We start from the raw sequence: 72,089 nt of genomic DNA, 5'->3' as shown, positions 1-72,089 counted from the left end.
TTTTTTTAGCTGTATGGTAATAATGTTAATTACATTTGAGGAGAATTCCAGTTGATGCAGTTATTACTTGCAGACATATCATATAACAGGGTCCATAACAGAAAGATTTTCAAAGTGGAGGTCCCATGGGGTGTATTCTGACCATCACTCATGCATCAGCTCACCTGGGCAGAGAAGTATCCCATTGATTCTTCTTCCTGGCCAGGAGCAATAAACAGCAAAATTCACCCAGTCTGCACTCTCCATAGATGAAGGATCTCATCTCTCATGTCTCATGCAGGAACAGCAGCCCCAGGAGATCTGGGCTTAGCCATGCCAAGTGTACACACTGGTGGGAGCTACAATGCTGTATTTTTTTTTAACTTAATATCTATGCAGTCTATATATCGATGAACTTCTTCCTGCTAACTCAGCTGTTACAGATGCTGGCATGTTCACCCCTGCCTACAGTTTCCTCATGCATAATATGACACTGCTGGTGTCATATACCCATGCAAGCCTTAGATCCACAATGTGACACTGTGAACTATAGGTCCATTTAATTCCTAGGACCTTCCAGTCTCTGTACTCGAAACTTTGTACTCCTTGACCAACATCAAGCCATTACCCTGCCCCAGCCCTGAGAGCTGGGACTCCACTCCCTCTTACCCAGGGCTTGCCTCACAACTTCCTTTATCTGCTGTCACTTCCAGACCACTCCCTTTCCTTGGCTAACAAGGTGACACTTCAGGAATTAAACATTTGGCCCACTCATTCCACCCTATACTCTTTGTTCAGGCAAGCTCGCAACTTCAAACAATGTCCAGGTCTGCAGATTGGAATTTAAGGGCCTTTATGATACCTCCACCCCCCACCACAGGAAGCTCTAAGGCCAGAATAAATTTGAAAGGTCACATACCAACATGAGGCTAATCTTCCCTTAGCCAGACCTTCCTCAAGTCCCCCCAGATCTCTGGCAAGCCCGCCAGTACGGTATGCCTACAAGAAACCCAAGAGCCAACTCCGACTCCCAAATGCTCCTCACTAGCCCCTGAAACACAGCAGCAACTCACTTCAGACCTAACTCCATGTTACTTTTGTCTGTTGGCTCTCGTCCCATCGTACTAGACCAAGCTGTCATCTACTTTTAACCTGGAATTCTGTCCAAACTTTTTAATTTATCCTTTCTCTGATATTGACCTCTGATCCCTTCTTTACAGGAAACATTTTAACTTGTAAATTTGCTTCTATCATTCTCTAGTTTAAAATCTTGTTATAGATGCATGGTGGTGGTGGTGGCAGTGGTGGTGGTGGTGGTGGTGGTGCACACCTTTAATCCTAGTACTCTGGAGGCAGAGGCAGGGAGATCTCTGAGTCTGAGGCAGCCTGCTCTTCAGAGCAAATTCCAGGACAGCCAAGGCTACAAAGAGAAACTGTGTCTTGAAGAACAAAACTAACATCTTGCTGTAGGTCTCCTGATGAGAAACAAGGCCTCCGAGGAACCTGTAAATGCCCTGCAATCTGGTCCAGGCCTACTGTGGTCTAGACAAGATCGAGAATTCCCTAGGAAACAAATCTGTGGGCCTATCTATGTGGGAGTCTCTGTAATGGATTAAATTGGTCAAAAGACTTTCCCCAAATGTGTACATCTCTATTGTGTGAGCTGGAGTCCTTGGAATGAGAGAGTAAGTTGAGTACCAACATTGTGGTTTCTGGCTTCCTGACTGCCTTTTCCATGTTATCCAAATAAGTATTCCCTGTTAACACAGGATGTCCTATCTGCTAAAAGTTGTCCAGAGAATCATGTATTTTCCTGTTAATGGCTCCAGCCCTGATCTGCCTCATTAGGAATTATCTCATTATTACTATCCTGAGAGGTATAAGAAACATTTGTATTTAACTCCTCTGCTGTTGTACAGTTTAAACAATGGCATTGGGATTTCTTCAAGCATCTCATGCTGGAAGGGGAAATAAAGGCTGAAATCCTGGAACCAGCCAGAGGGTGATCTTGTGTCCTGGAAAGAGACTTGTCAGACCATCTCCCAAGGGAGACTTCAGTAGAGACAATGCTGGGTCAGTGGAGTATGAGCCACACCTTGACCAGGACTGCTTTCCTAAACATGCCTCTTGACCTCTATTTAAACCTAAACCTCATCTCAGAACCATTAACATGGATTCAGGAGGATGACTATATCTCTTTGCTCTTTTACCCAACATGACCACATTGAATAAATCTCCTCTTCCTGCTTTTCACTATTATTCTAATTGGTCTATTGAGAATATGTGGCTAGCTGTAGGAAGTGGCACTCACCTTTAATGCCAGCACTCAGGTGGGGAGAGACAGGTGGATCTTTGTGAGTTTGAGGCTAGCCTGGTCTACAAAGTGAGTTTAGGACAGCCAGGGCTACATAAGAAACCCTGTCTTGAAAAACCAAAAAAAAGAAAAAAGAAGAAAAAAGAGAAAAAAAAGAAAGAAAAAAAGAAAGAAAAAAAGAAAGAAAGAAAGAAAGAAAGAAAGAAAGAAAGAAAGAAAGAAAGAAAGAATTCACAGCTGAGCTTGGTTTGTTCCAGCTGCCAGGGCCCAGGCTCTGATCCTAACAACTCTAGTAACGCTGTCTTCTCTTTAAACACCTTTTGCCCTGTGAATTGTCCAGGCACTTCAGTAGTCTAGGAAAAGAGGAAGATGAGGGTGCCAGAAAGAAATGTATCTAGGCCAGGACAGAGCTGGAGTCTCCTCACAGCCTTCTTTGGCCTCTGGCACCATGAAAAGCATGTCAGCATTCTTCATCATGAGGGGTACACATGACAATTTGAGCCACGGGAATATATGTCTACCTATGCTTGTGTGGCACTCAAAAGCAGAAGCCACATGCACTATTAGTGCTAAATGACCCAGTGTCCTCCCATGTGCATATAATACAGCATTCACATCCTTGTCTTGTTAGAGGAATACGAAGCACACACTAAGGGGGTTGGGGAGGTATCCTGGTCAAGAGAATCTCTTGCCTGGGTGGAGACCTAGCATTCTAGTTGGACTATCCTTTACCTGGCCAACCGACCAACCCTAAGAACAATTCACCTTAAGCCATGCTCGAGAGAGATAAATCACTTTTCCTTTAATGAGACACTGTATTTGACATTTCCAGAGTCCCACTCATAGCACAATAGCCACACCCATGCATCTTGGAAAGTCCGCCCACTTTTCTTAATTATTCAGAAAAGTGAAATTTCTCCTTTTCTTCCTTCTATGCATGCTTTCCTTAGCCCTGTGCTCTTCCCAAACATCTTGAACTTAGCTACTCTGTCCCTAAGCTCGCTTCCCTAACATGCCATGTGTCTGACCTCCACGCCAGCATACATGCTAGGGAATTTTTCCTTCTGTCCTGCTGAGATTTATGGCTTGCCTGCCCTGGGAGTTTTTCTTTTAAACTCTAATGAAATTGTCTTCAAGCTTTCACTTGAGTTCGTTCTTAAATTATACCACTAATGGGACTAAGAGACCCAAGAGGGGGGACACTGATGTCACTTGTATTAACTGACAACAATCACAAAGGAACTTTCCAAAATTCTGGTAACTGTCATCTCTCTCTCTCTCTCTCTCTCTCTCTCTCTCTCTCTCTCTCTCTCTCTCTCTCCCTCTTTTTCTCTCTCTCTCCATCCATCCATCCCTTTCTCTTTCTCTCCCTCCCTCCCTACTCTGTGTATACTGGTGTATGCAGGCAACTTCTGATGTCATTATTTAGGTAACATTCACCTTTTCTCAGAGACAGAATCTCACATTGGCCTAATTTGATTAGGTTAATATGCTTGGCCTGTAATTCCAAGGGATTCTCCTGTCTCCACCACCATGTGTTTGACTACTTGGTCCCCAGTTTATAGAAATCTTTGGGAAGGGATAGGTGGTATGGTCTCTTTGAGGCGGCATGTCTCTGGGAATAGGCGTTGAGGTTTCAAATGACTCATGCCATTCCTAGTGTCTCTATCTGACTTGTGGTCAAGATGTGAGCTGTTCATTTGCTCCACTGTCTTTGTCTCTGATCCTCTGACACCATAAGCCAAATCAAATAATGAAGACATGGGCTTGCAAGTAAATGCCACCATGACCAAACTTTTGCATGTGTTCTGGGCATTGAACTAAGGTCCGTGTGCTGGCATTGCAAAGGCTTTACTGAGCTGTCACACCAGGCCCTGGACAACCTCTTTTGAATATACAAAATATTAAAGGGTCTGAGCAACAGCAGCCCTCCCCATGAAGGGTTCCATGTGACAAAGGGTCCGAGTACACAACCATCCCTCTTTATCAGGGGTTCCATGTAAGAAAGTGTCCAGGTACACTGTGACCCTCATTTTTAAGGGTTTCATGTACCCAGTTCTATTTTATGTGTCAAAACCATTTTGGTAGCAATTCATATGTGACAAACGCATACAGGTATTTTTCCTGCCATCATTTCCCAAGGGCGCATAACAACTGTTTTCATTTTATTGTCTGTACAGGTAATCTAGAAATACTTTAGGGTAGCTTAGAGGGGGTGTGTGGGTTCTATACAAAGACTGCACATTGCCATTTTATACAAGCCTGTTAGTCCCGCATGGATTCCAAGGACAATGACACTGGCTCTAACTTTAGCAGAGCTACTGTCTAACCCACTCCTCTAAATGAAGCTCCGTCAGAGGCCAAAGACCCTATTTTTAGGGACATCAGCTTTTCCCAGTACATCAACATTTAACCAAAACAACTTATTTTTAAGAAAACAGTATCTTCTTTTTGGACCAGGGAAATGGCTCGGTGGGTTTCTGCTCTTATCACCAAGCTTGACACCTGAGTTTGGTCCCTGGTTGGAAGGAGAAAACTGACTCATGCAAATTGTCCCCTTACCTCCACATGTGTGCCATGTCACACACATGCCTGCACACATGCACAGGCATACAAAATAAATACATAAAAATGTAATAGAAATTTAAAATGTTCTGTTTATTGGTACTGATGTTGTCTCTTCCATGCACATACTTCATTCATAGTCACAGGTGAGGTGGGTTTTCTTGTTGTTGTTGTTGTTTCATTTTTTTATTGAGGTAGTCTTAGGCTTTTCATCATGGACAGAAGTCAGTGGGAAGGTTTTTCCAATTATCTCAATCCACACATAGCATTTTTATCAGAATGAGGCAAATGATAATTAAATGAGATGAACTCCCCCAAGGCTTGTGTTACAGACGTTAGTGTAGTTTAGAGACATTTGCAGTGTTCCGTAAAGTTGCTCTTATTTCAAAGCTGAGAAAACTGAGACCCACAGAGGCAAACATGCAAGTAGCTCATCACATTAACAACACATTAGTCAAGACTATGCTTTCCATGTGATTGAGGCTTGGTCCCCAAAGAACAGTGTTGAGAAGTGGTGTGGCTGGAGGAAAGGCCTGGAGTCGTGAGGGACTCACCAGCACGCACTTGTCTCAAGGGACGAGATTATTTATGCTAGTCTCAAGGGATGAGATTGCATCTCTAGTGCCTGGATCAGGTCTCTAATGGACTCCAAAAGTGAGTGTGGATTGTTTTGGAATTCAGTTTTCCAGGCTTATTGTCTTTCCCCCCTTCTCACCATGTTAAACCTTTGCTATGAGAACTTTGTCAGAAACCAATGAGGTGTTATTACATCAGTCCCCCAGAACTGTGAACTAAATAACCCTCCCCCCTTTTTTTTTAACAAATTACCCAACCTTGGCCATTTTTAAAATAGTAAGTCAAAATGGACCAAATCAGTTGACAACTTTCATATGCCAACCTTGATGAGGTAGGGGAGGCCAAGCATGAATAAACTGAATACTTATGACTGCACAGGTTTTGTTAAAGCTGTGCCTCCTTGTTTTCCTCATTCTCAAGGCAAAGATCTTTCCTTCCCAAGCAGGTGGCCTTTTAGAGTGACCTCTGCTCTCTTTGGGGGATGGAAGAGGAATGTTATTTAGTGCTTGGTGACATAAGCAAGCACCCATCAACTCTACACGCTAAGAGTCACTTACACAGTAGTATATGAACAAGCTTTTCTGGAAATAATGAAAGTTTGGTAAATCAATCATTGCCAAAGTCATACAAATAACATTCAACCTAACAGTATTACCCAATCCCCACATGACTTTGAATGCATTCTCCTTCATTTCCAGCCAGTGCTGAATTATCTATGCCTGAGAGCATGAAAATTCAGTGCATAAATCAAAAACAAGTTAGGATTTTTTTTTACCTCCATGCTGTTGCAGAAATATCAATTTGCCACATCATTTAGCAGCAAAGGAGAAAGCTCCAGATGGATCAGAGAAGTGTGAGCAATGAGGCTGATGACTTAGGAATAATACTTGGAATTTCTGACCAAATTGAATTTTTTACAGCTTCAAAAAAAGATATTAACATGTAGAACAGGTCCATGGTAAGAGTGTGTGTGCATGCGTGCCAGTGCCAGCACTGACATGCGTGTGTGTATGTGCCCACATACACACACACACACATACCACCTTTTTTTCTCCTGAACCCTTAATTCCAATTGAATTTTTTCTAATGCTTTCCCTGTAATTGATTATGTTGGGCTACACCAACACCAACACCAACAAATTTTCCTTTTATTTATTTGTACAACTTCCTAATGGCTATCCCTGCTAGGAAAACAATCCAGTTTTGGACAAAATCCAGTTTTGTATTTATCTTCCTGCCCTGGCTAATTATTTTTTTAAATTGAGGGTGTACTACCACCTGAGTCACCTGGAAAAGGGAACTTCATTTGAAGACCTGCCTCCATCAGATTGGTCTGTGGTTGTGTCTACAAGACATTTTCTTGACTGCTAGTTGACAGAGCAGGGCCCACGCCACTATGGACAGTGCTATCCCTCAGCAGGTGGTCCTGGCTCATGTAAGAAAGACAGGTGGGAAAGCCAGAGCGGAAGCTAACAGAACCCCTCCATGGTTCCTACCTCCTGGGTTCCTGCTTGCCTACTTGCCCTGACTTCCCTCCATGATGAACCTTGATCTGAAAGGAAAGTCAAGAAAACACTTTCCTCAAGTTGCATTTGGTCAAAGTGCTTTATAGCAGCAACAGAAAGGAAACTAGAACACTTGGCAAGCACAAACCAAAGGCTCTTTAACCACACGGAAGGAAGTTTCCATACACATATTAATAGAAGAGGCTATCTGCTCCATAGAAAGCCTTCGGCTACCAGAGATGGCTCTGCCATTAGGAACAAGTGTTTCCCTTCTGGCCTCTAAAGGCAACTGCACTCACCCCACACCTCTCTCACACACATGCACACCAACACACGATATTAAAAAATAAAGATAGATCTTCAAAAATGAGAAAGCCTTAGAAATCCTTAGGTTAGGACTTAGGAGAGTTGCATTCTGGGTCTGAGTCTGATGTGTGACCCCATTGTTCACTCCTGTAGCCCCACACTCTACGCCTGGTACATAGGGTATCTAACATGCCTTATCCGGGAAATGCCCTTCAACAGAGAGTCCATCTGCTCTGGCACGGACCTGCCATCGCCTGGCTACCTCCTGCCTAGTCCCTACTCTGAGTGCTTCTTGGTTGCTTATCATTTAGTTGTCATTGGTCATGCATTCGTCCACACCATCTCCCTGATGACACACAATCAACTCAACTCCAGCTCTATCTCTGGAGAGCTCACGTCCCCTGTCACTGTCTCGTGCCACTCCACGTCCTGCCCCTGTGCTCTGGTGACAGAGAGCGTCACAGTGATATCTGCAGCTTCCTTGCACTTTTTATTTTATTTATTTACAGAATCTCACTATGTAGTCCTGGCTGGGACTCCAGGATGAAAGCCCTAGCCTTGTTTCTTAATTGATGCACTGTGTTTGCCTCAACATTTATCTAAGGCTCTCTAAATGGTCAGAGCTGCTTTCTGGCTCCAGTTCTCCTCTCAGCTACTCTCAGCCATCCTAACCAAAGGCAGCAGTCCTCCATGTCCTAGGGAAGAAAACATCACACTTAGTTACAACTGGTCAGTGTTCTTAGTGCTTTCCTTTAATGTGAAAAAATATGTATTTGTCCTTTTGGGTTTTTATCATGATTCATTTCAAGTGCTAGGAATCTGTGCCTCAAAACAGATGCTGGCTAAAGAAGGAAGTTGCAAGCAACATTAGTGAGATGACTTTTCTGTAAGTGGCCAGGATTTCTAGGCAAGTAAAGGAGAGAGAAAAATCATGTATCTTTAAAACAATCACTTGGTACAGGATGATGATTCAGCTGTCTCAAGCACGAGCATGAAAATCTGAGTTCTGATCCCAGAAACCCACATAAATGCCTAATGCGCATAGTAACCCACCTGTAACCCCAGCTGCACCGGATGGAACAAGGGTGTCCCAGAGCTTGCAACCTTGTGAGTGGTGATTTCTGGGTTTGATTGAAAGGCACACACACACACACACACACACATACACACACACACACACACACACACACACACACACACACACACACACACACAGAGGAAAAGAAAAAAATCTCTCTGTGACTGAGATATTCGTCAGTAAGCTAAAAGAATTGTAACTCTGATCACCAATAAGTGTAAATAAAACACAACAATGCTTATTAAGGGCAAATTTTATTTATATAAAAAATTCCATCTTCAAAGCTTATAATTCTCAGGCTGGGCATGGTGGCATACACCTTTAATCCCAGCACTAGAGAGGCAGAGGCACACGGATAGATTGCTGTGAGTTCAAGGCTAGCCTGGTCTACAAAGTGAGTCCAGGACAGCCAACGCTATACAGAGAAACCCTATCTCAAGAAAACCAAAAAACCAAGCAAAACAAAGCTTATAATTCTCAACCAAGAAGCAGCCATGGTATGGTAGCTTGGTTAATATATTGCTTGTCTTTCAAGCATAAGGCCCTGAGGCTAAGCCTAGAATACATAAAAAATGCCAGGTGTGGTAGCTTATGGTTATAACCCCAGATGAGAGAGTTAGAGACAACAGATCTCAGGGGTTCCCTGGAAATGCACCATAGCTCATTCAGCAAGGTCCTGACCAGTGAGAGATCAAATAAATAAATCAATCAATAAAAACAAGGTGGACAGTGGCTGAGGGACTACAGCTATGGTTGACCTGTGGCCCCCACTTACATGCAAATACATGTTATGCAGAGGCAAGCACGAGAGAGAGAGAGAGAGAGAGAGAGAGAGAGAGAGAGAGAGAGAGAGAGAGAGAGAGAGAGAGAGAGAGACGGGGAAGAGAAAGAGACAGAGGCAGAGGCAGAGAGACAGACCATGCATGTGCATACACACACAAAGACACAGCTTTTTTTTTTTAATCTTCAAAGGGCAGAAGTCTTCTGTTTCCTTGAATGTAGCAAAATGCATGGCATGTCACAGGACAACCCAACCCAGTTTGCAATTTGGGAAGAGATGGTGAGAGCTGATCATCCTGGCCAGTTCCTCATTTCTGCTTGAGAGAAAAAAGAAAACAAAGGGCCCTTTCCAGAAGAGTCCTTTGCTATTAAACGTGAGATGATTGCCTCAGCCTTTTCAAAAATGTTTTATATTATTAATTTTTCACTAATGACATTTTGAAAATGCTATGCTAGATCCCAGCCAGAGCCTTTCTCTCATCAGTGATGGTGTGGGGGACTCTTAACAAGCATGACCCCAGTCTCTCATGCTGACTGGACTCATTCATTACCCAGTGCCGTGGCCAATTCCCATCTCAGATCCACAAGAGAGTTTTCTGCAGCTGTTAGCTAAATTTGCCCTTGGCTGTGAGTCCCCTCGTTTCTGGAGGTTTGCCTGCAGTGGTTTAAGCACTCACAGACGGCAAGAAGTAGGTGTGGGTTGCCGCTCACCGAAGGGGTACAGAACGGGCCCCTAGTCAGCTCCCAGAAAAGACTCCTACTGGTAAAGCTCTGCAAGGCTATTTGAACTGGAATTCCCCCAGTCTCAGATGCTAGCCTAAAAGCTAACTTGGGGCATGCTTCTTCAGAATTTGTAGGCGCCCTACTTTACATTTTATTAACATTGAGTCATTTTGGTGGCCCTATAAACCCAGGCATTCTAAAGAGTTTGTGGCAGAAAGGTCTTATTGAAATATTGTTAAAGAGCATGTTTCAGGCAGGAAGAAAAAACAAAAACAAAAACAAAAACAAAGGGAAGGGCTGGGAGACAGGCCATCACAGAGAGCACAGAAAATAGGAGAATGTATCAACTCAGGATATAAACAGTAACGATAAAGATAAATGGAGGAAATTCAGAAAAAGATCAAAATGTGGTGAAGGTTTTTACTTAGTCTCATTTCTATAATAAATACTTAGAGTTTAAAAGAAAAAAAGAGTATGTACAGCTTAGGTACCCAGAGTGAACAAGCACAGACACGCTGGCCTAGGCTCTCAGGTGTGTCCGTGGTGTAATATACAAAATAATGAAGCCAGGACTCATGCCCTGGACTCAGGCCATGGAGTAGTTTGTGTCAGAAAAGCCGCAGAATCCAGACTCCACAGGCCGTGTGTCTGGGGCCAGCTTTGTTAGGTTCCTGCAGCAAGACCAAAAGCTCTGAAGAGATAGTCTCAAGTAGAAAGTGACATGAACATCACCTCGCATGGTTCCATGTAGCTCAAGGTGCCCATGCCAGGATGAAACAGGCTGTCCTTGAGGATCATGAAAAGCACAAACGCACGTCAAGGTGATATTGTTGGTGTGTGTTGGATTTGTTAGTTAGTTTGTTTGTCTATCTCCTGCATCCTAGTCTGGACTCCAACTCTCTATGTAGCCTAAGGTGAACTTTAACTTCTGATCCCCCTGCCTCCAACTCTGGTGTGGTGGAAAAGACAAGTGCACACCACCATACCCAGTCTATGCAGTCCTGGAGACGAAACAAAAGGCCTCACACATGCGAGGTGAGCTAACTATTAGCTGAGCTATGTTCCCAGGCCCAGAACGCTGTTTTGTTGTTGGTTGGTTGGTTGGTTTTGTTTATTAAATCTTCTAAGTTGACTAAGAGTCAAACCTTATTGGGAAGGAAGTAGTTTACTTATTTAATCAATCCTGTCTGAGTACATGAGGTTAGTGAAGGGCAAATCAAAGGGGAATTTGATCCACCTTCAAAGTCAGTCTCAAAGAGAAAATGGAGTCTCAAGTCGGGCCGAGAGGCTGAGGAGAAAAGCTGACCCCCAGCAGGAGTCACCTCGCGCGTGTGCGTGTGCATGTGTGTGTGAAGGGATGAGGGAAGGTCCTTCAAGGCAAGGCCTGCAGAAGTTCCCCCCATACAACCCCCCCCATGCCATCTCAGAATTTCCTCCAGATGGCACGAGATCCAGATCACCTGAAAGCTCTGACACTAGAGCACTGGGCCCAGACTCCATCCCAGCTTCCATTTGAGCCACCTGAAAGAAGGGCCAAACTTTGCATTTTTAATCAGCCCCCAGGTGTCCCAGGTGCTTTGCTCTCAGGGATGGACCCTTTTGAACCTGTGTCCCAAGGGGAGGGGAGAAGACTGGGCAAATGGAGGTAAAGGCTGCCAGAAAGTCATAAGGAAGAGACTGAGTACACAAAATGGCACGTGGCCAGGCAAACAAGACCATAGCTGCATCCTGAGAACAAGAAGGATGAGCAACTGCGAGAGAATGCCCCTCCCTCAAAAAGAAAAGAAATCATAACGCCTACAGTGCCGTCCAGGCAAGGATGAGAATTTTAAGAAAGAAATGGCACTTTGATTTTTTTTTCCTCTCTCGCTCTAGCACCTAGTCTAAAAGATTAACTTGACTGGTGTGTGTTGTAGTTTGTACAATAGCCCCACCCGCCATGAAAACTGAATCCTAGAGCCTCAGAGCATGGCCTACTTTACTTGGAAACAGGGTCTTTATACACAGTCAAACAAAAACCGGTCATCTTAGTAGATCTTAATCCAATATTGCCCATGTCCCCAATTTTTTAAGAGGCCATATGGACCTAGAGGCAGGCGCAGATGTGGGACAGTATGAAGAAACACGGGGAGTATGGCCTGTGAGACAAGAGAGGAGAGTACCATGGCTACAAGGCCAGCCAAAGCCTTCTGGCAGCCGTGGGAAGCTGGAAGAGACGGGAGAACCTCTCCTGGGTGTTTCTCTATGGCCCTGCAGACCCTTGCATTCATGCCCCTTGTGTCCTCTACTCTATGCCAATAAACTTGTTCTAAATCCCCAGGAGAAGGTACTTATTAATGCAAACTTTCTTACTTTTTATTTGATTTTTTATTATTTTTCTTTTACACACACACACACACACACATACACACACACATATATTACACAATAAACTGCCTATGGCAAGAAGAACCACAAAACAGTCAGCAATCATATAAATGTTTCATTCATGGTGTTTTTGGCTATTTGTATTTGGCTTTAAAATCTACCACAGAAAGAAATTATAAATTTTCTCCTCTCCCTCCCTCTCTCTCTCTCTCTCTCTCTCTCTCTCTCTCTCTCTCTCTCTCTTACACACACACACACACACACACACACACACACACACACACACACACACCTACCTACCTTGGCATCTGACATATTGAACATCATATCTCTATATTGTCCTCCAACATTAAATAGCCTTTGGATTATCTTTTCAAACCACATGGTATGGAGAGAGAGATCTGTTTGGTTTTGAGAACATGGTAAAGGATTCAAATAGATTGCCTAATTCTTTGGTTAATACATATGAAACCATCTGTTACCACACACAACTACATGAATAGCTTATCCACATTGTTGTCATACCTGCCAATCAAAGGCCTAACCAGCTGCCAATCATCAGGCCATTAACCTTATTGCTTCTGTCCTCCTTGTCTGGCACAGGAGAATGGAGGAGGAATTCACCACAGGCTTTCAGAAGTAACAATGGCCAGGAAATGCCCACCACATCTACAGCAGCCATAATGTAAATTGCTTGAACTCTCTAAGAGTTAAGGGTCTTTCACTTCCTGTTAGTGTTTTGAATGTCACATTTAGAAGCCCTGATAGGTCTGGAGAGATGGCTTAGAGGTTAAGAGCACTGTCTGCTCTTCCAAAGGTCCTCAGTTCAATTCCTAGCAACCACATGGTGGCTCATAACCATCTATAATGAGATCTGGCACCATCTTCTGCTGTACTTGCAAGCAGAACACTGTATAAATAGTAAATAAATTTCTAAGAAAAACTCCAGAGGCAGAGATGGGTGTTTCACTGTAAGTTCAAAGCCAGCCTGCTCTACAAAGCAATTTTAGGACAGCCAAGGCTATACAGAGAAACTCTGTATCAAAAACAAAACAAGAAACAAACAAATAAACCCCACCAGACTACAAAAGAAAGAAAGAAGAAAAAAAGAAGCCCTGATGATTGCCTACATTTATGACAATAGAAGGGATGCTGGGAGACAGCCCACTGGTTGATAGTGCTCAGACTTCCTGTTACCTGAAAAGGCCACATGTCCACGCATTTGGGTAGATGGGTATAAGGGATAGTAGACGCCATGTATCTAACCACACTGTCATTAAACCCTCACCACAGACTTTGAATTTCAGCCCCCACTTTATCAATTTAATTTACTCTTCTCTTTCTTAATCTCTTTTTCTAGAGAGAAACAAAGGTTGAGATTACTATACACAAACATTCCTCCAAAAGTCAGGATAAGTAGCCGGCCTCCTGGCCCCAAGACAGGAAAGGAAGGATGTATTTGTACCCCTGGTGATCATCACAGCAAGGATGATGGAAAAGAGGAAAGCAGAAACAAAGCCAGAAGGGAACATGGACTGCACCACAGAATAGTTCCTAACCGCACACTGTGAGAGCCTGTGCAGAGAGAGAGGAAGGAAAGAAGAACCTGGTGACAAAGCCATCACCTCCAAGTAACTCTGGGTGGCCCTTCATTCTGGGCCAGAAAACCCACAGAGGTATTTGATCTTCCCTAAGAAAAATCTTCACTCACATAAGGAAAACAGATGAATTCTTGCTCATACTCCCTTGTTACTGACTGGCTCACATAACCCTCTAATTTTCCCGCCATAGTTTGAGGGTATTTTTAGATGGGGTCTTACATAGACCAAAAAGACTCCGGTTTTATATGTAGCCAAATAGGACCTTGATTTTCTTGTCCCCTGCTCTCATGTCAGGAGTGCTGGGATTGCAGATTATAGACCCATGGTGGGATTCTCTCTGGATGCCAGGGCGAAGTTCTAAACCAACTTGACTCGGGAATCAGGTTTAAGTGATCTTGAGATTTTGAGCCAATGGCAAAGTGACTTCCTGTGAAGCTTCAAACCAGAGGAAAAAGGAAGAAGAGTTCTTAAAGGAGCTAATGTCAACTGCCTGACCTCTTCTTGCTTGGCCAGGCATGGCAACATGTATTCAGCCTAACCTTCTCACAGCATCCTTAAGAACAGTACTGCCGGGACTATCATTCTCACTTTTTTCCAGACTGAAAAACCAAAATTCGCCCAGTTCCTGTCACTTATCATTTACAAGGCCATTACAGCAAGGATCCCCACTCAAATATGTAAAATTCTAGAAGGCAGTCAGTCTTTTCTTTTTCTGAAGAGAAGCTGGTAGAAAAAGTACTACATGTAACTAACCAAGAAGCCTGCTTGTGGTCAAAAGGAACATGTTAACCCAGCTCTGCAGACCCAGGGATTATAAAATTTAATGGGAAGCATCTGTCTGCTATGCTCCCAGAAGGAAGAAATGACCCTTTGCAAAGTCCTCCACCTGCAGGCTGTAAAGCTATTTGCCCCAGACCAAGCCTTCCTCATATATATACAAAGAGCAGGCTTTCTCTCTGTCTCGCTCAGTGGATGCGGGCTAGTGAAGGAGAGAGGATGGCTAGGCAGGCTTTGAGGAGCACTCTGTGGCTTCTGCCGAGTATCTTACTGTGTTTCCCATTCTGTCCTCCTTTGAGTGGCCAGCATGTGACAGAGATGCCAGGTGTGCTCCACTGTGGGCTACAGAACTTCCAGTTTACTGTGAACCTCAGCCTGGAGGCAGAGAGGCCTGTGCTAACAGCTTGGGGTAAGTCAGACTCGACCAGGTACCTTAACCCAGGTGCCTTCCCGTCTTGACACGTTCCTCTTTTTTAAAAGCTCCACAGCGCCTCTATACTGAATGAATGGGTCAGAACCTTGCTGCTTCCAAACCCACTTTGTCTTGCTAGTTTTCTGAATGATAGAAGTCCCTTGGGGTCAAGTGGTGGAGCTGGATGTCCACTGATGGATGATTAACCCCTGTGCTTTTCACGTTCCACCTTCCCTAGATAGCCAAGGGCTGCCTCACAGGCTAAAAAATGATTCTGCCTGTGGTACGTGGGTGATGGACAGTCCTGATGGATTCCTTGTGTTGAAAGCTGACTACAGTGGCTGCTATGTCACTCTGGAGGTAAGCAGACCCCAACTACAAGTGGGACAAGAAGAATACTTCCTACCACCAGCCAGGCTGATTGCTGTCGCTCGTCTTTCCAGGGCTCCCACTACGTTATGATGGTCGCAGTGCGGGAGGTGGATGTAGCTGGACCTGTGGCAGAGACAAGAAAGAGACTGCTTAGGTGCCCTTTGGATCTTCGAGGTAATTGTAGAAAGCATTCAGGCTGGGGGTGGACCTTCCTAGAAAGCAGCCTTGGGCCACTGCTGCCTACTCCCCTACTCCGGTAGTAGCAACAACTTCTCCCCTACAAGGAATTTTTCTAACTTGTCCCTCCATGTCAGCCCTTAAGAAAATTAACTGTAGGGGGAGATTCCAGCGGAGGCTGCTTGTATGGCTCAAGCTTGGCACCTTACTTCCCTGGCTCAGGGCTGTAAGTTCTCTCAGGCCTCTCACCAGGCAGCTTCATCTGCCATTTACAAAGTTGGAATTCAAAACTCATCTTGAACCAGGAGCCTCCTCACCCTTCAAAAGGGGCAGAGAACTCAAGCCAGCAATGGGACATAGCCAGAGGAGCCATCTCAGCTTGCAGACTCCCACCCCCAGCTGGGGACACTTGATCATCTAGCTAGGAAATCTTTGGGAATTCTTCCCTGGTGGTCTGAGAACCCTTTATCATGATTAGAACAAATTCAAACTCAAATTCTCTGTTTACCCAAAACAAAGCAGGGATGGGTGATACAGACCAAATGAGTCATGAGTTATACTCACGCCTATTGGACGTCCCATGATTTGAAAAGCTCCTGTGGTATCTCACACCCATGGCAAAACTTGAAAAAGAGCCAGATAGGTGGTCATTGGAAGGCTCTGTAGGCCCTCACTGCTCCTATGCATGCTGGGAGAATGCTCTCCTCAGAAGAGAGCTGTTTTGGGAGACTCTAACATTCCTTTGGGCTTTAACCTACAGTGCATAGAGTCAACTGGCCTATTGTGAGGCTGTCTGGGTGTTCTGGAGTTCCAAGGCTAGGCTTTTTGACGCTGACAGTTCACTGAAGGACCACCCTGAATGCCTAGCTTGAGCTCCTCTTTCCTCCTTAATATCCAGCCCCAGATGCTACAAGTACTGAAGTGTGCAGTCCTGTGCTGGTAAGGGAAAGGCTGTCCTGTGCTCCCTCGCCTATCTCTCCAGAAGACTGTGAAGAGCTGGGCTGCTGCTACAGCACTGAAGAGGAAGAGGCGGGCTCCTGTTACTATGGAAACAGAGGTGCATGCTCCCATCCCTGAAATCAGTTGAGAAAAGGGCCTTAGTGGCTTCTGGTGACACAGAGCAGGGAAAGCTTTATTCAGACGGCAAATACAATACAAATAGTTACTAGTGGATAGGCACTGCTGCCTAGAACTAGAACTTTCTACCCTTTCATTGCCTCATCTCCTAGAAAGCAAACATAAAAGAAACCTGGAGGGGCATAAGGAAATTAAGTCTTTGTTTGTTTGTTTTTGTTTTTTCAAGACATGGTTCTTCTGTATAGCCTTGGCTGTCCTGGACTTGAAGATCAGGCTGGCCTTGAACTCACAAAAATCTACCTGCCTCTGCTTCCCAAGTGCTGGGATTAAAAGCGTGGGCCACCATGCCCGGCCTAGGAAATTAAAGTTTTATGTGGCAGGTACTTAATTAACTGATAAATGTGTTTTCCCAAGAAATGGCCACTTGGGTGCCTGATAGCCTAAGATTGTATCTAGAGAGAATCATGCCCAAATGATTATTTTTCACAGGCTTCATATCCAGCTTGAAGGTTTTCCAGCACATTAAATGCCAAGAGCCCAAATCTAAGCAGTTTTAAAAAGGCAGGTGCTTCCACGCCTGCCCTACAAATGCAGCTGTGGCCAGTTAAAGCCTTGCCTTGGTGAGGGTGGCAAGGTCCTGAAGCAGGTGGTCAATGGGAGGCTGTTGCCAGATCATCATCGGGAATTCCGACCTTGCCGTGGGGGCATCTGAAGCAACTGAATCATTAGAGTAAGGACCGCCTGGCTCTGTCTAAGGAATAACCCGACTTCACCCATCTCTGGTGTCCTAGTGACCTTCCACTGCACCAGAGACGGCCGATTCTCCATTGCTGTGTCCAGGAATGTGACCTCGCCACCCCTGCGCTTGGATTCACTACGCTTGGCCTTCAGGAATGACAGTGGGTGTGATCCTGTGATGACAACACCAACCTTCGTCCTGTTCCAATTTCCATTTACTTCTTGTGGGACCACAAGGCAGGTGAGAATAACACCTTGGACTACTGGGTGGAAACAGTGCCATAGTGACTGGGAAAAAGGAATTGAGATATTATGATCATGAAGAACAGTTCAAACTACTGTTTCTAGGGGAAAAGGCCTTGCTTAGAGGGTGGATGCTTCCATGGGAATTCAGCACAACTTTGTTGCGATCCAGCTTTCCTTTACCATTGTGCAAATATAAGGAGCAGGTCCCTCATGTTTCCCAGGTCTAGCGTAATCTGGAAGGATGCTGACATGGATTGGGGCGGTCCATTTGCCTAATCTCAGTACTTGAATCCTCTCCTTAGTTCTTGGTTCTAACTCAAGCACAAGCCATGCTTTTCCAAGTTATTTACTGCCACGGCCTCAAGCCTCTTTGTAGGGATCAAAAAACTAGAATACAGAATAGGGTAAGACTAAAAACTTGGTCTGGGCAACATGAATGCAGTATTCAGCCAACAGATTGACATGACAGGCATCTCTTTACCCATTGTACAGATCACTGGAGACCAGGCCATATATGAAAATGAGCTAGTGGCCATTCGGGATGTAAGAGCCTGGAGCAGTGGCACTGTTACCCGAGACAGCATCTTCAGGTAGAGTCACTTTGACCTGTGAGGCCAAAAGGCCTTTTCCTCATAAGAACCCTGGAGTAGACTGAGTGCATAGGAGAACACTTTGCAGCAGTAGGTGAATCTACCTGCAACCTTGGTTGCCACTTGTGTAGACCACTGCCTATGTTCACCTGGGTCTCTGCTCCCAACTTGATCTCAGCCTCATAATCACTACAGGCTTCTGTTCTTCCACCTGACGGGGCTCTGTTTCTCCTCTGGGCTTCCTTTGCACTTTGTCTAGGCTGCAGCCAAAGGGATTCCTTCCAGATCTGATTTTGCCAGGTCTCACACTTGAGTTTCACTTCTGTAGGCTAAAACAAACAAAACAAATACTATCAATACCTTAAATGTTGCTTTCCTCTCTGAACATTTGATGCTCTCAACTTCTCCAGCCCTAGGCTCAACCTTGCATGGCGCCTCCCAGCTGGGCTTCTTGGCAGCCATTTTCACTTAGTATCCCCTCACTTATAAGAGATTCACCTGCTCTGCATTAGTCACCAATCTCACGTTGCACACTTGTTTCTTAATTTCTCACACCAACTCTCACTGGACCTATTTGCATAGTGACAACAGAAAATAACTCTTAAGGGCAGAAGCCACCTCTGTTTTATTTATGAACTTGGAAAACACCCGTTACCTAATCCTCAGAAGTTAAAATCTGCAGGTGCAGCCAGCACACCCAGGCTATTAATGTCGTCTTTTCCCGCAGGCTCCGAGTTAGCTGCACTTACTCTGTTCTCAGCAACACATCCCCAATTAGCATGCAAGTGCAGACTCTCCCACCGCCCCTTCATAAGACCCCGCCTGGGTCCCTCTCTCTGGAACTTCAGATTGCCAAGGGTAAGCTCTTCTTAGTTGGTGAATCTGGCCTGAAGTCTGCGTCTGTCAGTGCCCTAACTCAGTGCCATTTAGGAGATGAGGTCACTCTAGTACTATACAGCTTCCTAGTTCTGCTTATAACAGTTTTAGGTGTGTGTGTGTGTGTGTGTGTGTGTGTGTGTGTGTGTGTGTGTGTGTGAAGGTTACAGGTCAATCTCAGATCAGCTCCTTGTGTGCCATCCACCTTGTTTTCTCATTGACCTGGAGTTTCTGTCTCAGCTTCGTCAGCCTAGTGTTTTTACACAGGTTCTGAAGGTCAAGCTCTGGTTCTCTTTCTTATACAGAAAGTTACTTCTTAAGTTATTCCCTAGCCCTGCTTCAATTATGGTTTTCTTTGTGCAGATAAAAACTATGAATTTTACTACAGTGCTGCTGACTACCCACTGGTGAAATTACTCCAAGATCCTATTTATGTGGAGGTTTCCATCCTTCACAGGGCTGACCCCTCCTTAGGGCTGCTGCTGGATCAGTGTTGGGCCACACACGGCCCCAACCCTTTTCATCAACCACAATGGCCAATCCTGGTGAAAGGGTAAGTGGATCCTCCCTGTAGCTGTATGGGGGTGGGTCCCCCCAAATAATCCCATCCCAACTACTGTGTGTCCTGGTTTAGATGCCCATATGCTGGCGACGACTATCAGACTAAAAGGATTCCCGTCCAGGAAGCGTCAGGCCCCTTTCCTTCTCATCACCAACGCTTCAGCATCTCCACCTTCAGCTTTGGAAATGCTGTAAGGGAGAAGCAGGGTTTTAAGGGACAGGTATGGCATCTCCTTCTGGGCCCTTGAAAGCTTTTAAAACCCCGAGAGCTCAGGACTGTTTTGTCCTTCCACCTCCTCTCTAAGCTGGCTCTTTGACTTGTGACACTGGCTCATGGTGTTAAGGGCAGCCTGAAGGCAGTCCCAAGAACATGAGCGCCATCTGTCACCTGGACTCTGGTTCTTCAGGACCGCAGTGACATTAACTTGGCCACATCAAGATGGCCTTAACACTGTCTCAACTTCTTGGGGAGATGAAGTATGTGGTTTGGGGGATTTCTGATATGGAAGATGTTTTACAACATGACATATACTTGTCAACTTCCAGGTGTACCTGCACTGCAGTGTGTTGGTCTGCCAGCCTGCTGGGACACCATCCTGTGTGGCAATCTGCCCTGCTTCACGGAGTGAGTACCTAAGCTGTCTACATCACAGACATACGTGAATACTCAATGTTAGCCTCAGCCATTGAACTAAGGGTTCATATTATCAATAAAGCTTCCAGGGTTGACTAGATTGCCAGAATCTTGAATTTTCAAAAATATAATCTATAAATCAACTTACACAAAATTTGATTTTAAGCCAGAAGCCAACCATGGCCCAACATCTGGCTGAATTTATAGAAACATACGTCATCACATCCAGAATTATTTTTAAATGGGAGAGTCTTTATGTTTATTTTTTAAAATTTTTTATTTAAGTAATTTATTCAGATAACATATCAATTGTTATCCCCTCACTTGTATCTTCCCATTCCCACCTCCTTCTCTCTTTCACTATTATACCAACCAAGGACAATGCATGCAGTAAACCTAGAACCCCTATCCAGATCTAGGCAATGGACAGCGCATTCTCCACAGTTGTGTGGAGAGTGGGGACTGACCCTGACATAAACTCTGGTGTCCCCTATTTGACCACTTCCCTTGGTGGGGAGGCCTGGTGGCACTCAGAGGAAGGGTAAGCAGGCTACCAGGATGAAACTTGATAGGCTGTGATCATATGATGGAGGAGGAGGTCCCCTTCTGCCACAGACATAAGGGAGGGGAATAGATCCAGACTTTTAAACATGGGTTCTGGGGTCAAACTCAGGTCTTCATGCTTGCATAGCAAGCACTTTACTGACTGACCTATGTCAATTTTTTCCTTTTACATTTGGCCTGTTCTCAAAAGTAAATGTCTAGACCTACCTAAAGGCAGGTGGGTATTCAATGTGCCCTAAGGTACACATAGACACAGAGTGATCTGAAGTTGGCCAAAGCCAGACCTCCATACACACACACGTGTGTGTGTCTGTGTGCATGTGTATGTGTATGCTTCTACTTGATCCACTCCCACTTGACTAGTCTCTGAAACATAATTCATGAATCCTTAAATGTTTTATATTAAACAAAAATCAACTCCTAGTGTTTCAGTGTAGTCATGCTGTAAGACACAAGCACAAGCCAATTCTGATTAGGCCCATTGTAAAGACAGTAGGTTGACTTTTTCCAGATCATTTAACTGACGTAGATGTAGGAATGCAGCAGCTGTGTCTTTACTTCCTGTTTGAACATGTAGCCTCTGGAATATAAAGGAAACTGAATGTGTCTTCAGCGTTCTTTCTAGGAGAGGACGATGGTTGCAGAGTAGGAGGGGTGATCGCTGAATGTGTTTATCTATGTCCAAACCTCGGTGAAACTTTCCTATTTAACTTTTGTAGAGCTAAATAGAAAATTGCAGGCTTGGCTGGGTTTGTATTAACACACAAACAGTTTTTCTGTTCAAGGTTTGGGATGGAGATGTGTGCATCAAGGGACTTGGCTTTGTACCTCACCACCCTCACCTTTGGCTTGTACACACAACTGAAAATTCCCAACAAATTACAAATTCTCATCTCTCCACCAGGAAGAAGAAAATCTGAGCTTTATTTTGAGAACAACACTGCCAGCATATCCAGCAAGGGCCCCTTGATCCTCGTCCACACTACCAAGGACCCTGCAGACATGCTTTATCGATACCCAAGTGAGTGGAAGGATACGGAATTGCTGGATACTTCCTGGCTCATTAGAAAGTCGCATGCTTATAATCTCAGCACTTGAAAAGCTAAGGCAGGAGGGTGATTGCAAGGTCAAGGACAGCCTGTGTTACATAGCAAGACCTTCTTGCTTCCCTTATCCCTAAAAGCTGTTCTCTTGACCTATTCCTTACTGTCCAATGTACACCCCACTCCTGAAGAAATCAACATTCCTGCAGATTACTTGTTCTTGCCAATATCTAGAATGACTTGGAAGTTTCAGCTTACATACTAACCCACCTATCCACTCTGCAGGCACCCCCATGGATTCCTCTGCTCTCTGGGTAGCAGGACTTTCTGCAACCATGATCGTCATTGGAGTCTTGTTTGTATTCTTCTTGGCCATAAGAAAACAGAGATGAATTGCCCAGGTCAAGTGTCTCAATAAAACTAACTACATGCTGGCATAGATTGATTTTGTCATTTGAAAGATAGTCGAAGAGTTCATTTAGAATTGGTGTCTGAACATCTCACTTTTCTCACATAGGAAAGGGCAGCCCATCTCACCTGACCAAAGAGTAACACACTGCCTCTTATTCTAGCTCTCCTAGACAAACAAAACAATGGTTTGGTAGAATACAATTGGGGTGGGGGTGGGCTACATACCTAATGGCCAGGTGTTTATATGTTCGAGATACAGAACAAGGCTCCGGGCAAAGGAAGTGTCAAGCAGAGAGAACCAGTCTTTGGGTCATTACAGTCCACTGGGGACATGTTTTTTTAAAAGGGGCCAGCCAGCCAGATAATAGGGACAAGGGTTAGTTTAAAGCAATCACTGGAAGTCATGTGTGTGCATAGCTGCAGTCTCAGCACATGGGATTCCCAGGACAGACAAGCTAAAGGCCAGTTAAGGCTACACAAGAGATCCTGTCATTAAAAACAATGTCAGAAAGTAGCTCTGTGTTGGAGCACCTGCCTGGCTTGGGTAAAGCCATGGGCTTGAATCCTAATACCACCCTCACGTTTCTGTCCTTACTTCTAGAGAGTGATTTAAGAGATCTGAGCCAAGGCTCAGCTGTGCTTCTAACTACTACAGCTTCTACTCCTAGGGGAAGAGCCAGGTGTTTGTGGTATTGAGAGGTCACTTTGTCTATAATAGAACTGACCCACCTTGGCCATCATAAGCAGGCAAAACAAAGTAAGTGAAAATGTATCCATTTCAACAATACCCATAGCTGCAACTCCCACGCTTGCTCCTGAAGGTGAGCATATTTCTATAGCAAATCTTGTGAACATTCGTGGAAAGTACTATGTACTACCAGATGTTAGACTGAAGTTTTCTCCGGTTGTTTTGTTGTTGCTCAGGATGAATTCAAATTCTTAATACAGACAAGCTTCACAATACGTCTTAATCTGTCTGCCTTCTATTCTAAAATTCTGGGATTGAAGGCAAGTGCAGCCATTCTGTTTCTGATGTGCTGGGGACTGGACTCAGAAGTTGATGAATTCTGGGAAAGCACCCTACCTATTTCTCTCCAGCATAACCTGCATACATATAGGAAAATGTTAATAGCAGAGATATAACTAAGAACCTTAAGAGGAAGTTATAGAAAAAAAACACTTCATAGCAAGCATTTACTTCAGGCTAACTAGGGTCAATGAGTACAATGCGTACGTGAGATTTTATGTAAAATACTCTGCGCCCTAAATTTGTTGAATGCAATGCACAAAACTCCAGAGAAACATTACCTAAACTAAGTTTGGCACTCACTTTTGTCCCTGTACCATGTTCTAATGCCCAACAACCTTTGACTTAGAGATGACAATATGATGCATCAGTTTGTCAACTCAGTCAAGCTGTCTGTGCCATGTGACTGACTATGCAATGCCCAGGGGTAAAAAACCAGAAAGCTGCCCAGAAACAGCAACAGACTCATGGGAAGGAGATACACAGAGAGTAAAACCAAAGAAGGGGAGATTGGGAAGGGGCAGTTGAGTGGCACTGACTCTTTAAGGGAATGCCGGGGGCTCACAGCTTCCCACACAAGCAAAGCAACCTTGGTGTGGGGATGTTGTAAATAGCATTGCCCAAGTAAGCAAGAAATCCAGGCTCCCACCGGAAAGGAAGGCTGGTCCAGCTCAGCCCTCATATGGAATCATTTACTGGAGATAAGATTGCCCCTTTTAAGCATACAACTTTAAAATTGACCAGTTCAGGATCCATGTCCCCAGTTATTAGGGGTCTTCTTTGGTGTCACCCTCATAAATTCCATGGAGGTTCCATTGCAGTAGGTTTCTACTTCCCTCCCAAAACCCACCCCCTCCATCTGTTGTCTCTCCCTCCATCTCGCCCCCCAACCTGATCCCTCCTGTTCCCATCCCACCTTCCTCCAGGCTACCTGTGAATTCTATTTCCCTTCCCCAGGAAAATTCTCATGTTAAGCCCTCCTTGTTACTTAGCCTCTCTGGGTCTGTGGTATGTAGCAGGATTATCCTTTATTTTATAGCTAATATCCAATTGTAAGTGAATACATAGCACATTTGTCTTTCTGGTCTCAGTCACCTCACTCAGGATGATTTCTTTTTTTTTCTAGTTCCATTCATTTGGCAACAAATTTCATGATGTCACTTTTTAACAGCTGAGTAATACTTCACTGTATAAAAATATCACTTTTTTATCCATTCTTGATTGAGGGACATCTAGGTTGTTTCCAGTGTCTGGCTATTATGAAAAAAAAAATCTGCTCTGAACATGGTTGAGCAAGTGTTCTCGGGGTAGGATGAAGCATCCTTTGGATTATGTGCCCAGGAGTTGTATGGATGAGTCTTTTGGGAACTCAATTCCCAATTTTCTGAGGAACCTCCATAGTGATTTCCAAAGTGGCTGTATATGTTTGCCCTCCCACTAGCAATGGAGGGGAGTTCTCCTGGCTCTACATCCTTGCCAGCATGAGCTGTCACTTGTTCTCAGCCATTCTGATGGGTGTAAGATGGACTTTCAAAGTTGTTTTGATCTGCATTCCCCTCATGGCTAAGAATGAAGATTTCTTTAAGTGTTTCTCAGCCATTTGATATTCCTCTGTTGAGAATTCTGTTTAGATCTGTACCCCCACTTTAATTGGATTATTTAGTGTATTGTTGTCTAGTTTCCTGAGTTAATTATGTATTTTGGATCTTTCAGATGTGGAGTTGGTGAATATCTTTTCCTTTTTCTCTGCAGGCTGCTGTATTGTCCTATTGATGGTGTCCTTTGCCTTACAGAAGCTCATCAGTTTCTTGAGGTCCCATTTACTCATTGATTTTTAGTGCCTGCACCATTGGCGTTCTGTTTAGAAAGTTGTGTTCTATGCTACTTCATGAAGGCTATTCCCCACTTTCTTTTCTATTGGATTCAGAATTTATAGTTTTTTCTTTAATATCGCTTTATTTTTATTATGTTTCTTTTTTACGTATACATTTTTTATTGTTACACATAAAAATAAACACAACAAGAATAACCACAAGATAATCAGGAATTATATAAATGTTATATTCATAGTAATTTGGCTATTTGTATTTGGCAAACTTGAAGAAAACATCTTTCCTATCTTGGTGAGTCTAGAATGCTGAATTAAAATCAATATCTATCATTTCTCATCTCTATTAACTTAAAATATCTACCTAGACCTAAAAAATATCTTAACCTCTAAACAACTAAGCTTAATTGTAAGACTAAACTAACTGACTGGTCTTCAACCCCATCAGAGACTTGAGAAGGTATAACACTTAACTACCTGGTGAACTGGAAGTGGAGGTTAGCAGCTTCTAAAATGAAAAAATTAGAGACAGTTTGCTGCCTGAACAGTCACAGAAAACTCTCTGCAACGTTGGAGCATCATCTTCAGCCTTCTGGCCCAATATATCTGACAGGCATATTTGTGAGCCAGAAACTATTCAGAACTTGCTTATCCTGTCTTGGCAGAGTTTGAACAATGACTCTTCCTACATCCAAGCTTGCCCTTTTTTAGGCAGAATTCTGTCTGTGGCAGAAATGAGGACATTTTGCCCAGTGTCTTGTTCGCCATATTTGAAGCTGTTTCCATAAGGAGGATCACTGATGTTCATCGTCTTCTCGGAGGTAGGCTGGGTCTTGTCAGGATTTAAGCTATCTTGTTAAAGAATCTTTAAAGTAATTTAAAAAATCTTCAAATGACATATTCTGTAGATCTCTGAGGCTTTTGAAGACCTTAACTATTTTACTTTATATATATATATATAGAATCATATCTATCTGTTAAACTTAGGATATATATTCTTATGATAAAAAGAGACTAGTAATTGACATGACCATGATTTGAACAACTAACAATTAGCTTGTATTAATTATGCTAAACAGCCTGTAATAACCACTTATAAGGTATAAGGTATTGGAAGTAAACCTTGTGTTATAATTGAGTTTTATAGGTACAATATGTCATATTAGAGTAGAACTATATATAATGTGTGTGGAAAATATCTTAAATTTGAATTCTATACCAATGTATTAGTTCAACTTATTTTGCATCAATATACAAAATTCTATACTAATCAATTAGAAATAACCTTATTTGTGAATAACAAATAAGCACCATAAGGTGCTGAAAAGAAGGTGTGTTGTTTTATATTTGGGTGAAATGTTCTATAGATATCAGTTAGATCCATTTATTTCATGATGTCTATTAGTTTCCTTGTTTCTCCATTTAGTTTCTGTCTTGATGATCTGTCTGTTTGGGAAAGAGAGGTGTTGAAGTCTCCCACTATTAATGTGTGGGGTTTGATGTGTGATTTAAGCTTTAGTAACATTTCTTTTACAAATGTGGGTGCTCCTGCATTTGGGGCATATATGTTCAGAATTGAGACATCATCTTGGCATATATTTGATGAAGATGTAGTGACCTTCTCCTTCTCTTTTGATTAGTTTTGGTTGAAAATCTATTTTATCAGATAATGGAATGGCTACTCCAGCTTGCTTCTTGGGTCTGTTTGCTTGGAATACAGTTTTCCAACCCTTTAAGTTAATGTTTATCTTTATTGCTGAGGTGTGTTTCTTGTATGCAGCAGAATGATGGGTCCTGTTTTCTCATCCATTCTGTCAGCCTGTGTCTTTTTACTGGGGAGTTGAGGCCATTGATGTTAAGAGATATTAATGACTAGTGGTTGTTACTTCGTTTTAATGATGGTGGTGGTGGACTGTGTGTGTTTCTGTATTTTCAATTTGTGGCTGTGGAGTTATTTGTTTCCTGTGTTTTCCTGAGTGTAGTTAGCCATCTAGAATTGGAGTTTTCCTTCTAGTACCTTCTGTAGGGCTGGATTTGTGGTTAGGTACTGATTAAAGTTTGTTTTCTCATGGAATATCTTTTCTTCTCCATCTATGGTGATTGGAAATTTTGCTAGGTATGGTGGTCTGGGTTGGTACCTGTGGTCTCTTAATGTTTGCATGACTTCTGTCCCAGCTCCTTCTAGCATTCATAGTCACTGTTGAGAAGTCAGGTGTAATTCTGATGAGTTTGCCTTTATATGTGACTTGACCTTTTTTTCTTGTAGCTTTTAATATTCGTTCTTTGTTCTGTACATTTAATATTTTGATTATTATGTGGTGGGAGGATTTTCTTTCTGGTGGAATCTAATTGGAGTTCTGTAGGCTTCTTGTATGTTTATGGGCATTTTCTTCTTAGGTTGGGGAAGTTTTCTTCTTTGATTTTGTTGAAAATGCTTTCTGGGCCTTGGAGCTTAGAGTCTTCTCCTTCTTCTATTCCTGTTTTTATTTTTGGTCTTTATATAGTGTCCCAGATTTCTTGGGTGTTTTGTGTCAGGAACTTTTTCACTTTAACATTTTCTTTGGTTGATGTATTTATAATTTTGATTGTCTCTTCCACACTTGAGATTTTCTCTTCCATCTATTGTATTTGGTTGGCATGGCTTGTGTACTTCATACCTGTTCTCTTCCCTGCTTTCCAACTCTAAGGTTGCCTCAGCTGTGTTCTCTTTGTTGCTCCAATTCCCTCTTTAGGTCTTGAATACTCTTATTCACTTCTTTCTACCATTTGATTGAATTTTCCTGTAGTTCTTTATAGAAGTTATTCAATTCCTTCATTTGTTTGGGTGTATTTTTCTGTAATTCTTTACAGGACATATTCAATTCCTTTATCTGTTTGAATGCATTTTCCTGTGTTTCTTTGGGTGATTTATTTTCCTCTTCAAGGCTTCTATCAGTTTTATCACCTCAGATTTAAAGTCTTCTCCTTGCACTTCATGGGTGTAAATATCTCCAGGGCTTGCTGTGTTAGAACCACTGGTTTCCAGTGTTGTTATATGGCTCTGAGTTTTGTTGCTTCTTGTGCTGTCCCCTAGGCATATGGTTGTCTCTGGTGTTAGCAGGCCTAGAGGCTCTTCCAGTGAAGCTGCTGTCGGTGCCTCATGTTGGCCATGCAGGTCGGGAGCAAGTAAAGAGAGCTCCAAGCCAAAGGTTGTTTGCTAGGGCTCCCCAGAGGCCTTCTCATGATGTTGGACAGTGGATATTTGAGCCTGCACCCAGCTCACCTCATCTGGGTTCCCTAACTGTTTCCCAGTTGGGTCAGGTTGGAAAGGAGTGGGCTGAAAGATTTCCAAGCCCAAAGTTGCTCAGGTGCCCTATAGTCCTTTTAAAGATGGCAGGCCTCTCTGGCAGGCCTCTGTCTATTTGCTGTGTTCCAGATGGGCTAGGTCAGCAAGCAGCTGGGGTCTGTGAGAGATTCAAGCTTGAAGCTGCTCAGGTGCCCAACAGACCTTTTTTCAAATGGCAGCAAATGTGGGTCTTGGTCTGTGCCAGACTCAGCTCTGTTGATTTGTTCTGTATCCCAGATGGGTTGGGCTAGTAAGCAGCTGGAGGGCTGAGGGGGGACCACTACTAATGTGTTCTACAGGCCTTCTTGATATGACAGGGCTCTGCTTGTCTTCTCTGTGCCCTGGATGGGCTAGGCCAGTAAGCTGCAGTCCGACGGAGAGAGATTAGAGCTCAAAGCTGCTCATCAAACTGCAACTAATGTAGGGCTCTACTCTATGTGTCTGCTCTTTGACCTAGGTGGATCAGGCCAATAGGCTATAGGTAAGTGGAGTGATATCAGAGCCAGAAGCTGCTAGCAGGATAGCAACAAATGAGGATTGTGGCCCAAGGAGGTCTCTGCTCAGCCTGTTTTCTTTGTGTCTTAGCTGTGACAGAGCAGTATGCTTCAGGCAGGCAGGCAAATATCAACCCAGGCCTGAAGTTGCTCACAGGATAGCAGCTAATGTGGATTGTGGCCTGCACAGGTCTTTGCTCAGTGTGTTTGCTTTGTGTCTTACCTGTGCCTGAGCAGTATGCTTCAAGTGGGTGGGCAGAGACAGACCAAGTTCCGAAGTTTCTCATAGGATGGTGGCAAATGCAGTTGTGGCCAGAGCCTGGGTTCAGTACTGCTGGTATGCTCCTTGTTACAGATGGGTCTGGATGGTAAGAAGCTGGGGGAGGGGCTGTAAGAAATGGGGACTCCAAGCTGCTCAGAAGCTCCATAGACGCCCTTGAGATGGCAGGGCTATGCTTATCTGTTTTGTGACCCAGGTAGGCTAGGCCAGCAAGCAGGTGGGGGGCAGAGAGAAATCAGAGCTCAAAGGTGCTTGGGTGCTCCTCACTCTTTCTTGGGAGGCAGCTAATGTGGATTGTGTCCAGTGCCATCTCTGCCTGCCCAATCCCCATCCCAGATCCAGCAAGCAGTAGTCATGGAATATGTTGTTTTCTCCATCTATGGTGATTGAAAGTTTTGCTGGATATAGTAGTAGTCTGTGTTGGCATCTGTGGTCTCTTGGTGTCTTCATGACATCAGCCCATACCCTTCTGGCTTTTATGGTCTCTGTTGAGAAGTCAGGTATTCTTCTGATGTGTCTGCCTTTATGTTTCTTGGCCTTTTTCCCTTGTTGCTTTTAATATCATTTCTTTGTTCTGCAGATTTAGTTTTGATTATTAGGAGGTGGAAGGAATATTTTTTTCTGGTCTGGCCTACTTGGTGTTCTGTAGGCCTCTTGCATGTGCAAAGGCATTTCTTGTTGGAGAAATTTTCTTCTATGATTTTCCTGAAAACACTTTCTTGTCCTCGGAATCTGACATCTTCCTTTTCATCTATTCCTATAATGCTGAGGTTATGCCTTTTCATGGTGTACTTGATTTCTTGGATGCTTTGTGTCACAAATATTTCTCTTTTAATATTTTCTTTGAGATATGTATCAATTTCTTCTATTGTATCTTCAGTCCCTGAGATTCTCTCCTCCATTTGGTGAATTCTGCTGGCAATATTTATCTGTTCAATTCTTGATCTCTACTCTAAGTTTTCTATTTCCTGGGTTTTCCCAATATGTGTTTTATTTTAGTTGGTTCTAATGCTGTTTTCATGTCTTGACCAGCTTTGCTCAGTTCTGTCACCTGTTTGATTGTAGTTTCCTGTTTCTCCTCGATGACTCTATTAGTTTGTTTGTATTTTCCTGTAATTTTTGGGAGGATCTATTCATTTCCTCTTTATATTTCTCAAATAACTGTATAAGCATAACTTTAAGGTCATGTTCCTGAGGTTCAGCTGCATTAGTGTGTTTGTTGTTGTCTAGGATTTCTGGTGGAGCATGCTGTCCTGGTTTTTGATGTTTGTCTTCTTACCCTTTCCTTAGGCATCTGCTGAGGGGGCTGAGAATTTCTAAGCTGGCAATCACAGAGGTGAGTCCCTTTGGAAGGCAGCTTCTTCATTTACTGGCTTGGCAGACATTGTCCTCCTGGCACTAGATTCCTCTGAGCTCTGCCACCTAGGATCTAGCATTCAGCAGGGTTCCTCTGAGTACTTGGTCTCCTCAGGGGACTCAGCTGCAGAGTAGAGCAGTGGCTTGGAGGCCTGAATGCTGTATTGTTTCACTGTGATGTCCCTTTGCTGCACAAGGGGACCATACTCACTCCAGTACACAGAAGAGTGCAGAGTGCTTGGAGCTTGTGATTCTCAACCCTGGGGAATGTCCAGCCATGATGGGGGTTGGGGCTTCTTTTTTATCCTCCCCAATTGTTCAATCTGGGATGTCCCCTACACTGTGTTTTGGATTAGTAGCCCATTTGCTCACCTGATTTTGCTGTGCCACCACTTCTCTGTTCCCCAGGGCTCTGCACTCACTCCAGTATTTGGAGAAGCACAGGGTGTTCAAAGTTCATGCCTTCCAAACTAGGAGTTGTCTGGCTGCCATGAAGGGGGATCCTGGTGCTCCTGGGTTGTTCCCGTCAGTCCATTTCCCAGGCTTTGCTCCTCTGCACTCTAGACATGGTAAACACTGGGTGATGCGTTCTTGTCCCCCACCCTACCTAACTGTTAAGTTCACAAAGCGAGAATCTTGACCCAAAGAAGGCCTGTAGTCAGTAGAATTCATTAGACACCTCTATTCTGTTTCTGGAGATTTGTGTAGCTATATTACACATAATCCTTTATGAAAGGCTACCTTTATAATTTTCAAGTTCCCTTACATGGTAAAAGACCTCAGTTCTTTATTCCTTTTTATAGCTTGTTATCCCATGGTTGATGAGGTGGATTCCTTTAACCTACTGGCCAGCTAGCCTATCCCACAGGACAAGTGTTAGTCAGTGAGAGACTCTGCCTTAAAGAACAAAGTGGATAGCTCCTAAGGAGCAGCACACAAGGTTGAACTTTGATATCTACACATTTGCACACAATACATCAACACCTGCCCCACAAACACTTAATGGAGGAAGGATTTATTTTGACTCAGTTTCAGGGAAGACAGTCCATCATTGCAGAGATGGCAAGGTACAACTGCTTGGTACACTGTAGGGGGAGCCTTTCGATGCCAGCTCCTACATCTTGGTGTATCAGGAAGCAGAGAGACATCTGGTCAGAACCAGAAGTAGATTTTTCCTTCAATGCCCCCTTCCTGGCCCTGGTACTCCTTTCAGTGACATAGATCACAGACCTAGACCATAGAAAATAGTTCTACAACTGCCTACATCAGCACTACCAGCTGGGACCAAGTGTTTAAACACATAAGTATATGAGAGGGACCCCACCCATACCATAAGAAATACAAACTGCATGAGCAAATTAAAACAACCAAACATGAAAGCACATGTAATAACTCTCCCTCCCTACTTCCAGCACCTTCTCAAACAGTGCCCAAACAGGAACAGGCCTCATATGTGTGGGCTCCTTAGTTTCCATAAAAGTCACAATTCTTCCCATAAAAGGAATCTTCCCGATGTTCAGCTGTATGGTTGCCTCGTCCTACATGCTTTTGGAATGTTTCTCACTAACAGAATCATGGAGGCCCACCAGAGCAAGGTCACACTGGCTAAAGATACTGAGTAAAGCATTTCAGAGCCCTGAACACTTTCTCCTTTTGTGTCTTCTCACAGAACCTAGGAAAGTGCTCTCTTTTGTTAATTTTTATTAATTTATTCTTGTTACATCTCAATGATTATCCCATCCCTTGTATCCTCCCATTCTTCCCTCCATCCCATTTTCCCCTTATTCCCCTCCCCTATGACTGTTCCTGAGGGGGATTTCCTCCCCCTGTATATGCTCATAGGGTATCAAGTCTCTTCTTGGTAACCTGCTGTCCTTCCTCTGAGTGCCACCAGGTCTCCCACTCCAAGGGACATGGTCAAATGTGAGGCACCAGAGTTCATGTGAAAGTCATACCCCACTCTCTACTCAACTGTGGGGAATGTTCTGTCCATTGGCTAGATCTGCGTAGGGGTTTAAAGTTTACTGCCTGCATTGTCCTTAGCTGGTGCCTTAGTTTGAGTAGGACCACTGGGCCCAAATCTGCCTATCATAATGTTCTACTTGTAGGTTTCCAGGACTCTCTGGATCCTTCTGCTTTCCTATTCTCCCATGCTTCTCTCATCTTGAGTCCCAATAGGATGTCCTCCCCTCTGTCCCAGTTTCCTGGTAAGTGAAGGCTTTCATGGGACATGCCCCTTGGGCTGGTATGCAGATATAAGTGAATATATACCATTTGAGTCTTTCTGCTTCTGGGTTAACTCACTCATTATGATCATTTCTAGCTCAATCCATTTGTCCACAAATTTCAGGAATTCCTTGTTTCTAATAGCTGAGTAGTATTCCATAGTGTATATGTACCACAGTTTCGTTATCCATTCATCTACTGAGGGACACTTAGGCTGTTTCCATGTTCTGGCTACTATGAATAAGGCTGCTATGAACATGGTTGAACAAATTTTCTTGTTGTGTGCTGTAGCATCTTCTGGGTATATTCTAAGGAGTGGAATAGCTGGGTCTTGAGGAAGCCCTATTCCCATTTTTCTGAGATAGCACCAGATAGATTTCCAAAGTGGCTGTACTAGTTTGCATTCCCACCAGCAATGAAGGAGTGTCCCTCTCTCTCTCCACATCCTCACCAGCATGTGGCATCGCTTGAATTTTTGATCTTAGCCATTCTGATGGGTGTAAGATGGAATCTCAGAGTTCTTTTGATTTGCATTTCCCTGATGACTAAGGAGGTTGAGCATTTCTTTAAGTGTTTCTCAGCCATTTGATATTCCTCTGTTGAGAATTCTCTGTTTAGTTCCAAGCCCCATTTCTCAATTGGGTTATTTGGTTTGGTGGTGTTTAATTTCTTGAGTTATTTATATATTTTGGATATTAGACCTTTGTCAGATGTAGGGTTGGTGAGGATCTTTTCCCAGTCTGTAGGCTGTCGCTTGGTACCCTTGACAGTGTCTCCTGCCTCACAGAAGCTTCTCAGCCTCATGAGGTCCCATTTATTAATTGTTGACATTAAGGTCTGGGCTGTTGGTATTCTGTTCAGGAAGTTGTCTCCTGTGTCAATATGTTCCAGGCTCTTCCCCACTTTTTCTTCTAACTGACTTAGTGTCTCTGGTTTTATGTTGAGGTCTTTGATCCACTTGGATTTGAGTTTTGTGGACAGTGACAAATATGGGTCCAGTTGCATTTTTTTTTAACACATAGACGTCCAGTTAGACCAGCACCATTTGTTGAAGATGCTATCCTTTTTCCATCGAATGGATTTGGCTTCTTTGTCGAAAATCAAGTGACCATATGTGTGTGGATTCATATCTGAGTCTTCGATTCGATTCCACTGATCAACCAGCCTGTTGCTGTGCCAGTACCATGCTGTTTTAATTACTATTGCTTTATAGTACAGTTTGAGATCAGGTATGGAGATTCCTCCAGAGGATCTTTTATTGTACAGGATTGTTTTAGCTATTCTGGGTTTTTTGTTTTTCCATATGAAGTTCAGAATTGAACTTTCAATGTCTTTAAAAAATTGTGTAGGTATTTTGATAGGGATTGCATTGAATATATAGATTGCTTTTGGTAGGATGGCCATTTTTACTATGTTAATTCTCCCGATCCATGAGCAAGGAAGATCCTTCCATCTTCTCATGTCATCTTCACTCCCTTTCTTCAGAGTTTTGAAATTTTTTCAAACAAGTCCTTCACTTGCTTAGTTAGAGTAACTCCTAAATATTTTATATTGCTTGTGGCTAATGTGAAGGGTGTGGTTTTCCTAACTTCTTCCTCTGCAAGCTTGTCATTTGTGTATAGGAAGACTACAGACTTTTGTGAGTTAATTTTGTATCCAGCCAATTTGCTGAAGGTGTTTCTCAGCTGTAGTAGTTCGCTGGTGGAATTTTGAGGGTCACTTATGTAGACTATCATATCATCTGCAAATAGGGATAATTTGACTTCCTCCTTTCCCATTGGATACCCTTGATCTCCTTTTGTTGTCTTATTGCTCTGGCTAGAACTTCAAGTACTATATTGAAGAGATATGGAGAGAGTGGGCAGCCTTGCCTTGTTCCCAATTTTGGAGGAATTTCTTTGAGTATCTCAGCATTTACTTTGATTTGGCTGTTGGCTTGCTGTATATAGCCTTTATTATGTTGAGGAAAGTGCCTTGTATCCCCGATCTCTCTAAAACTTTAAACATGAATGGGTATTGGATTTTATCAGATGCTTTCTCTGCATCTAAGGAGATGATCATGTGGGTTTTTATTTTCAGTTTGTTTATATGGTGGATTACATTGATGGATTTCAGTATATTAAACTATCCCTGCATGCCTGGAATGAAGCCTACCTGGTCGTGATGAATGATATCTTTGATGTGTTCTTGTATTCGTTTTGCAAGTATTTTATTTAGTATTTTTGCATCGATGTTCATCAGAGAAATTGGTCTGAAATTCTCTTTCTTTGTTGAGTCTTTGTGACTATGGCCTCATAGAATGAATTTGCTAATGTTCCATCCATTTCTATCTTTTGGAGTAGCTTGAAGAGTATCGGTATTAGCTCGCCCTTGAAGGTCTGGTAGAATTCTGCACTGAAACCATCTGGCCTTGGGCTTTTTTTGGTTGGGAGACTATCAATGATTGCTTCAATTTCTGTAGGGGAAATGGGACTATTTAGCTTGTTTATCTGCTCTTCACTCAACTTTGGCAAGTGAAATTGATCATGAAAATCTTCCCTTTCCCTTAGATTTTCAAATTTTGTGGCATATATGCCTTCAAAGTATGATTTTATGATTCTTTGTATTTTTTCAGTGTCTGTTGTTATGTCTCCCTTTCCATTTCTGATTTTGTTAATTTCAATACTGTCTCTCTGCCTTTTAGTTAGTTTGGCTAATGGTCTGTCTATCTTGTTGATTTTCTCAAAGAATCAGCTCTTGGTTTTGTTGATTCTTTGGACTGTTTTTTTAGTTTCTATTTTATTAATTTCACCCCTGAGTTTGATTATTTCCAGACGTCTACTCCTTTTGGGTCTTTCTGTTTCTTTTTTTTTCTAGGGCTTCCAGTTGTGTCGTTAAGGTGTTTATGTGCGATGCTTCCAATTTCTTTTTAAAGGCACTTAGTGCTATGAATTTTCCTCTTAGCACTGCTTTCAATGTATCCCACAAATTTGGTTATGTTGTTCCTTCATTTTCATTGAATTTCAGAAACTCCTTGATTTCTTTCTTTATTTCTTCCCTGACCCAGGTGTTATTTAGCAGAGAGTTGTTCAGTTTCCACATACGTGTAGTCTTTTTGTTATTTCTGTTGCTGTTGAATTCCAGCCTAAGCCCATGGTGATCTGATAGGATACAAGGTATTATTTCAATCCTCTTGTATCTGTTGAGGCTTTCTTTGTGAACTACGATGTGATCAATTTTGGAGAAGGTTCCATGGGGTGCAGAGAAGAAGGTAGATTCTTTCTTGTTTGGGTGCAAGGTTCTATAGATATCTATTAGATCCATTTGACCCATGGCATTGGTTAATGATGTTATTTCTCGGCTTAGTTTCTGTTTCAATGACTTGTCTTTCAGTGATAGTGGGGTGTTGAAGTCTCCCACTATTATTGTGTGGGGATCGATGTGTGGTTTAAGCCTTTTAAACAGATCTTTTACAAATGTGGGTGCCCTTGTATTGGGAGCATAGATGTTCAGAATTGTGATGTCATCTTGGTTGACTTTACCTTTGAGTATGAAGTGTCTTTCCTCATCCCTTTTGATTAATTTTGTTTGAAAGTCTATTTTGTTCGACATTAAAATGGCTATGCCTGCTTGCTTCTTGTGACCATTTTCTTGGAATATTTTTTCCAACCTTTTATCCTGAGGTAATGCCTATCATTATGGTTGAGATATGTTTCTTGAATGCAGAAGAATGTTGGATCTTGTTTATGCACCCATTCAGTTAGTCTGTGTCTTTTTATTGGAGAATTGAGACCATTGATGTTGAGAGATATTAATGACCAATGACTGTTAAGAGTCTTAATTTTGATGTTGGTTCCAGTCAAGCATTTGTGTAGTTGGGTTTTTGTCATGGTATAGTTATCTATTTCCTGAGTAGTTTGGCTGTAGCTTGACCCTTTGGGATGTAGTTTTCCTTCTAGTACCTTCCATAAAGCTGGATTTGTGGATAGGTACAGTTTGAATTTGGTTTTGTCATGGAATATTTTGTTTTCTCCATCAATGGTTATTGATAGTTTTGCTGGGTAAAGTAGTCTGGCCTGGCATCTGTGGTCTCTTCGGGTTTGCAGGATCTCTGTCCAGCCCTTCTGGCTTTCATGGTCTCTGCTGAGAAGTTGGGTGTAATTCTGATAGGTTTGCCATTAAATGTTATTTGGTCCTTTTCCCTTGCAGCTTTTAATATTTTTTCTTTGTTCTGTATGTTTTGTGTTTTGATTATTATGTGCCGGGCAGTTTTTCTTTTCTGGTCAATTCTATTTGGTGTTCTGTAGGCCTCTTGTATGTTTATAGGCATCTCTTTCTTTAGATTGGGGAAATTTTCTTCTATGATTTTATTGAGAATAGTATCTGGGCCTTGGAGTCTGATATCTTCTTGTTCTTCAATGCCTATTATCCTCAGATTTCTTCTTTTCATGGTGTTTTTAATTTCTTGGATGTTTTGTGTCAGGAGTTTTCCAGATTTGGCATTTTCTTTAATTCATTACCAAGGATTTGAGGTCATTTTCTTGTGTTTCCGTTGTATTTGAGTTCTCTGGGTTTTTTTCTCTGGGATAGCTGGAAACTGGAGATGCCATGTTGTTTTGGGTTTTTTTGCGTATGCTTTTACGCTGTCCATTAGACATCTTGCCATCTCTGTTTTTGTTGGGTAACTTCCAGAGTTGGGTGGAGGGAGTTTGATGATAGATTCACTTGTTTTCTCATGATTTCCGTAGGCTGGAAGCTCTGATACTTCACTGGTGTGGATGGCAGGAGGTTAGCACTGTCGTTTTGGGCTCTCACAGCCAGTGATCCTCAGCTCCCCTTTGCTGGGTCCTGCAATCTTTCTGGGTCTCTGAATGAGCATTGGATCAGGCCAAGGTATCCTCAGCCTTTCGGGTCCCCTGCCAAGTCCAGCCAGGGATACTGGGCCCAAACCATGCGTCGAGCTCAGCTAGATTCTCGGGGCCTGAACCGTCTGCCACAGCAGGAGAACTGTGGCTGCACTGAGCTGGCACCTCCGGTGGAACAGAGCACTCTGCCCAGCCTGCGTCACCGCAGGAGAACTGCGGCTGCACTGAGCTAGCGCCTAGGGTTGAATTGAGCTCTCTGACCAGCCTGTGTCATGGCAGGAGAACTGTGGCTGCGCTGAGCTGGTGCCTAGGGTGGAACTGAGCACTCTGCCCAGCCGGTGTCACAGCAGGAGAACTGTGGCTGCGCTGAGCTGGTGCCTAGTGTGGAACTGAGCACTCAGCTCAGCCTGTGTCACAGCAGGGGAGCTGTGGCTGCACTGAGGTAGTGCCTCGGGCAGAATTGCTTACTAAGCTGAGCCAGTGTCTCCATGGCACAGCTCACTGAGCAAACCTGGTACTCTGGGACTGAACTGTCTGCCGAGTCCAGTTTGGGTCTCAAGGTACCACACGACCCAAATCCTGTCCAGACTCCCCTCTCCCACAGCAACTCCCACCATCCACCACACCAATCACCTCCACTGGAAGGCTCTGAGCTGCCAACCTCAGCCACTGCTGCTGGTGCCGCTGGTGACACTGCTGTCTCTGCTGCTGCTGCTCTGATCCGAGAAAATCCATGCTCCTCCCATGTGCAGGGGCAAGCAGGTCCTCCACACCCTGGTCCCTCCAAACCGTGGAGCACTTCTGCTGCCATGGCATGGGGACCTTGGTGTTCCTGGCTCAGAATTCTGTGCAATTCCCTGAATTGTTCACTGGAGCTTCCAAACATGGTCCACACTGCTTGCCTCCATCTTGGATGACTCCTGGCATTTTCTTTAATGGTTGCTTCAATATCTGTGATTGTATCTTATAGACCTGAGATTCGTTCTTCCATCTCTTGGATTCTGTTAGAAAAGCTCAGCACTGTGTCATTCATCTTCTTCTCTGATGGTTCTTGTTTTTCTTCTGTCTGTGTGTTTATCATTGAATCCATTTTCATCTTCATATCTTGAACAGATTTTTTTTATTTCTTTCATCTGATTTTTTGTATATTCCTGAGCTTCTTCCATTGTCGCTTTATAGATCTTCAGATCTTGAACCGTTTTATTTATTTATTTCATCTGGTTGTTTGCATTTTCCTGAAAAATTTCCAGTTCCACTCTATGTGCTTCTTTTATGTCTCTCACCTGTTTGGCTGTGTCTTCCTGAATTTGATTATGAATTTTATTTGTTTCCTTCAATATCATCCACATTGCTAAGGATTTGAGGTCATTTTCTTGTATTTCTATTGTATTTGAGTTCTCTGGGTTGTTTTCTTTGGGATAGCTGGAAACTGGAGACGCCATATTGTTTTGGGGTTTTTTGCATATGCTTTTACGCTGTCCTTTAGACATCTTGCCATCTCTGTTTTTGTTGGATAGCTTCCAGAGTTGGGTGGAGGAACTCTGATGATAGAATCACTTGTTTTCTCATGATTTTCCTAGGCTGGAAGCTCTGATGCTTCACTGGTGTGGATGGCAGGAGGCTAGCCCTGTCGTTTTGGATTCTCATAGCCAGTGATCCTCAGCCCTCCTGTACTGTGGGTTCTGCAATCGTTCTGGGTCTCTGGCCTGACCCAACACTCATTCAAAGTATCCACAGCCTTCTGGGTCCTCTGCCAAGTCCTGCCAGGGAAACTGGGCCCAAACCACGTGCCGAGCTCAGCTAGATTCTCAGGGCCCGAACCGTCTGCCAAGCTCAGCTAGGGACTCTGGGCCCTATCTGCGCACTGAGCTCCCCTAGGGACTCTGGCCTCAAAATGCACGCAGAGTCCGGCCAGAATTTTTGGGCTGGGACTGCGCACCAAACTCAGCTAGGGGCTTTTGGCCCAAAGTGCGTGCTATGGTCAGTTATAGACTCAGGACCCGAACTGTCCACCAAGCTCAGCCAGGAATTCTGGATTCAAACTGCACGCTGTGTCCAACCAAAGTCTTAGAGCAGGGACTGTGCCAAAAACTCAGCTACCATCAGGGACTCTGGCCCCAAACTGCACGCCGAGCTCCACCCAAGTCTCCGGGGCAGAGTTGTGCACTGAGCTCAGCAAGGGACTCTGGACCCATACTGCATGCTGAATTCAGCCCAAGACTCTAGGCCTAAACTGCGTGGAGAGTCCAGCCAGAGCCTTAGGGCTGCCAAGCCTGTGTGCAAAGCTCAGCTACAGTCTCTGGGCACAATCTACCTGGCAAGTCCAGCTAGGTACTCTGGGCCAAATCTGCGTGCTGACCTCAGCCTGAGTCAGTGCCCCAGAACTGCCTGCTGAGTTGAGTGCTCCACCCAGCCTGTGTCACAGCAGAGGAGCTGTGGCTGAACTGAGCTAGTGCCTTGGGCAGAATTGCTTGCTGAGCTGAGCCAGCATCTCCACAGGACTGCGCACTGAGCTGAACCCGGGACTCTGGGGCTGAACTGTCCGCTGAGTCCAGTTTGGGTCCCAAATCCTGCCCAGAGTCCCCTCTCCCGCAGCAACTCCCACTGGCCACCACACCAATCACCTCCACCAGAAGGCTCTGAGCTGCAAACCTCAGCCACCACCACTGCTGCTGATGGTGCAACTGCTGCCACTGCTGCTGCTGCTGCCTCTGCCGCTGCTGCTGCTGCTGCCTCTGCCGCTGCTGCTGCCTCTGCCATTGCTGCTCTGATCTGAGAAAATCCGCACTCCACCCATGTGCAGGGGCATGCAGGTCCTCTGCACCCTGGTCCCTCCAAACCATGGAGCACTCCTGCTGCCGTGGTGTGGGGACCTCGGTGTTCCTGGCTCAGAAATCTGTTCAATTCCCTGAATTATTCACTGGAACTTCCAAACATGGTCCACACTGCTCGCCGCCATCTTGGATCCAGAAAGTGCTCTTGACATAGGAGAAGCTACTTCTGCAAGAGGACTTTGATTTGATTATCATGGGATGGGGAGCATATGGTTGGGTTGCTTTTACTCAGCTCCCACAAGTATAGACAGGAATGAGCAGAAGCCTGAGACCTGGGAAAAGAACCTTCTGTGTGCTGTGCCTGCTTCTGGCTCCAGGCTCTTGGTAATGTTGCATGCCCTCTCTCCTCCTCTCCTTCAGTTTATGCCTGCAAGCATGTTGAGCCTGGCACTTGCTGACTGTTACCCAGAAGGCTTCAGAGAGATGATAGGAAGATGTCTTTAAACAAGGCCTTTGATAATGAAAGCCAAGGAGGCAGCTGTCTGTCAAGGTCACATTTGAATTCCACAGGTCAACTGGTTTGGCAATTACCATGCGGAGGCTGTTTTTAAGCAATCTACTGGAGTCACTTATGTGAGATGACACTGAAGCCCTGAGTCACCTCTGCAATGACTCAGTGCCCTTGCTTTGGGGTCAATCAGTTGGAGGATCTGTATTTCCTGTGAATAAGTCTGTCAGTTATTTCCTCTAATAGCCTTTACCTCATGACTTTTATTAGCATTCTAGCTTTTAAAAAGTATTGAAATTGTGCATTGTAAATTGATACTGATAAGATACCCACCCACCCACAGAGGGAGAGAGGGGGGGAATAAAAAGTTCACAATCTTACCTGTAAAATTCTAAGCATTATCACTTGAGGTCATAAAAAGTAATTAAAACACATTACAAGAATTTCTATTGTGTGAAATACAAGAGAACACAGAAGGAACTCCCCCAGCTCAGGTCAGATGGAAAAGAATACCAGAATATGCTCCTGGAAATGCAGAGCACAAAAGCAGAATGATTTCAGTTATGCTTGTGACCAGTCCTTATGTCATGTTGACAGTGGACTGGATCTGCTATCTTTCCTCTGTCTTCTAAGATGGCTGTAGACATAGCAAGTGGCTACAGAGCCTTGCTTGGTGGTGAGTGGATGCCTGGAGGAGTGTGCTCGTTACAGTGCTTCAGTTCCTGGGAGAAAGCCCGCAGGAAAAGTTGCACTCAGCCCAGTCAAGGATAAAACAACTCTGCTTCAAGTTGTCCATGGAGGGAATAGATTATGCTCTTCAGTGACCAGTTAAATCTGCTTTTCATGAGAAAGGCCCATTTACATAAGCCTCCTCGCTCTTTAAAACAAATGAACAATAAACCAAGCTACTAAAGAACACACAGGATTTGAAAAGCAAACCATCTTCCTTTTACCTAAGGCAGGGTCTGGTACAAAGAGATAAGAGCCAAATCCTTCACTCTGACAGAGTTCCCAGGAGACAAATGAATCTTTTACTTACTGTCCCATTTTAAATAACTAGCAGTGATTCCATAGGTTGAATCCAGTTCCACCAGAAACAGGGAAGATGGAAAAAACACTTGTGGTGTCAAAGGACTCCTAGACAGGATGAACCCATCCCTCCCATGAGGATGAGGACCAGTGTGTTCCCTACTGTTCCTGTAGACTTGGTTTCTTGTGCTCCTCTGTGTGAGACTTGGCCATCATGGATACACAAATGCTCACGGAGCATATGTCACAGCAGAACTTTACCATAGATCTTTCCCCTCCGCTTGTCATAGGTCAAGTCACTCCTCGGTTTTCTATAACTGCTCTAGATACAGGCATCCTGAGTTTGTTTCACAGTGAGTGGAGGGAACATGCCATGTATTCATCCAGCGGTTGAGCTCATGGCAGAGCATGCAGTACAAGGTATGTGAATTAGTTTGCTTCAGCCTCCATCTGCAACTTAAGCATGCCTCCCTTCTCCCAGCAAGCAAGACTGTAAGTAAACTTCCTAAGGCCATGCCACTTCCAAAACCTAATCTCTGGGCCACAAGGATCCTCTTGACTTGTTGAGTAGTACAGACTTGAATAATGACTGACAAAGGAGGAAATGAATGACATAGACATATACACACATATGTGGTTACAGAAATCACAAAGAAAATAGTAAATCTAAAGAGATAAAGCATCTATTTATTTTAGAGCATGATCTGGGCTTGACTCACAAAGGCCATCTATTCAAGTATAGTCAAATTTAAAATCAGACATGGGGAAACATCGCACATAAGCATCTTAATGACAACTCTGGAAGACCTAGAAAAAAAGAAACAGAAAGACCCAAAAGGAGTAGACGTCTGGAAATAATCAAACTCAGGGGTGAAATTAATAAAATAGAAACTAAAAAAACAGTCCAAAGAATCAACAAAACCAAGAGCTGATTCTTTGAGAAAATCAACAAGATAGACAGACCATTAGCCAAACTAACTAAAAGGCAGAGAGACAGTATTGAAATTAACAAAATCAGAAATGGAAAGGGAGACATAACAACAGACACTGAAAAAATACAAAGAATCATAAAATCATACTTTGAAGGCATATATGCCACAAAATTTGAAAATCTAAGGGAAAGGGAAGATTTTCATGATCAATTTCACTTGCCAAAGTTGAGTGAAGAGCAGATAAACAAGCTAAATAGTCCCATTTCCCCTACAGAAATTGAAGCAATCATTGATAGTCTCCCAACCAAAAAAAGCCCAAGGCCAGATGGTTTCAGTGCAGAATTCTACCAGACCTTCAAGGGCGAGCTAATACCGATACTCTTCAAGCTACTCCAAAAGATAGAAATGGATGGAACATTAGCAAATTCATTCTATGAGGCCATAGTCACAAAGACTCAACAAAGAAAGAGAATTTCAGACCAATTTCTCTGATGAACATCGATGCAAAAATACTAAATAAAATACTTGCAAAACGAATACAAGAACACATCAAAGATATCATTCATCACGACCAGGTAGGCTTCATTCCAGGCATGCAGGGATAGTTTAATATACTGAAATCCATCAATGTAATCCACCATATAAACAAACTGAAAATAAAAACCCACATGATCATCTCCTTAGATGCAGAGAAAGCATCTGATAAAATCCAATACCCATTCATGTTTAAAGTTTTAGAGAGATCGGGGATACAAGGCACTTTCCTCAACATAATAAAGGCTATATACAGCAAGCCAACAGCCAAATCAAAGTAAATGCTGAGATACTCAAAGAAATTCCTCCAAAATTGGGAACAAGGCAAGGCTGCCCACTCTCTCCATATCTCTTCAATATAGTACTTGAAGTTCTAGCCAGAGCAATAAGACAACAAAAGGAGATCAAGGGTATCCAATGGGAAAGGAGGAAGTCAAATTATCCCTATTTGCAGATGATATGATAGTCTACATAAGTGACCCTCAAAATTCCACCAGCGAACTACTACAGCTGAGAAACACCTTCAGCAAATTGGCTGGATACAAAATTAACTCACAAAAGTCTGTAGTCTTCCTATACACAAATGACAAGCTTGCAGAGGAAGAAGTTAGGAAAACCACACCCTTCACATTAGCCACAAGCAATATAAAATATTTAGGAGTTACTCTAACTAAGCAAGTGAAGGACTTGTTTGAAAAAATTTCAAAACTCTGAAGAAAGGGAGTGAAGATGACATGAGAAGATGGAAGGATCTTCCTTGCTCATGGATCGGGAGAATTAACATAGTAAAAATGGCCATCCTACCAAAAGCAATCTATATATTCAATGCAATCCCTATCAAAATACCTACACAATTTTTTAAAGACATTGAAAGTTCAATTCTGAACTTCATATGGAAAAACAAAAAACCCAGAATAGCTAAAACAATCCTGTACAATAAAAGATCCTCTGGAGGAATCTCCATACCTGATCTCAAACTGTACTATAAAGCAATAGTAATTAAAACAGCATGGTACTGGCACAGCAACAGGCTGGTTGATCAGTGGAATCGAATCGAAGACTCAGATATGAATCCACACACATATGGTCACTTGATTTTCGACAAAGAAGCCAAATCCATTCGATGGAAAAAGGATAGCATCTTCAACAAATGGTGCTGGTCTAACTGGACGTCTATGTGTTAAAAAAAAATGCAACTGGACCCATATTTGTCACTGTCCACAAAACTCAAATCCAAGTGGATCAAAGACCTCAACATAAAACCAGAGACACTAAGTCAGTTAGAAGAAAAAGTGGGGAAGAGCCTGGAACATATTGACACAGGAGACAACTTCCTGAACAGAATACCAACAGCCCAGACCTTAATGTCAACAATTAATAAATGGGACCTCATGAGGCTGAGAAGCTTCTGTGAGGCAGGAGACACTGTCAAGGGTACCAAGCGACAGCCTACAGACTGGGAAAAGATCCTCACCAACCCTACATCTGACAAAGGTCTAATATCCAAAATATATAAATAACTCAAGAAATTAAACACCACCAAACCAAATAACCCAATTGAGAAATGGGGCTTGGAACTAAACAGAGAATTCTCAACAGAGGAATATCAAATGGCTGAGAAACACTTAAAGAAATGCTCAACCTCCTTAGTCATCAGGGAAATGCAAATCAAAAGAACTCTGAGATTCCATCTTACACCCATCAGAATGGCTAAGATCAAAAATTCAAGCGATGCCACATGCTGGTGAGGATGTGGAGAGAGAGAGGGACACTCCTTCATTGCTGGTGGGAATGCAAACTAGTACAGCCACTTTGGAAATCTATCTGGTGCTATCTCAGAAAAATGGGAATAGGGCTTCCTCAAGACCCAGCTATTCCACTCCTTAGAATATACCCAGAAGATGCTACAGCACACAACAAGAAAATTTGTTCAACCATGTTCATAGCAGCCTTATTCATAGTAGCCAGAACATGGAAACAGCCTAAGTGTCCCTCAGTAGATGAATGGATAACGAAACTGTGGTACATATACACTATGGAATACTACTCAGCTATTAGAAACAAGGAATTCCTGAAATTTGTGGACAAATGGATTGAGCTAGAAATGATCATAATGAGTGAGTTAACCCAGAAGCAGAAAGACTCAAATGGTATATATTCACTTATATCTGCATACCAGCCCAAGGGGCATGTCCCATGAAAGCCTTCACTTACCAGGAAACTGGGACAGAGGGGAGGACATCCTATTGGGACTCAAGATGAGAGAAGCATGGGAGAATAGGAAAGCAGAAGGATCCAGAGAGTCCTGGAAACCTACAAGTAGAACATTATGATAGGCAGATTTGGGCCCAGTGGTCCTACTCAAACTAAGGCACCAGCTAAGGACAATGCAGGCAGTAAACTTTAAACCCCTACGCAGATCTAGCCAATGGACAGAACATTCCCCACAGTTGAGTAGAGAGTGGGGTATGACTTTCACATGAACTCTGGTGCCTCACATTTGACCATGTCCCTTGGAGTGGGAGACCTGGTGGCACTCAGAGGAAGGACAGCAGGTTACCAAGAAGAGACTTGATACCCTATGAGCATATACAGGGGGAGGAAATCCCCCTCAGGAACAGTCATAGGGGAGGGGAATAAGGGGAAAATGGGATGGAGGGAAGAATGGGAGGATACAAGGGATGGGATAATCATTGAGATGTAACAAGAATAAATTAATAAATAAAAAATAGAAAATCAGACATGGGTTGGTTTATATTACACAGGGGAATGTGCTTGCTGAGTAGTCAACTACTTCTAGGTTAGGAACATCAACTCCCTAGTTTTTTCTACAGAATGCTAGTGCCTTAATAAAGCAAAGAAGTATATTCTAGTGATCTTCCAGTTTCTTTTAGGGAATTCCTGTTAGGGATCAAATTGGTATTTTTACTTGTTCACATCTTAGGAAACAAAGACAGCGAGTAAAGCATTTGCTGCCAAAATGTGAGGACCTGAGTTCACATGCCAGTTCTGCTGCGACATCGGGAGCTCGAGTGTCTCCCCGCAAACCCGAGTACTACAGGGAGACAGGAGAATCCTATGAATCACACAGGCCTGGGAGCCTGGTGTGCTCTGCAGTAGACAGGAAAAAGATCCTGATTCGAATAAGCTTGAAAGCAGGACCGAATCCCAGTGCTGCCTGGCCTCCAAACATGTACCATGGCAGGCATGCACCCTCACTCAAACACAAATGCATGCATGTTCACGTGTGCCTGTGTGCACACACAGCATCAAAGTAACAACTATCCTCATTATAGAGACTAAAGACCAACTGAAAAAGACCAAGACCAAGACCAAGGGACTTAACAAAAGCCTTGCATTTTCCAGCTACCAACATAATAGAGTCATTCCTTCCTTTCCTTTGGAATATTTATGACAGCAAATGAGGGTTTTTGCTGTTGCTGCTGTTGTTTTTAATATATTTCTTTCACAACATGCATGGATAGAATAAAAGCTGAGAGATCAATGCTTGTACAGGTACATGTTTCACTGACTGCTACCTTAGAGTTGACCTCATCAAGGAGACTTGAAGCAAAACGGTATGTACACCACAAGCATAGCAGCCAGTCCTAACCAAGTAACCAGAATAAGCAAATGTGCCAGGCTCATCCTATCAAACTGTGACCTGGGGCCACACAGGACATAGCAATCATGTGCCTCAGTAGCTAGCTAGCTCCCAGAGTGAAGCCTTAGCTCTGCTACCTGCTCCATTGTCCTCAGGACTTCCTGTGGCTTCTGCTTCTTTACCAGTTCTCTGGCCTCATGATTCTCTGAGCAATCACAGAAGTCCAGCTAATAAATTGAAAAGCTTACAGTACACAGGCCAGTGCATTTTGCATGGTTTGCAAGCAACACGCATGGCTTAATTCTATTTTTCTTTCTTTTGTTTATTGTAGGCCTCATGTAAGGCAGACTGGCTTGGAAGTCAAGATCCTGCTGCCTCTCCCTCTGAATTGCTAGACTGTGGGCACGAGCCATCACCTGGCTCTACTTCTGTGTCTGCTCTTTTCACCTTTGGGGATTTGATCTGTTAGCCATTACTCTCCCCCTCTTCTCCCTAAGGAGACTTTCCTTTTAATTTCTCCCTTCGCTGCCCCTGCCCTTCCCTCCCACCAGGTGTGTGTGAACATGTGGAGCTGGAGAAGAAACTGTGGACTAATTTGGGGTGATCAGTAGAGCTCCTTTCAGGGGGTCAGGGTTGCTTTTCTGTTTGATCTAAAGGCAAAGAAGCTGCTTTGAGAGAAACTGTGAAAATGTTCACGATCATGACCATCTTGACCTGCGGGCTATCACTGCAGTGACTCTGAAGGACTTGAGGATTGGACTGAATCAGAGGACAGAGATATAGGGGCAGGAAGAGAGGCAGGAGAAAAAGGGGGGTGGAAGACAAAAGAAAGCAGAGCAGTGAAGTGAGGAGGGGACCAGAGAGGCAGGAGGGGGTAGGAGAGGAGTGGGAAGGAAGGGAGAAAGAGGCAGGACTCACAACATGTCTGTTATGTGTACCCTTGAGTCCTGGATTATATAACATATGCCACTTCCTTTTGCTTGAATAGTTCTGACTCATCTTCACTTCACTTGCAGCCAAAGGATTCTGTTTCCTCCACATCTTAAAGCCAACTTATGACAAGTAAGATAATTAACTAATTTAATTTATATAACATTGTGAGGTACTGGTGGCTGGATGTCTGAGCCACATATTCCAAGGTTATTGCTGGATTTTTAAGGGACACTGACAATGTGAAGTTCTCTTTCAATAACTCTGTATTATTGTACTATTTTTAAAATGTTTCTCTCTCCCTCTCCCTCTCCTTCTCCTCCTCCTCCTTTCTCTCTCTCTCCTACCTATCCCCTAATAGAGTTTACTATGGTTTTACATTAACAGAAAAATTAAGCAGTGTGATGGTTAGTTTGAACTGTCAACTTGACACCTAGGAAAAATTTCAAGGAGGGATTGTTGACATCATGTCAATCTGTGAGCATGTGCTTGGTGGTTTGCCTTCCCTGTGTTAGTTAAATGTTGTGGAAACACTCAATGCATTGTGGGTGGGATCATTCCCTAGGCTTGGGGTCTTGGACTATATAAGGGAGGATAAAGTTGGCTGAGCATGAGCAGGGGAGTATTTTTCTCTCTGCTCTTGACTGTAGGTGTACCTAGCTACTTCAAGCTCCTACCACTGTGACTTCCCTGCTATCATGGAAAATAAGCTAGAACAGTAATATGAACAAATCCTTTCTTCCTTCATTTGTTCTTTGTCAGGGTATTTTTATAATAGTAACAGGAAAGAAACAAAGTTAAACAGAAAGCATGGATATCTCAGATAGTCTCCCTCCTTGCCACATTTTAACATTTTCATTAGTTAAATATACAAAATGATAGATTAACCAATACTCATAATGTATTTTTAGCTGAAGCCTGTACTTCGATTAGGGTTTAGTGTCCACCATTACAATACCATAGAAGAGAATTTCACTTCCCTAAAACATCCCCTGCACCCCACCACTTCACACTTCTCTAGCAGCCTTCCCCCAGACCTCTCTATTGTGCTTTCCCATACTTGCCTACAATGCTGCCTTTCCACAGCACCATGCAGTTGGAATGACATAGCGTGTCCACATGTCAGACTGGCTCCTTTCCCTTGAGGATATGCACTTAAGGTCCTTCCATATTTGATCATGGCTGACAGCCCATTTCCTCCATTACTGATAGGACTGGATTCTAATGTCCCCTCAGCTTGAGACTATCACACTCACCCCAGTAGGGGGCAATGGAGAGCAAAGCTGCAGTGGATTAGATGACTCTTGTATGCTTAGCCTGTCCTGTTTCAAAAGCTCCTCTGATTTTTCAGGAACATTTCAGGTGTCACTGCCTGAAGGTGCCTTCCACACTCATCACATCATCACACCTGGGCCCTCACTTCACACTCAGTCACCTCCCACCTCCTTACATGAGTTCAATCATATCATCTATGGCTTCTTTGGATCAGGTTCTCACCAGAGTGAAGAGGAATGTCCTGGCCTGCCCTCCAGAGATGATCAAGTGGTGGTGGTGGCTGCTGCTGCTGCTGCTACTGTTGCTGCTCCTCCTCCTCTCCTTTTCCTCCTCCTTCTTTTCCTCCTCTTCTTTTTCCTCCTCCTCCTTCTCTTCTCCTCCTCCTTGTCCTTCTTCTCCTTCGCCCTTTCCTCCTTCTTCATCCAAGTCTTTATCTGTAAAATGAAGACAAAAGAGTTACTGAGACAAAGACATCAAGAAATACACATGTGGTGTCCAGAAAGATGATGCTTGTTGTACAAGCATGAGGTCCTGAGTTCAGATCCCCAGTAGCCGCATAAAAAGCTGAGCATGGCCATACACCTAGTGCTAAAGGCAGAGGGTGGTGGAGACAGGAGAACCACCGGGACTTTATTACCACCAGTCAGTCAGCCTAGGGAACACCTCAAACCACTAGTCAGCCTAGGGAACAACTCAACCCACTAGTCAGTCAGCCTAGGGAACACCTCAAACCACTAGTCAGCCTAGATAACACCTCTAACCACTAGTCAGTCAGCCTAGGGAACACCTCAAACCACTAGTCAGCCTAGCGAACAGCTCAAAACAATCAACCAAACAACAACCTCCCAAAGTCAAAAGAGAACAACACTGAAACCAAGGCTCAGAGAGAAATGGTGTCTCTAGGAATGAGGTGGAGAGTGATAGAGGACACTTGACATCCCAATTCTGGCCTCTGCATGTGCAAACATGGGAATGCACACACGTGTACTTATAAACATACACCATATACAAGCACACAAAATACAAAGAAAAAGAAGTGTATATGTAGTACCTGGCACACAGCAGCACATAGCGTGCTAATGGAATGATTGCTCTTCGTAGTTAAGCTTGATCACCGCCACACCTGTAACTGACCCTGCTCAGCTAACGCTTTACATTGTTTTAATTATCCAGTTAGGGGCTTTGGTATAACATTTCCATTAGTGCCACTAAAATAGTCTGCTCAGGTTTTTGCCCTCCATTGCTGTACCTTAAGCTCCACTTTCCCCCCTTTTTTTCCTTAGTCTACACCCCTGACAGCCTTCTTTTGTGCTGCCACACCTTGCCCCATCCTAAAGGTCATGCATGAGGGAAAAATACAGGTGGTGCTTGCCTTTGTGTTCAACGTCTAACCAGTCATTTCCTTGTGACCTTGGTTGATAAGTGCAGTTAAGTTCCATTTTATAATAACAAACCATGTGCGAATGTCAGCTTCAATACCGTTGCCAGGGGTCATGTATTACTGCAACATCAGGCATAGCCTGAGCCATTTCCGTGGCCAAGTGTCACTGTGAGGTTAAATGGAGAAGGCCTTGAAAGCGACTAGCACAGAGCCTACTGCCAGATCTGTTCTCTTCCTCTCACCCCTCACCTGCCAGGACAAGAAAGGCCCCAGGGTACAGATGTGTTTTCCAGCTGAGCACCCCCCAAACCATGTGGGTTTCCAAATGCAGGGCTACATCCCTCACGGCTAACCTGCCCAGGGACAAAAAAAAAAAAAAAAAAAAAAAAGGACTCAAAGATTAAAGTAAAATAAAAAAGTAAAGTCCTTTGAGCAGTACTAGCACTTGGGATTTAATTATACTGTAAGTGAGGTTTGATCTCACAGTCATGACAATGACAATTTCTTCCCTTCACCCACCCACACACACATACACACACACACACACACACACACACACACACACAAAGAGAGAGAGAGAGAGAGAGAGAGAGAGAGAGAGAGATTAGTAGAGTCTAACTAATTGTATTATTTTGCTAAGTCACTAACTATGCATTTGCTAAAGTCATTTCCTGCCACCTCCTGAGATTTTTTAAAAGATTTATTTATTATGTATACAATGGTCTGCCTGCATGTACTCCTGCAGGCCAGAAGAGGGCGCCATATCACCTTACAGATGGTTGTGAGCCACCATGTGGTTGCTGGGAATTGAACTCAGGACCTCTTGAAGAGCAGTCAGTGCTCTTAACCACTGAGCCATCTCTCCAGCCCCACCTCCTGAGATTTTTGTCCTAACAACTGGCATGCCTTCTTTTATGGGGAAGGTGTTTCCTTTGTACACCTTTTGTTTTGGACCATATCAAGGTAGCTGTGTGGCCCCAGATACCCATATCATCCCCTTCATCTCTCCTTCCAAAAGATGAAGGAGGCAGAAGAGTCATTCCAAGCTATGCGTTTGTTCTAGCTGAACGTCTGAGCTGGTCAAATACCTGAAACCAGAGGCTTCCACACAGGTCATCTGTATTAGGGTAGGGATCTTTCCCTTTCACACCCTCACTTTGGCTGAGGTATTACACTTCTACCCCAAAGTGTGTGTGCATTTAAGATGGTGATGTCATGATTCTATGTATAAAAGATTATGAAATGATGGCCACAGAGCAATTAGAACATAGAACATCAGCCAGGCATGGTGGCACATGCCTGTAATCCCAGCACTCAGGGAGGCAGAGGCAGGCAGATCTCTGTGAGTCCCAGGCCAGCCTGGTCTACAGAGTGATTCCAAGGCAACCACAGCTACACAGAGAAACTCTGTCTCGAAAAGCCAACCACCCAAACAAACAAATAAAACAAAACAAAATATAGATCATCCCTGTCATAAGCAGCTGATCAACCTTCTACTGTTGATGTGAAGACACATGGGCTCTAACATCAGTAGGTATAAAGTATACAATATAACATCAGTAACTACAGTCAAGCTGTTCGGCTATTTTCTCCTCCCCCCTTTTTTGGTGTGTGTGTGTGTAAGTGGGTTCATATGTACAGGTGCATATGCGTATATGTATGCACTCCTCTGGAGGCCAAGGACCTACCTCAATGTTTATCCACACTGATTTTAGACAAGATCGCTCCATGACCTTGGGTTCACTGATTGCTCTAGGCTTGGTGGCCACTGAGCCCCACGGATCAGCCTGTCTTTGCCTTCCAGTGCTAGAATACAAGTATGTTGCACCCTGTCTTGTTTTTTGTTTTTTTGTTTTGTTTTGTTTTTTCTTTGTTGTTGTTGTTGTTTTGGGGGGTGGTTCTAGGGCTCTAACTCAGGTTTTTGTGCTTGCTTGGCAAGTGCTTTACAGACTGAGCTATTGCCTCATTCTATATGGTCATGCTAAACAAACCTAAAGCCAAGGCTGTGCCTGGACTTTAAAACCCTACATAACAGACTGTAACTTATGTAAAGTTGCTATAAGCCAATTTAGGAATGTGGGTTGATTTTTTTCTGTAAGATTTATTTATTTATATGAGTGACCTATCTGCATGTACACCTGCATGTCAGAAGAGGGCATCAGATCACGTTATAGATGGCTGTGAGCCACCATGTGGTTGCTGGGAATTGAACTCAGGACCTCTGGAAGAGCAGACAGTGCTCTTAACCACTGAGCTGTCTCTCCAGCCCAAGAATACATTTTTGGAATGAGTGGCTGCATCCTGGTCAGTCATGGCATCTGAGAATCCATCAGCCACAGAGGCCAACTCATAAGACCATATGCGAATGAAGCAAATGCTGGCTGTCACCATTAGGCTTCCTCTGTACTTTACTTCAGTTTTCTTCCCGTACATGCTGCCTCCTCATGTTGTAGACCAGAGCTCTCTGAAGCTGCCCCAGTTCTGGGGGCACTGTCTTGGATTTGCTGTTGCATTTAACTTCAGCAAAATTTGAAAGTTCCCATGCCATATATTAGATTATAGACCTTAGCAGTCTTAGTAGAAATGTGTACCCTGGGGCCTTTGTTCATATGATTTCTCACTGTTCTCCTAGAGGAATATGGGGTAGCATTTCTCTAGTGGCCTCAGACCCAGATGACAGGTGTATGACACCCCAGAGAAATAATGTCTGACCTCACCACACAACCACATAAGTAAAGCTTGGGACAGGATGGGTAAGGCTCATGGCCTTCAACAGGCAAGGCATCATCATGGGATAGCTCTACATTGACATGCAAAGATCAGGATAAGTGTGTGAAGAGGTTGCTGCATGGATGCCATCTATCCCATGCAGTATCATGTCAAAGATGGCAGCAACCTGCCTTATGCCCTCTCATACAGCATACTCATTTCCAACTGAATCTGAGAAAGAATATCAAAAGTCATTCCCGACACCATTAACTGGCTTCTCCAAAGCAATTTGAGTCTACTTCAGGCTTGAAATATGATAGAACAACATGAGGAGAAGTTTTGAATTGGGAAAGATGGGGAAGTCTGTGAAGTCCCAGTAATGGGATGGATGTCTTGCTTATAAACACTTGCTACTGCCCCCATGGAATTAAGTGAGTACCCAAAATACCCCGAACTGATACTAGCCAATTTTCAGTAGCAAACTGGGTTGCTTACAATCAGAATGGTGGAGGTAGTGATGGAATGCACCCTACAAAAGTGAATGATAAATCATTTCCTTCCTTGGAAGCCTCTGAAGTTGCTTAAGTGCGTTTTAAATAGAGCATTTTTTGTCTCCTCATTGTGAAAAAAGTAATTTCAGGCTCTGCATTTTGATGTGCCAGCATGCTTATCAGAAGCAGCTTGTCATGTATATGAAGAGCAAGACATTACATTATAATAAGACGGATAGGCAAATATCTTCATAAACTCTTCATAAATCAGTACATTGACTAAAAACCACTGGCTAAAACCACTTCCACCCAAGGACCTAATAGAGAAAACTTTATATGCAAGTCTCTAAAAATTACCTTGACCAGACAAGCTAATGAACAGCCACTGTGTGTTACAGTGGGGACAACCCCGCCAGCACATAGCCAAGAGGCCATTCAATATGCCTGTGGCATAAATATTTGAAGTTTTCATCTATACCTCTGAAGGTGATTTTAGGAAGTATGTAAAACATTAAAACAAACAGGAAGATAGCAACTTTCACAGACTCACCTTAGAACATATAAAAAGTTCAATGTTTTTAAATATTTAATTATGGGTTTGAGTGTGTGTCTGTGGTTGAGTATGTGCCTCTGTATGCAGGTGCCTTCATAGACCAGAAGAGGGCATTGTATTGCTGGAGCTGGAGTTAGAGGTGGGTGTGAGTTACTCAATGTGGGTTTCTGAGACTTGAACTCTGATCCTCTGAGGGGGCAGCAAGCACTGCTAACCAATGTGCCATCTCTCCAGCTCTGAGAAACTCAAGTATTTTCTAATTTCTGGAGAATAATAAATCTTATGGTATTGAGATATGGGCAAGGTTGACATCCCAATTCATTCCATGAGATGTTGACAGAAGTTGAGAAGTAAAAAGACAGGAACTGTACCTACTGAGATCTCTAGTGGAGCTCCAGGGGGAAGCAGGCTGATCATACAATGTTGGAGGTAAGACAAAAGTCAGAAAGAAACATTTGCAACATCAGCCATCTTTAGACCAAACATAAAGCATAGAGAACATACAATGGTGATAGAAATTGGACAAGGTCAGGGCATTGAGAAAGGGGTTGCCAGAGAGAGTTTATTTTAGGAGCCATGAGAAATATAATGTCAAGAAGGTTACACCACAGTCACATCTTTGTGAATTGGATATTTGACAGTGAGCTATGGATACATTTGGCTATAACTCAATAAAAATTATGAAGGACAGGAAAGAAATGTTATGGCTTTACTCCCTTGATCCAATAATGACTCAGAAGTTTAACCTTTGCTGTGGGGGAGTTGAAGATGTGACAGAAAGTTTAGATTGCACTTGACAGTAGCTCAAAAGTTAAGAAGGGATAGCAGAGACACTAGAGGTACCCACAGAAAGTCACACTGCCAGCAAATATGACCAACATCCTTCTCAAATTCCTCATAAAGGGATTTAAAGGCAGCCAAGTAATATATAATTGATTTGGGTACACTTGGAGGAAGTCATGTGCCAATGACACAGACAAGGAATTTCAGGGAAGGAGCATAAGGAAAGCTTTGAAGGTAATCAAGTAAATGAAAAACATCCTAAACCTGTTATCCCGCCAGAAGGAAGTGTCATTTCCAGACACAATTGATTATTAAATGGTCTGTTGTAAAGACTTCAGTAGTATAACTACACCCTGAGTAAAATTAGAGCTTGTAGTATTTCAACTTGCCTAAACGAGAAAAGTGCCATGCTAAGTAAAGGCATTTGTTTTACCATAGTCCTAAAACAATGGTGTGAACTATTAGCAAATGTAATAAAAGACAAGTAAGTAGAGCATGGCAAGATGGCAGGTCAAGACGTTTGCTCCCAAGCTTGATGACCTGAGTTCAATCCTCAGAAACTACATGGTGGAAGATAAAACCAAATCATACAAGTTGTCTTCTGATCTCCAGGTTTTTGCATGTGTGTGCGTGCGTGTGCACACACACACACACACACACACACACATGCACAAACAAATGTAAATGTAAACTGGATGTTGCTTAAGTGTATGAATGTTGGAAGACACACTGAGCTGAAATGTGCTCATCCTCATCTATCAGAGAAAAAAACTGGGCTTTAAATGGCTTAGACATTATATATTCTGTCTCATTTGCCTCTGTGTTCAACACATCTACCTTAGTGTATGTCAGAAACAGATACCTAATGAGTTCATAGGAAAAAAACTAAAACCATTGCTGGAATGCCTAGTCATAAACAGTTTCAATATCTTCTCTACTACTTCTCAGAAATAGGGCTGTAAAATAGCTATATATACATGGGTCCTAATGCTCAAAATTCTCACCAGCCAACAGGGCAAGCTATTTCTTTCCCTTAGTCTGATGTTGTTTGTATCTTTGTCTCTGTCCCTCTGCCCTCCTATTGTTCTCCCCCTACCCCATGTGTATATGTATGTGTATGTAAATTGGGTCTCACTATACAGCCTAGGATGTCCTTGAACTTGAGTCTTCCTTCCTCAGACTCTCAAATTGTGATATTACAGGTCCATGACTTTTTTCAGTGCTGATGGATAACTAGATGGGATATCTGCCAGATGAGTCAGAAAGCTCATAAATAGAGAGACCCTCAGCTGGGCCTTCCTTCATTTTTTAAAATAAAAACTAGACCTGATAAGCTTTTAAAAGTACATTAACAAACAGAGGCAGTACACATGAGTGGAGTAGCCACAAAACCCTAACTTTATAAATAAACTAAAAAAACTGATAGTACAGTAATCTTCAGAATTATTAGAAAAGACAGAGGGGTGGCAGGAATGAGAATAAAGAGGAGAGGGGGGAGAAAGGGGAGAGAGAGAGAGAGAGAGAGAGAGAGAGAGAGAGAGAGAGAGAGAGAGAGAGAGAGAGAGAGAGAGGAGCTTGTAGGAGGCAAGAGTGGGACATCTTCAAAGAAGATTCAAATAATTGAGGACTGAGAAAGCATACAATCAGAATTGAGTAACTTATATAATGCCTGCTGTAGCATCCATGTCTAGGAAATTCCCTTCTCTGTATTTATTTGTGTGTTTTGATCAACTAGATAGTCGAACTGCCTCTAAATGTTGGATTCTGGTAGCAGAATATGCCATTCTGATACACAATGGAAGAGACAGCATCAGACCGGCATGAATGTCCTGAAAAGGTCAGGACTCACTGATTCCCAGGGACACATGTGCTTAAAACTCATGGCCAAGGAAAGCCCAGTTCATATCTTCTCGCTGCAAAGTTGTTTTTCATGCAGGAGATGGTTATTCCTCCTTCAGTTGTTTCCATTAGGTTTGTAAGGCAGAGGAAAGTTTTCAGCACCATGGAGAGTTCTAATGGGCTCTTAACCATAGTGTGCAAAGCCCCAAGGCCTGAGGCATCAACCCACACAGGAAAGCAGCCAAAGCTAGGACCAACCTAATTGGCAGTGCCTCTGGAAAACAGCTAAAAAAAATCATAGCTAAGTAGAAAATGTTTTGGCCAGGCACACGTTAAAATTTCATCACAAACTCAAACATAAAAATCCTTTGCCAGTTGATATGTTAGACTGGTAAGATAAACACACACACACACACACACACACACACACACACACACACACACACACACACACTTTACAATGGCTTACATGATAGAGACTGAGAATGTGGTACCTGTTCAGTGCGTGAAGAGTGGTGTCTCGCAGCAGGAGAGATCTACCCGAATGAAGCTGGAGCCCGACATCACCGATGGCTAGCTAAACTCACCAGTAAGAAGCACAAGGTCAGACAGGCGTTTTCCATAGACCTCTCTATGTGTGGGCCACCCATCAGAAGGAATCACCTACTCATGGGAAGTGTCTTTCCTCTAGTTAGTTCTTCCTGAAAATTCTCACAAGGATCTGTACAGAAGCATGGCTATTAGTTGACACTGATTCCATCAAGTTGATAATCCAGAGTAAACAATATTAATCAGCATAGCAAAAAAATTTAAGGGCAAGTCAGAAACCAAAGTACCATTCCCTCTTCATTCCTCCCTTCCATTTTCTTCTTTCCTAATGCAACCCAAACAAACAAACAAACAAAAACAAAACAAAAACACCATCAAGTGATGTCCAGTTGCATAGATCTCAGCGAGAATTCCCCAATGTGGACACAGAAATCCAAGCATACCGAGAAGGGACTTCTCACAGGAAACTTGAGAAAGAAAGTGTGGGAAGGCCCTGGAAAACAATGGTTATCAGGCTAAAACGTGGTGTTGGCAGGAATAACTGTGTCTGTGTGGCTGCATGAGGCATAGAAGCCCAGGGATGTAACTGCCTGGGGAAGGCAGTGTGGATGTTCCAGTAGAGAACAGTGTGGTCATGGGCTCTAGGGTACATAATAAAGGGCATGAGACCAATTAGTAAATCTGTTGAGGATAAAAGGTTTCCAACTAAGGATGGAGTTAAAGATAAGGATAAAAAAGTGAGACTAGGCTCTACAGAGTAAGACTGTGGTTGGAGGGACCAGAAAAAAATCATTTTAAAAATATAGACATATAGAAATGTAAATGTATGCAGCCTAAACTCATATCCATTGGCTCTATCTACTCTACATAGTTTTACTTTAGATTTTGGCTACTGTTATTTATCTTGCAACATTTTCCTGCACAGATTGTTGAGTATAAAGTAGACTCAACAGGCTACAGTAGACAGTTTGGGTGATTGTTTTCTCCACTGCTGCTGGGTATTGTGCATTTGTCAACATACAGTATCTTTATAGTTTCTGTAGATTCTGTTTTAAGGCTGAGAAATTTCTTCACTTCTTTTGTTTCAATCACAAGAGGGTGTTTATATAGTGAGTGGGATTTTTGGGCATCTATTAAAGATTATTTTCTTATGCTTTGTTTATGTTTAAAAGAAATTCCCCATTTCATGGCATTTTATTTTCCCCTGTGTGTTTTGAGTAGCTTTTTTCTCCATCTTTTCAAGTGCATCTATGCAATATAAACTTTCATTAGCTTTGTCTCATGTGTATTTCATTTCAGACACTGTACTGTTAGATCATTCCATTCAATTTAGTTTTCTGTTGCTAGCACAATAAAGTAGCACATATATGGCATCTTGAAGCGATACTCATTTGTTATTTTATAGTTTGGGAAGGCAGGGACTCTACATCATCTATAGGGCTTGATGGTGTGGGCATAGCTTGTTCCTTTCTGAAAGGCTCAGGGGTACATCCATTTCCTGCCTATGCATGTCACAGGCAGAGTAGATCCCAGGAGTGACAAGACAAAGGTTTCTGTTTCTTTTCTGGCTGTCAGCCAAAGTCATTCACAAGTCCCACAGGTCAATTGGACATTCCATTTCCTGGCTCTCTTCCTCCATCTTCAAAGGTGACAATGATGGCTCATGTTTTATATTCTAAATCTCTTTGCCATCCCTTCCTGACTCACCTCTTTCCTGCTTTTATCCTGATGAAGTTGCTTTAAGTGCTTCAGTGATGTCAAGCCACAGAGTGTTTTCTCTTGTTCATTCTCTCTCGTTTTCCTTTCCTCCTTGGCCTCCCCTAGAAATAACCACCTTCTTGTTTCAATTTAAAAAACTAATCAGCAGGGATAATTTTGGTTGACTATGAAACAAAATACTAAAATTTAAAATCCTTTCAGAAAACTCATGGGCATCTGAGATTATATCTCTGCAGTGACTCACATTTTTCTCTGAACTCCTACGTTCATAAGAGAATAAGAATTGCCTAGTAAAGACTTATGATTTTCATGCAAATTTCTTTTTTCAAATTTTATTTATTCTTTAGGCACTTTGTAGCTTTTAATATCTGCCACTAATAAGTTGTTTAATAAAACTATTTTTTATTGTGCCACCTTATTGACTCGTGTTTAGTCTTGACACATTATTTTACAAGGCATATAGTTTTATCTATACGTTTTTCATTTTTCTTTCATTCCAATGTTTACATCAGTTTTATTTTATTATTTCCTTGTCTTATTACACTAACAACAAATGTCTATCACACCTTGTGGAATGGGCAAGGTAAGCCATATGATAGTAGTAAATAAAGCCATGGCCAAATTATAAATCTACCTATTCTTCTAACATCTCAGTTTAGTTTGTAGACTTTCAAATACTGGACAAAGCAGTGAAGGGGACATTCCTCCTCCCTGTCATGGGCAAGAGAGCCAAGTATTAGTTTCCCCTTGCTTTCAAACCACCTCTGTGACTTCATCTTAACAAATTATTTGACCTTCTGAAATCTTTAATAATGTCTAAAACTTTTAAGAAAACCTGAACTAAAACCATGATAATCATGATCAATAGTATAACCACAACAAATGCAATACCTGATAATTCTGAAAACCAAATGTTCACTACAGAAATGGGTCCAACATGAAAGCAAACTATCTGATGGACACCCCTTATGGCATGGGATTGAAACAGAGCTTTTCTCGTCATTCCTAAAGAGTGTGTTCAGTTGTGCATACTGAAGCTGGTTATATTGACTCCCCTGAAAATCCCCTTGTCACAAAAGCAGAGTGTCAGTGAGTATCACTGATATTTACCTAAAACTTTCCTAATGCTTTCCCATTAAAGTCTATAAGGTCTTAAGGAGCTTGTGATTGATCAAACTGTCCTGGTTAATATAGGATAAAAGGCTAACAAGAAAGCTATATTTGGGGCAGATGAAATGGTTCAGTGATTAGGAACATTAGTTGGGAATGAAAACAAGCTTCATCCTGTCCTTGAAAACAATGCCAGATGTACATCTAAGGAGGGCCATGTAGACTAGGCTACCAAAGGACATTTGGAAAGCTTTAGCAAAAACAATTAATCTGAAACTTATTCTATCAATCACAGAGAAATTTGTTTTCAGGAAGAAAAAAATAGATGAAAATCTTAATGAATTCTGTATATGTTAAAGCTTGTGATGGGATCCATGGATACCATGATAATGTTCCTGTTAATGTCTGAATGGGTGGGATAAAATATTTCTGAGATGATGACTCTCATGCTTTTAAACTGTCCCACAAAGGCTTGTGTTAAAAACTTGGTCCACAGCTGGTCATGCCATTTTGAGAGGCTATGGAACATTTTGGACATGGATTCAGCTGGCAGATGTGGAGCCATAGCAGTCAGGGCTGATTCCTCTGCTTCCTGGCTACCTGAAACATGAACAAACCACATAACAGCTTCCACCACTATGGATCCATTGCTGCTGTGCCTTCCTACCCTGATGGACTGTGCCCCCTCAAGCCATGAGCCGAAATAAATCCTTTCTCCCATTATTTGCTTCAAGCATTTAATCATGGAGGTGAGAAAAAATACTCCACACAATGACATCTCTTGAGTTTGAGTCAGGCAACCTGGTGAATCAGAGAGGTAAAAAGTCACACTAGGTTTGAGATTCCCTAAGCTATTTCCTGGGAGAATAAACAATGGTGAAATGGTCAGTAAGTTCCCTTTTTCTTTGTTTTTCAGGCAGGGTCTCACTTATCACAGGCTGACCATGAATTCACTGTGTAGCATGAGAATATCTTTAACTTCCAGCCCAGGGCTCCTACCTTGGAGCTGAAATTGCAGGCATGCACCACCATCTTTGCTTGTGCCCTCTTCTCTTTGATGGTCTTGGAGTGATGTCCTGCTTAGGTCAATGATAGGGATTGGGAAGGCATGACTTGCACAAGTGGCCCACATTCATTTCTACTTTTCCTCTAATACCAATGTGTCTTCCAAGCCCCATTTCCTCTATTTTAATATCTCTTTCCTTAAGGAGCTGTCAGTCAATAAAATACACAAGACCTTGACAAGTCTATGACTTTATTTCCTTTGTCTCTTACCTGGACTGTTTCATGTGACTCCAATATGGACATTATAAACAGAAGACTCTAATCTATTCACAGAATTATGTCTTGAATAATGAGTTATACTCCAGTGAACCTTCCTCTGCAGTGTTCATGGCACAGGGCTCTGTGTTCCTTGATGTGCTAGAGAGATGACCCAATCTATTTGACTCGGACTTTAGGGCATAAGATCCCATCTCTGAGAAGACTTGGAAGCAATTTCTACAGTGCAGCAAGATTTATCCCTTCTCCCAAACAAAAGTGACACAGAAAGACAAACACAAAAGCCAGGTTCTGTGGCTCAGATGCTGTGATGATAAGGCATAATTGAACAAGTGATGTGTAACTGACATGAAACATCATGCATGTTTAGTTTACGTCTGTGTGTTTACTTAACTACTCATTTGTCTTCCACATCTCTTTCATATTAAGATATAAGTTGGATTGTAATTATAGAAAAATTCACTTCCATGAGCAAGAAAGAGTTCTTTAAAATGAAAGGCGTATGAACATTTTAAAAATGGAAAAAGAGTTAGTTCTGTCATTGAATTATCCAACAAGATGGAAATGACAAGTGTGGGGTTGAGTACATGGTGAACCCAAGTCTCCGTAGTCGTGTGTCTGATTATAAAAGGTGTCTGGGTTTGTCCTACACACAATTCAAGTAAAAGCTTGGGATTCTGTGATTTCCTGGTATAAGTGAAATGGGGAAAGATAAAAGGAGGACAAGGATTTTAGTTAAATAGTTTAATTAGAGCCATTTTACAATTCTAAAATTAACAAGCAGACTTGTAATAAAAGATCTCCAATGTTCGCAGAATGACCCCGCTTCCATTCTGAGCCTGTCTTTTTAATTGTAAAGATTAGCATTACATTTAAAAGGACTCAAAATGAAAAAGAAAAAGAAAAAGGAAAATCAAAATGAATCGATGTACATGGTCACCCATGTCTCATGACGCAACCAATGAAATCTCTGAATGGATATTGCTTCAGCTTGGTTATCAAAAAATGGCCCAACAAGGTGTCCTTACCCAACTGATCATAGGTGGCCAAAAGAAAGTGGAAAACCCAAGACTACTGTCACGTTGGCGATGCTTCCAACGGTGGGTGATGACACTGACTCCAGATATATAAATAAGCCCACAGCACTTGTTACTATGGATGTAATTATCATGGAAGTTCTCTTGTGTTGATCAACTTGTTCCTGAAGGCTTTCTTTGTTCATTTAAACTTGCATAATAAACATGCAATGAATTATTTCTTTTGAAAGTTGTATTTTTTTTGCAGTCTGTTTGTTTTCATACAAAGATTTCATAAGTTGCCAAGTTGCATCAGTGTGTTTACCAAAGTGGGGAGGGTAAATATGACGTAGCTGAATGAGAAGAGCTTTCTTCTGTCCTGAGACACACCACCCATCTTTTGAAAAAGGTGCAGACAGCTTTTCTTACCCTCTCCCACCAAAGAAAAGAATAAAGGAAAAAAAAACCTAAAATCACAAAACCAATCTAGCTAAGGAAAAAAAAAGGTTGACATAAACAAAATAAAGGTCTTTGTCATGCACATTATCTTCTGCATAGCTCAACCCACTTATAGTAAGGCACTATTTCCCTTTGCAACTGGTGTCCATGGTAACCTGTTAAGTGCTACAGTGCTCTATGACCCTCAGACACTTCCTTCTGGGATGGCAAAATAAAGAGCCGGGGTGAGTATGGCTGCCATGCTTGGCTGCACAGGAGACTCTGGCAGTTCATGGAGACTCCATGACCCTCCAGGGAAGCTGTCCACAGGTGGTATGGCAGAGTGTCCATGATGAATTTCTTTCCAGAGTTCCTGTTTAGTCTGAGTGTGGATTTGGATCGTTCTTCGGTATTTATTTCTCAATGAAGATACATGAGGTGGGGAGAACAGTCAGGTCCTCTGAGACTGAGCATCGGTGCTCTCAGCACAGAATGCTGGCTAATGGAAACTATGAGCAGGTGTTTACCAGGGAACAGAGAGGGCAGAGAGAGAGAGAGAGAGAGAGAGAGAGAGAGAGAGAGAGAGAGAGAGAGAGAGAGAGAGAGAGAGAGAGAGATTGCTTTTGGTTTTCAGAGACAAGGTATGACGTTAATTTAACTGGTCTTCATACTGTTTCCGGAAACAGTCCCCTGCTGGGAAAAATTCCCAACACCTCTCTTGGTACATCTTCCAAACGTAAGATTCCTGTAAAGCAGAGGAAATTGATGTGTTTAACACAGCCTCCAAAGTCTATATGACAACACAGGCAGACTAGAAGAGGCTGCTTGACTCTGATGATAGATCACATAAAACTGGAAAAGTCCAGCTGCATTCACTACATTCAGATATCCCTACTTAAAGAGCCTTCAGTAATAAACTGTCTTCAAGCAAACAAAATGTCTAAGCTTAACTGTAATATAATACTGATAAAAACATATTTGTAAGTCTCTAAGGTTTTCACTTACTATCACTATTAATTGTATTCAAGTTTCAAACTGTCATCCATTTGTGGTGAGTAGCCCAGAAGAGGAATTTCAAAATTTCCTGAAAACCTTAGACATAAACGTTTTCCCCAATTATAACATTGTAAGCAGAGGTTCGCATTAAAGTATGGGCCACATAATAAAGACAATTTTTACATAAGAAAGGAGATGTGATTCACAGGTAAACCCAGTGTTTTAGGTGAAAAGCTTAGTTTTAAATGTGAAATTAGAATTTTACTTTTTCAAAGAAGGCATACTCATTTCATTCTATGGGATGTTATCTCAAAGTAACATAATTAATATTTAAAGCCATATTTCTTTTGAATCAATATACATGTCTGCACGGTTATGAGCCAATGAGTTCAGTGCTCATGGAGGCCAGAAAAGGGCATGGGAGCCCCTGGAGCTGGGGTCACAGGTGCTTGTGAGCTGCCCTGTGGGTGCTGGGAACTGAAGCTCAGTCTTCCAGCAGGCAGCAGGCACTCTTCACCGCTAACCCACCTCTCTAGCCCCTGAAAGCCATCGCCCCCCGAGTGTTGGGCATCTACACCTTGTTGTATTATCTACCGCCTCTTCCTAGGTTTCATCCTAAGGATGCTGCATGGCCGCCCTTCACCCACCTGTCCTGTGTGTTCCGTTTCATCTTTATTTATGAGATACATCAGAAAAAACCTACAGAGACAACAGAGAAACTGGTCAGGAATGGACTACACGAAAATACAAGCATAAACAGGGAAGATGCTTACATTGTATATCTTGATTGCAGTAGATTATGGAAATAGAGAAAATATCACAAATTCAGTTTTTGAAAAGTTAATTACAATGTACCAGAAAGAAGTATGCATGTTTTTTTAGATGGCCTGTCCAATTTTACACATGATTTTATATCTGTTACCTTTTTTTTTTTTAAAAAAACACAGGAGACTTATTATGTGACCCTGGCTGGCTTGTAACTCAGGACGTAGATAGAGCTCCATCAACCTCTGCCTCCCCAGTCCTGGGATTAAAGGCACGTACAACCATGCCTTATCCTTAGAGGTACATTGTTTTTGGTCAGGCTCAAATCAACACTGATGAGTTTTAATTGAAGACTAGCTTCATAAACTCTATTATTACCAGGTTAATTGAGTATATTTCAGCCACTTTACTCCCAATAATGTTACTTGATATAACTTGTTCATCTGCTACTAAAATTGCATCCAAAACTAAGAATAATATTTTGATAACTATAGTTTGGGTTAGTTACAAGGAAAGGCCATATTTTCATTTTACATGCATGTATACATACATACATACATACATACATGATATACCTATATATACTTGCATACATATCATACACACATACATACATGTATGTAAAACCCAGTGCAAAACAAAAAAAAACAGTTACATATAACTGTTATTGTAAACAACAAAGTAGTTTTTAAATGAATCTTCTGTAGTACCCAAAGAGACCTATAGGTCTTCTAAAAGGGTACAGATGAGCAAATAGGGATGTGGGATGAGTGAGGCTCCACACATCTCAGCTTGCTTCCAGAGGCTTCCTGAATGAAACAGGAACATGGCCAGGCCTCTCTGCAGTGATCTACACTGCCTCCACCCTCTCCTAGCTTCTTTGGTATCATTCACACAGATACAGACAGTTTAATTATTTAAGTCATCCTACTCCAAGGGTGCTAGGGGCAGCTTTTCTCTCCCAGAGTACAACCACTGCCCTGTTTCTGGAGTTTATAGGGCTGGAGGTCGGGGCACTGGTCCTTGCAGGGGCAGTGAAGGGAACTCACAAATAGTTGGCCAGGTTGTGCTCCTGTAGCGTATGGGTCTCAAAGCCGTGTGGCACTGTATCAAAGTAATCATTGCCTATCCCACAGATGAAGCACTTGGTCTAGAGGACAAAGGGAGACAGCAGGATGTCAGGGAAGGCATGGAGAGCAGAGGATTAAAACACAGTCCACTGGGTGTGTAGCTGTTACCTCTGAACATCGCCAATCGCTCCTGGAGGAAGAAGACATGCTCAAACAACTCAGAAAGCCCAGAAAAGCCTACCAGGAACTTATAGGTCACAGGCAAGCTGAGAGAGCTATGGGTTCGACAGGCCCCTCCCTTAGCGCTGTAAGTCACTCATGAGTTTTTGAGCAACCCCTCGGCAACACTGCTATTTAAAAAAATCCCTCCCCCATGCTTCTGCAAGTAACCTCCTTACCCACAATCCTGTAAGCAACCCCTCACCCATGCTCTCATAAATAATCCCAATGCATTCACTGGTCCAAGTTAGATTTGGATGGAGTAATTTATTTGGCCTATGTGGGATAAACAAGCATTTTCCCCCCATTTCTCTCCAGAAAATGCTGCACAGCACATTGTTGGAAGAAAGCTCAATATATGACTTCCTCAAATATATGCCAAATATTGCCTTGTGTGGATATGGTCCCTGAGTACAAATTTAACTATCATAAACTAGATCTTGTGTTTTCCAAAGTGATCTTCCTCCTTTCTAGGAGGAAGATGGGATATTGATGAATAATCAGAGATGTCTTTTCATTTTTTTCTGCAGCCTACATGCACCCCTTTAGACTTAGTGCCTGATCGGTTCATGACACTAACTAGCTAATCAGGGTTAACTGTGTCCTCTACTGAAATTGAAATTTTGCGAGCTATCCAAACACAGCCCACTACCCAAACAAAAGAGGTATAAATCTTAGACCAATGATCAGGTGTTTCATCAGTGATTTAGAAAAGCCTTCCTATGGTCAGGCGATTGTCCAGATATTAAATCAACCAATGGACATATCTAGGAGTAGGCTAACACGCACTGCCCTCCTCTGGATCTGTCTTTATGCACAGTCTCTGCTTGTGACTGAAGGCCTGTACTGTGAGCTAAAGTGAAGCAAGGCCTTCTTTCATGCCAGGATTTTAGACTTACAGTGAATTCAGTGATGCCCCGAGGAACCTGGGCATCAATCACACAACCAAGCCACAAATGCCTCACCTCCATGTCTTCCTTCACTTGCTCCTGCTGGTCTCTGAGCTCTCCAAAAGCATCAATGATCAAACCTAGTAGTGAAAAGAGAAACTATATGATCCCTATCACCTATGAACAACTGTTCAACTCACAGCCCATGGGATATTTCTTCTCTGGAAAGTGAGAATACACATTCACATTAAAAGACACTCTGGCTACTTCCTACTAGGAAAGTGCTATTCGGGGAGAACAACACACAGTGACTGGGCCTAATGCTTACTGGAAACACATTGACAGGCTAGGAGAAAGGAAACAATGCTAATTAACTTGGTACATACACAAGCCTACTGCAAGCCAAAAAGAGTAGTTGAGGTTTATGGTTGTAAACTACAAAGAGCCCCACAAAAAGAAAAGATATTCAGATAAACCATTACTATGTGGACTGAGAAATATGTACCAGCCTCATAAGTTTATCAAATGTGACTGGATGCTTGATAAGTGGAATTATTGGTGTTTTGGCCCCTTTCTGTTCTGTGACTTTCTACTACTTCTTCCAAATGTTTTGACTTTGTTTCCTTCCTAAAAATGAGTTCTTTGACTGTGGTGCATGTGTGCATATGTGTGAGTATATACATGCGCATGTGGGCGAGTGCCCACAGAGCCCAGAAGAAGGTGCAGGATCCATGGAGCTGGAGCTACAAACAGTTGTGAGCTGCCCTTTGTGGCACTGAGAACTCAATTTCAATCTTCTGCTAGAGCAGCTCCTAACTGCTGAGTCATCCCTGCAGCCAGACCTGTTCCCTTCCGTAAAGAACTGCAGATGGACCACGAGCCCTTTATACTTATCTGTGGACTTCACCAGTACCATGTCACACCTGCGAACGTACAGGAAAATGCCATGTTTACAGGCACTTAACTTGAGCTGGGATAAATGTGCTAAATAGGAAACAAAAACAGGAGCATGTTTCTGAGTGAAAGGGGATCTTCCTCTTAGCCATTGGAAGAGAAAACAGTTGCGATTGACAACACTCTGTGTTTTCAGAGGAAAGATTCTGAACCCAATCTGGCTATGGATTCCAACCCAAGCATGGGCAGCTGCACACTTTGGCCAAGTTACTTTGGCTTAGTTAGCTCCCATGTAAACTCTAAGTGCTGACATAGTCCTCATGATGTCAGGGGAAAGCAACATGAGTTACTATGTAACTGACACATTGTAGGTGATTGCCAATGGAACGTGATGTGGTTGTGCCTGCTGAAATTATCAGGCACCAAGTACTGTAGTGAGGACTTGAACTGATGCCCTTATTTGAAACCTTTCCACAACTGTAGAGCTTAGAGGTTTGAATAACCTGGGCTATTGCCTCAGACTAAATGCTTCACCCTCCTCCAAACTTTCAAAGCTGGGAATGTGGCAGAGCTAAGAGTCAAACCCTGTAGAATACTCTTTTTTTCCATGAATAGAGATAAACTGGGCTGAAAGGATGACTCAGTCAGTAAAATACATGCCATGCAAACATGAGGGCCCAAGACGGAGTCCTAGAAAGTAAAACAGTAGAGATGGTAAGAGTGAGTTTGTAATCCCAACACTTGGTGGAGTAATCCCAGAAAAGATGGGGACAGATGCCCATCATTAACTGACCAGCCAAACTACTCTAATTGGAGAGCCACAGGTTACAGTAAAGCTTTTCTATAGGCCTCAGATGCTATCTGATGACATTCTCAGCTTTGGAGTTGGTGGAGGCTAGGGCGTCTGCTAAATTAAGAGATTCTAAAAGGTTTTCAATCTATTATTCATAGAATGTTAGTTCCCACATAAAAGCAGACAAGGAATGGGCTACTCAGGGGTCTAAAGCTAGCCCAAAATAATAATTAGCTCTGTGTGTGTGTGTGTGTGTGTGTGTGTGTGTGTGTGTGTGTGTGTGTGCGCGCGCGCGCATGCGGTCATGTACAGGGCAGAGGTCGGGTAAATTTCAGGAGTCATCTACTTTAAGGAGGCAGGGTATTTACTGTAACCTGTGGCTCTCCAATTAGAGTAGTTTGCTGCAACCACTTCTCCAATGTCCTTACCAGTGTCTTTTAACTTGCCTTGATTTATTACTCCTTCTTTTGTTCTGTAAAATTATAAAGCTTTATAAAACTGCTTCCATATTAAAACGTGTAATTTGGGGTAACTAAATCTGTGTTCCCAGACCATAATTTCGCAAATTTGGCTCAAGGATAATCTCTTATTCAACCACCATGAGGTTTGTTTGTTTGTTTTGCATCAAACACACACTTTTTAAAAATTGTTCCTCTAGAGATTTTACAAGGAAGAAATCCTAGAAGGAAATATTCCACTTGGGCTTGGCAGAAGCCATGTGATAACTGTTTGCCCACCTTGCATTTTGGCTTCAGCAGCAGATGGCTCAAGGTCAAGGAACCCAGGAGCCCAAGCTGGCTGTGGCTTACCTTGTATGATAGCCAAAAGGATGACAATCACAAAGAAGAAGAATGTGATGTCAAAGATGATGCGGTAGATCTCATATTCGTCTCCCGCTGGGTCTTCAATTTCATCACCAATGCCCCCTCCAGCTCGGACGCCCACATACATGTGGAACATGTAACACTGGAAGACAGAAAAAGAAACACCTCTGAGGGTTGCCACCATCGACACTCCACTAAGGCTTTCTGTCTAGAAAAATGTCTGATCCTCGCTGCAAATGAGAAGGATTTCTGTGCTTTGTGATGTCATTCTATCTTAATCCTCCTCCCTGTGATGTGAGTAAGTGGCTCTCCCACACGACCATCTCCAAATCAAAACTCCACACTGTTCGCTCTGCTTACATCTTCTGTGTTTCTGTGTCACTTGGGGGAGAGAAAGAGAAATGTTTCACTAGCACCTTAGCCATGAAGCACACAAGATAGCACAGTATGATGATCACTCTGAGCTACATAAACCACATTGTCTGCTTGTTTCCACAGTGGCACAGACGTGGACCAAGAACTTAAAAGCCTAGTGGAGATGATAAAGGAGGATCTTAGGAACTGAGCTAGATCAAGGCAGACTTAATGACTTCCCCCTCACTTAGGTTTAATAGAATGGGATGCAGAAATCTTTTCTACTTAGTGTCTGGGATAATGAAGAAAGATCTCATGGAGAAATAGAGAAGAAAGGGAAGCTCATTCATTAAAACAAAAAGGCAGCCAACATCTACTACAGGGGAGAGGCATGGTGTACCAAGGGGAGATCATGCCACAGTGAGCAGCTTTGCAGCAGGACTTGGCCTCAGCATCACAGGCATCATCCTGTGCATTTTAGATTTTAGAAGAATCTTTTTTTTCCCTGTAATAATGTTTATTCATGTTACTCTTAATTTACCTAAGTACATTTCTACTTACTTGAAGAAAATTCAAAATTTATATATAATTAAATATTAAAAAGAAAATATATTTATCAACTAAATGAAAAATTATGCATAATAAATTAAGACCTAAAATATATATGTTTTGGTGTGTGGCATTTGTGTAAAACAGAGCAAAAATTATATATTACTTCCTCTTGAATTTTCTTTTTTTATTCTTCTCTCATATACTACATCCCCACTGGTTTTCCCTCTTTCCTCTTCCTCCAGCCTCTCGCCCTATACCCCTCCTCTTCCCCAGAACCCTCCCCAAACATCCCTCAGAAAAGAACAGGCCTCCTAGGGACATCAACCAAACAATATAACAAGTTACAATAAGAATTCTTCACTTCTACTGACTAGTTGCTAATAGTATCTTTTTCTATAGCAGCAGCAGCAGCAGCAGCAGCAGTAGTAATAGCTACTCCGGATGCCAAATGTGCCCTGGGAAACAGACTAAAGCCAGTTTGAGTGAGAGTCCTTGACTCACAACATCTAGATTTTTATCTTCATTCAAGACAACCCCAACTTTCCACTTCATATCTGTAGTCTGGGCCCCACTTATCTTTAAGTTAACTTTGTATTTCCATGTCTACACCCTGCCACCTTCCCACCTGCACCCCTGCAAACCATCCCCAGGTGCAGGTCTTTGATGTGCATCCTCTGTGCCAGGCGGTGCCCTTCCCCAGTCAAACTACATCCTTCTGGGAGAGAAGTCTATAGACCTTCCAAAGTGAGACTTTCTTAGCCTGTTCTACAACGCCCTGCTCTACTCAAGCTCATGTGTCCCTTACCCATTCCAGCCTGTTTAGTTGCTCCCTTGCAGAGAAGGGGGAAAGTCTACCTCTGCACTTGGTTCACAATGTTGCCTTTCAGACCCAGGACAAGCAGCCGAGGTACCTATTTAATACACCAAAGTAGACTCAGCCTCTGGGTTCTGAACTTTCCAGCTAAGGGGCTGGACTTTCTCTCCCCTAGAGGATCTTCACTATTTGGTTCTCTCTCTCTCTCCCTCTCCCTCTCCCTCTCCCTCTCCCTCTCCCTCTCCCTCTCTCTCTCTCTCCCCTCCCACATACACACTATTTCTTTCTTTCTCTTCCCTCTCCACTATGTCTCCCTTTGATGGCAACTTTCTTGGCCTTGTTCCTTGGGATCAGCAACCCCACCCAAGAGCTGCCTCCAATTTACATTTTAATTTGGCTTGAATTGGCTCATTTTGTTGGCAGAGATAAATAACCTATCACATATGCCCACAGTTGCATCCCCATATGATACTGTAAGGATGATAATCTGACCAATCATGCTCATAAAGATACATTCTCAGCCTGACATATAATAAGTCAAAACCATTATGATGTCTGCCCTGAACCCCCACTACTGTAAGAACCCAGCAGGACACACCAACACTCTTTTGGAGCCTAGGAAAGGCCCTTATGGCAGCAAGGCTAAGAGAGTCCTCTAGAGAGAGCTGGTTTAGGCCTGTAGTACCCAGGCTTGTTTAGGCCTATCTGCATACCCTGTCTCCTGGAGGCTCAGATGCTAATGCAATTTACCAGGTCTGTGACTTGATGTGAAATATTGGAGACAGTCACTCAAATAAAACAAAACAAAAAA

At 42.8% G+C, this 72,089-nt stretch overlaps 2 protein-coding genes across 6 annotated transcripts in view; one reads left to right on the top strand and one right to left on the bottom strand.

The window, feature by feature from the left end:
* The first annotated feature begins 14,798 nt into the window (after positions 1 to 14,798).
* On the top strand, positions 14,799 to 22,299 carry ZP4 (zona pellucida glycoprotein 4). Its single transcript, XM_084781700.1, has 12 exons — positions 14,799 to 14,980; positions 15,222 to 15,343; positions 15,427 to 15,529; positions 16,431 to 16,589; positions 17,401 to 17,588; positions 18,086 to 18,183; positions 18,911 to 19,041; positions 19,423 to 19,612; positions 19,694 to 19,841; positions 20,167 to 20,245; positions 21,723 to 21,839; positions 22,147 to 22,299. The coding sequence occupies exons 1-12, from the start codon at positions 14,890 to 14,892 to the stop codon at positions 22,251 to 22,253; spliced, it is 1,533 nt and encodes a 510-aa protein (XP_084637826.1). The 5' UTR covers positions 14,799 to 14,889; the 3' UTR covers positions 22,254 to 22,299.
* Positions 22,300 to 62,382: 40,083 nt separating this feature from the next.
* Positions 62,383 to 72,089, bottom strand: part of RYR2 (ryanodine receptor 2) — a 545,494-nt gene continuing 535,787 nt past the window's right edge. For all 5 annotated transcript variants that reach the window (XM_084782769.1, XM_084782771.1, XM_084782772.1 and 2 more), the window contains 5 exons: positions 69,544 to 69,700; positions 67,123 to 67,187; positions 65,918 to 66,018; positions 64,751 to 64,802; positions 62,383 to 63,852 (listed from right to left, as the gene is read on the bottom strand). In XM_084782769.1, the coding sequence (XP_084638895.1) occupies positions 63,757 to 63,852; positions 64,751 to 64,802; positions 65,918 to 66,018; positions 67,123 to 67,187; positions 69,544 to 69,700 (471 nt within the window). In that variant the 3' untranslated portion in view covers positions 62,383 to 63,756. The remainder of the gene's footprint in view (positions 63,853 to 64,750; positions 64,803 to 65,917; positions 66,019 to 67,122; positions 67,188 to 69,543; positions 69,701 to 72,089) is intronic.

Source organism: Acomys minous (genome assembly GCF_964271855.1).
Source record: "Acomys minous genome assembly, chromosome: 5".
Taxonomy (NCBI): Eukaryota; Metazoa; Chordata; class Mammalia; order Rodentia; family Muridae; genus Acomys; species Acomys minous.
The sequence above is the reverse complement of the archived record's forward strand: the minus strand, read 5'-3'. Positions and strand labels throughout refer to the sequence as shown.

Coding starts and splice junctions, on each gene's coding strand:
- ZP4 (XM_084781700.1), top strand. CDS start 14,890: ATGCCAGGTGTGCTCCACTGTGGGCTACAGAACTTCCAGTTTACTGTG. Junction 17,589..18,085: donor CTTGTGGGACCACAAGGCAG/GTGAGAATAACA, acceptor CCCATTGTACAG/ATCACTGGAGACCAGGCCAT. Junction 20,246..21,722: donor AATCTGCCCTGCTTCACGGA/GTGAGTACCTAA, acceptor TCTCTCCACCAG/GAAGAAGAAAATCTGAGCTT.